The 72,089-nt window shown below is 47.4% G+C and overlaps 1 protein-coding gene across 1 annotated transcript; it reads left to right on the forward strand.

Moving 5' to 3' along the window:
* The first annotated feature begins 1,032 nt into the window (after positions 1-1,032).
* Positions 1,033-29,619, forward strand: LOC149336140 (uncharacterized). The gene is made up of 5 exons (XM_089554084.1): positions 1,033-1,101; positions 9,702-9,951; positions 10,779-11,006; positions 13,879-14,088; positions 29,609-29,619. Exons 1-5 carry the CDS (start codon positions 1,033-1,035, stop codon positions 29,617-29,619), a joined length of 768 nt encoding a protein of 255 aa, XP_089410210.1.
* The last annotated feature ends 42,470 nt before the right edge of the window (positions 29,620-72,089 follow it).

Consider the following 72,089-nt stretch of genomic DNA (forward strand, 5'->3'; position numbering starts at 1 on the left):
TCCTTTTGCAGTGTTTGCAGGCGAAAAAAAAAAAGAAAGAAAGACGGACGTACCCCGAAACACCGCGCCTAGCGACTAAGTTTTTTTTAAAGCCCTTACAGCGAGTGCTCATGAACTGAGCGCAGGTGCGAGACGCCGGAAAAGAAGCCCTTGAGCTAAGCACGGTTCTCCCGTTTCTTCAAGAAACCCTTATACTTCTCCGCGCTATAGTATTTTTTTGTCTATTATGTCTGCCTTGCCTACATCTACTCAAGTTTTGTAACATTTTTTATTCGAGAAGACATTTCATTTTCTCTGTTACTACTGTGTTCCTATATGTCGATATTTTTGTTCATGTGAGAAGGGGAAACGAAATTAAGTTTAGGGAGCTTCTCACTCCCTGAAAAAGTCTAACATCCTACAAAGTTCTGATACCGTTAGATTCATTAGATTCATCGGACGACGAAACGTCAATCAGATCCTTTAGAAGTGGGAACCACGAAGTTGAGTAGAAAGGTAACAAGATGGCATGCGCAAAAAAGAAAAGAAACGTGATTCATCCGCAAGCGCTTCAGTACAAGAATGCCGTCTACCGGATCAATTCCCGATACAGAAAACTTTAGCGTGGCTAGAACTTTCTTTGCTTGTTTCTTTTTATCCATGAGAGAAAGAAGCAGCAAAACGTGAGCAGCAAGTAGCAGATGCCTTAACATTTTGTATCGCTGCAAGCTAGAAGGGAAGTTCGGTGCAATAGAGTCCTCCGTGCTTGTTCCCCATTTTTTTTCTTGTCAATACCTGAACTGGAATGGTACTTCAGAGTTCACCACGACAACAGTCTGTTTTGACCTGTAAGTTTCACGTTGAGCTGCATGCCGTTGGTAAATTTTATATATAAGACAGTACCTTTCTTCGGAGTGGTTCAAACCTCTCCAGTTTTGGTGATTCGTCAGTGATGAGACGGAAAGCTACGATGCAGGTGATGACCTTGTAGAAATGTATTTTGAAAAATACATTTCTGCAAATACATGCAAACTGGAGGGTGGTGACCTCGATATGAAGGGCCTGCTCCCCGGCATTAAGATTTGGTCCAAGGCGCACATCTCTATTCCAGACCAGACGCAAGTGAGATGAATCCGTGTGTTTGACAATGGGAGCCATAAAAGTACTCAACACGGACTAGAACATTTTGGGCGTTGTAGGGGGACCTTCAACTGCATTCACATTTTGCTAGCAGACAAATGCGGAGTATGAAGGGCGGGAAACATAACCACCTGCAAGTATTCGATCTGAAACAGAGCAGCCACGCAAGGAGGGGTGCTTTCACCGTTGTTGTTCTACCTCGCTTTCATTTAAGTACCAGAAAAAATTAAAAAAATAATGTATATAACATGCCTTGTACGCAGATGATATTACTTTTCGGTTTAATGATGGAGATCCGGAGACTGACCAAGGCCGTCAGTCAGGCACCATGTAGAGAGTCATGCTGAGGGCAGCAACGTATCCTATGCTAAAAAGGAACTGATCCTCATTGAACCCAGTGTTTTAATGTGAGGAATTTATTTTATTCACAATACTGTAATCCCTTCGCGGGCTGTTAAATGGTGGGAAAAAAGAAAATACTATGTAAAAACGCATTGCTACATGAAGCACAATAACTCTCAGGAATATTCGGGTCAAGCAACACATGCGGAATGAGGTTATTAAATTCCGCAGTCTTTTTCGGGAGGAAAGAGTACGTACTTGAAGAGGTCGATTCTAGGGGAATATGACATAATGGCGAATGGATGATTAGTACAGGGAAGCACTCTGCCTGGGGTTCGAATGTACTTTCTTTTCAATGGTGTCTCTTGTTTCATGTGCGTCTTCTTTAACACCAAGAACAATAATATTGTTGCGTCTCGATCTGTCCTCTAGATCTACCAGTTTTTCTTCCTGGCGACTGACAGTAGGTTCTAATTCGCGAACAGTGCCTTCAAGCGCCAGTAATTTAGAACAGTATTCCATAAACGACACCAGCTTTACTTAAATGGCGGCTAGCCAGCCTTCAATGTTAGTTTGTTTCTCCAATATATTCTGTAACATTTCATCAGTTGTAGGAACTGGATTAGGTTAAACATCGCCACAGAATAAAATCATAAGGTGCGACCACAGAAGACTTATAAATGCGACATACTTCACTGGGAGTACCAGCACAACATTGCAAAGGTCATTCGAACGAAGTCTTCAAACATGAGAGTAATAACGAACCTTTAAGATAAGCTATGCGTGGTCAAATGGCATGTTCGATTGTTGCAGTGCAGCTGCTCACACTGAAGACAGGATCAATTCGCTCTCGTCTCAAATCCTCGGTTGCGGCCGATAAGGTCGACCCGCTCGGAAAATTCCAGCAGCCAGCTGCGATGACACCACCGGCCGGCAGCGATGATTCCAGCAGAGCCGGGGCCATGCTTCTATGTGCTGCAGTGTTGAGGACCAGTGGCAGAGTCTGTACGATGAGCCATGCGTGGTTAAACGAGATGTTCGCTGCAGTGGGCAATACATGTTAAGAACTTTAAAATAATTGCAATTTTTGGACTGGTAATTCGGGCAAACAGAAGTTACAGCTTCATGATAACAAAAAACTGTAGAAAACGGCGGAACCAGTCATCAGATTGATATTCTATGTTATACTGAGAATACGCGGGATGAAAGTGAGTGTAACTGTAACACTAGTCCAAGCCTCCGTTCTATTGACAATCATGCATATGACGCCGTATCTTTGTATCGAAACGCGAAATTTGAGAGGCTGGATGCAATCAAGAGCAAAGCCGAAAAACAGTCATGGCTCTCATCGCACACCTCAAGTGATCTACTCATAATGTTCGGTATTCGCAACATGGTAACAGTGTAATTCTATACCGCAGAAGCAGTCAAAGCTTCAGACTTTCATCCACTACGACTAGAAGGAAGCTTCTCGGCAGGCTTGGAATATTCTCCCAGGGTACGATGGCGAAACCGGAGATACGAATAAGATCAAGGACCGAAATTACGTATACGCCGTCCTTAAGTATGCGCATACTACATGCAGCAAGGTAGACAAGGAACGTAAAAAAAAAACGTTGCGAAGAAACAGAACACATCTCCAAAGACAATATACGCACACAGTGGGAGATGGCGGTGCTGTCGCTGTAGGAGCTACCGATCCAGGAGATGGACTAGTAGGCAGTGACTCGACCTAATCCGGACACGTTACGATTCTCGACGAAGGATTCACAGCCTTCGTTAATCAGGTGCTCCCTCGGGCAGTACCCATCTCACACTCTCAAACCCAGTGCATAAACTATATCAAGGGTCGGGTCTTGGAGCCGGCCGTTCAGATATCCAAGGATGCAAGTGCTCAAAAGAGTGATCATAATATGGTAATTGGACATCAAAGAGCACGGTGCAGCGTTACTCGCCCACGCGCTCGCACGTGAATTAATCGGACACTATGTCAAAAAGATTATAACCATGATGAGACCCTCTAGACTTTTGCTGACGTCATACTGAAACAGAGGCTAGAGCTATCACAGTTCCCAAGGCATTCGAAAGAATTCAGCTGAGGCGAAGGAATGTCTGTCAGAAGTATACGAATCACCAATTAATATCCCTCCCATAAATGAATACACATCAGGAACCCAGAACATTAGAGTGAATATGTAGGAACTGTGCAGAAACTGCCGATCTCTTCCCCACGCTATGGACCTTCCAGAAAAATACGGTGATATCTCTCAGCCCTTCCCCATCCGGTAATCAGTGGGAGGCCGCCCTGCTATGCGCACGCCCGAGGGGCCAGAGCCGGCTCGTAAATGTGGCTGCGATATTAGCTTCCTCTAATGAAATACTGACATAGCGATTCTAACCACGTCTTTAACAATGAATTCCATCAAAATACATTTTAAACAAGAAACCAAATCCACAATACAAATTCAAATTTCAAATTCAAATTCAAATTTATTTAGCATCAACAATGATGTTACAAAACTCGTGATGCTACGGGGTGCTAGCAAACAGCCTGTAATGGCTTCACAAAGGCCAGCACCCCGTTCACAGGGCAATACAGCAGTGAACAAAGAGAGATAGCGATATAAAGAAAAGCAATATATATATGGCGAGGGCTTTACATAATCTTAAAAACATGTTAAGTGATCGGGCTAGCATTCGATCGGACATCCTAAATCGATCGGACGTACCAAATCTCTACTGTGAAAGACAAAGGCAAAAGGCCCACTTTTTGTCTCCAGCGAGAGCTAGTCCAGGGCCGTATATGCTGAGCAAAAAGAAAATATTAAAGCGACAGCCTTTAATGCCGCATCGTTCTTGACTGAAGGCTATCAACAGAAGCTTGTTAGCAGAGGTGTCACGCTTTTGACGGTTGTCCACCGAGATATGCGAGACAATTACTGCGTAATTTCCTTTCCTCAAATACAATTTTCATTTTCTTCATTACGGCCCCCCGTTTCATTTTTTCTTTCACTTCCACTTCCTTCCTCTTCAAAAGGATGACGGGTGTCCACCAAGATATGTGAGACAGTTATTGCGTAATTTCCTTTCCTCAAATACAATTTTCATTTTCTTCATTAGGGCCCCTCTTTCGCTTTCTTCTATCAATCCCACTTCCTCCCTTCCTGCACAGTGCGGTTCAGATGTCCATCGAGATGACAGAGAAATACTGCGCCATTTCCTTTCCTCATAAAGCGTTGCGTTCAAAGGGCAAGTCATCGCGCTGAACGAGTGGTGGGGTTCCATGGACTCCCTGGCAGCGCTACAACACGCTGTCCCGTTTCACTGCTAAAGGCGAAGCTTAAAGGGAAACTGCATAGGTTTTAGAAATCAGCGAGCTTAAGAGGGTCGAATGTGTGAAACTTGGAGGAAAAGCATGCGAAGTCTTTTTGGGCTAGCACTTGAAATAGTGAAGTAATCGCCTATTAAAATCCGGACGCCCTTCAAGCTTCTCCGCAGCGCACAACGCCAAGTGGGGGGCGCATGATGACGTCATCGAAGGTATCGGTACATTTCCAACGCACAAATGCCTGCTTTGAAAGAAAAAAACCAACGTCACCGAAGGCGAACCCTGCCGACAGTTGTTTGGCAGCGTCTAAAGCGTGAGGGCAGGATGTGGCTGACGACAGCGGTAATTTGAAATCATACCTTCCGTGACGTCACGCTGAGTTTTCCTGCACTCCTACAGTGCATTCAGGAGAAGCGCAAATTTCAATCGTCGATTACGTCACTATTTTAAGCGCTAGTGCAAAAACACTTGGCATGCTTTACCTACAGCTTACATAGATTTGAATCCTTGAATATCGCGAAATTTTCAAAAAAGTGCTGCAGCTGCCCTTTAAGCATCATTAATTAGCAGTTAATCAGTATTTAGTCATTGATCAGTAATTAGTCATTGATTAGCAATTTATCATTAATAGTAATTAGTCACGAATCATGTGTGACGTCATCCAGAAGTGACGCCACCAGTGCCACAGAGGCAGTCAAAGTGGTGCGGAAAATGCTTTCCCCTCTAAGCACTTTAAACAGTCAAAGTGCACCCTGAATTTTTTACTCTCCTAGTATTCAGCAGCCACGTCAGGAGCAAACCTGCATTGTTTTTTTAGGCTCAATCGCGTTTTTTCAGTAATCATTCAAACCGCACCTACAGCTGGCAGCAGCTGCGAGTACATTTTTTTTTACTCCCGCACATATACCTCATTGGCATTCACCACCGTACCTTGTCCAATCCCCTCGCGTTGGGTATGCGCCATGTTTACTGTGGGAAGAAGAAGAAGAGAAGTAGAAAAAACAGAAGCCTCCTGGGCTCCTGGCGAAAAGAAAAATTCCTATATGGTAAGTAACGTGACAACTGCTCTGCCTTTCGATTGCTGCATCTCGTGGCTGCGGTAGTCGGCAAAGACCAGTTTGCCGAAATTGCAGAAGAGTTGAAATCTGGGTTAGTTGGTACATTATACTTAAGAAAAACCAGCCAAAAAGACGGGGACAAAGGAGAGACGAGGCACACAGTTGATAGTCCAGTCGTTGTGTGTGCCTCGTCTCTCCTTTGTCCCCGTCTTTTTGGCTGGTTTTTCTTAAGTGCCGAAATTGGTTCGACTCCATAAAGCTACTGAGGGCCATCCGCATATCGTACGCCTTGCGCATCGAACACTCATGTCTGTTGAGCAGCACAGCTGCCGGGTTTCCGCGTAATCTCCAGCAGAGGTGATAACTGAAACGCCACATTTTCATAAAAGAAGCAGCTAGCACTTTACAGCAAAATTCAACGCCTCTTCTCGCTTCGCAGAAGGTGGTAAGAGCACCCTTTGAGCCTTCACTGGACTCCACAACTTTGTATCCTTGAGAACAGTGGCTTAACCTTTAGCAGGCTTTTGCGGGAAATACTTCTTGGGCTTGGGCAGGGTGATGTAATGCGAAGGCAAGATAACCACTGGTCCTTAAGGGTAACGGAGTGGATTCCAAGAGAAGGCAAGAGTAGCAGGGGGCGGCAGAAAATGAGGTGGGCGGATCAGATTAAGAATTTTGCGGGGATACAGTGCCCGAAACTGTCAAAGGACAGGGTTAATTGGAGAGACATGGGAGAGGCCTTTGCCCTGCAGTGGGCGTAGTCAGGCTGATGATGATGATGATGACTTCTGCTAAGAACTATAATGGTAAGAGTTTGCAGAGAGAGAGCCTACTTGAGGGTGTTATCGGGGTTTCACCCTTAAGCAGTAAAATATTGGAGTAGACTTTATCGATCTTATCGCGAAATGCTAGCCGCCCATAAAACGGCAAAATCGGGTTGGCTGATAATACAATTTTCTTTGCCCAGCTCCTGCAAATCCGCCCCAAAGAGAGCTAAGTCCAACGATGACACAAACAACTAAAATTTTACTTTATTATCCTGGACTGTAAACAGGCCCAGCAGTTTCAGGCGGCTACCAGTTTTGTGTTCTTATCGAATATCCGCCTCAATTGATTGAGGCAAAAGTGTTCAGGTGGGTACTTCCGCCCCAGTTTATTGGGGCAAAAGTGCTCTGTTGATACCGGAGCCGCAACACTCCAGCAATTGTGGGGTTCTACTTACAACTAAGATCTGCTCGCTAGTTCCTTGCAATCGGTCCCAGGACCAACAAATACTAGCCGAATTATTTTTATTTACGTTGTAGGAAAGAAATTTCGTCAAATAACCCTGTGCTTCAATTTCAAACGTTCTTTTTTAGGAGGTAAGAAGACCGAGCAGAACAAGTGACGCCAGCTCCGCGCACAAAATGCAAGAAAAAGAGCCAAGTGAACCAGTAAGTGTGAAGCACTCGATACATACACTGTGCATGACAAGATGGCGACGCTATCGGCGCATTCGAAAGCTGCGAATAACTAATTTCAGCCCTATTTTTTAGCAATTTCACTTGTAATGCACCCTGCAAGGTTGGAATTTTGAGTCGTGTGATATTGCTAACCTAGTTTACATGTTTTCATAGACTGTGCTCAATGCATTTCCTTTTACCCATGGTCCTTGTCTAATGGGAAGATCATCGCTGGAAGGGTTTCTCGAATACGTTTCAATTTCAAACGTTCTTTTTAAGGAAGTGAGAAGACCGAGCAGAACAAGTGACGGCAGCTCCGCGCACAAAATGCAAGAAAAAGAACCAAGTGAACCAGTAAGTGTGAAGCACTCGATACATACACTGTGCATAACAGGATGGCGACGCTATCGGTGCATTCGAAAGCTGCGAATAAATAATTTCAGCCCTATTTTTCAGCAATTTCAATTCTAATACACCCTGCAACGTTCGAATTTTGAGTCGTGTGGCATTGCTAGCCTAGTTTACAAGTTTTCAAAGACTGTGCTCATTATATTTCATTTTATCTTTGGTTCTTGTCTAATTAGAAGATCATTGCTAGAAGGGTTTCTCGAAATATTCTGATTAATAATTATTGTTTCGATAACCATTCTTTCAAAGTGAAATATATCCGAGTTATGAATTTCGCCCCGTCAAACACATGAGGTATTCGAAACGCTTACGGTTTATTTTGCTCTACTCATTTTTCACATTTCTCCGCTCGATAGTCGATCTTAAAAACATTTTATGGAGGTTAAATGCATAAGAACATCAAAACAAGGACGGTAAACAGGGCAAGTTGGTTGGAATTCATACTTCTGCTGCACAAATTGTTTCTGTTGTTTTTACGCCGCGAGTTGTAGAGAATTTATAGGCACCTTTTCCGCAATAAAAATCAAGTTAATATTGTGCGCCCGTTTCGTTTCTTCTCGATCGCTTTGTCCTTGTTTTTTTCACGCAGCATTAGTATGAACATCACAACGGCGCCTATTTTTGATCATGCTTTGTACCAGTTAATAATTTGGTTCAGCCTGTCCACGATTAGCGTACTAAATTCACTTCTTTCAAGTTTGTCACCTTTTCATTCCTTTTTTTGTTGTTCAGGCTCACCCTTGACCGTCTTCACCAAATTTGATCTCGCTCACTCAGAAGGCTCTCGAGGACTAGTCCCATTCTTTATCACCCTTTTGTGGGCTAAAGCATGGTGGGAGAGGAATTTCTTCCTGCATATTTATGTCAACATGCTTCATCTTCATTCCGTTGGACCTCGTCAGGGTAGGATTCGTGAAGCGAAGAAGTTGAAGTAAAGGTGGAGCGGATGCGATCGCGTTTTTCAGCTGACCGACTAACCGCCCGATGTCCGCTGTCAACGCCCCGTCGTTGTCCTGCCTAAGACGCCTAAACCACGCGTAAGGTCGCGAACCAGGTGTGGCAGTATTCTAGGAAAAAAGGCGAGACCAATAATCTTATCATGTGCGAACTATATTTGACGCTCGTTTAAAAAATATCCATGCACCTTTAACTCAGGGCAGGCGCTTTCGGCAACTAATATAAGAAAGGTCAATGCCAGGGGATCATGAAATCATCTGTGATGAAGAGATGATAGGGTTTCTGAGAAAGGCATTGTGTGGCCAGTGAGGAAAATCTGACGTACAGGATGCTGACTCATTCTGTAACGGTTTATGTCCTCAAAAAAAAGTAAATGCAATAATGAATGGAAAAGACCTCAGGAATATCTAAACGTCTTCCATGGCGGCTGCCTTACGAGTCACAGGAAAAAACTTTTTGCCTTTGGTTGAGACCCGATATCACTGCCAGGGCTGAGATAAGACGACCAAGTATCTCGTTGAGGCACTCAACAAAAGAAGCGACTTGAATGTTTAAGAATTGACGCGTCGCTGCCACTCACAAAAAAATGGAAATCCTAACAAGTGAGAGTTAGGAACGCTATGTACAAATATCAAGCAGTCATACATGAGGAGAAATAGACAGATATACTTTAAATAACCAACCACACCTCATCTGTTACTATTCGCTGGGCCGCCTAACAAGCTGAGAAGCGCGTGGCTCCACAATTTTTGTGTTCGTCTTAGAGAATATAAGTCCCGTCGACCAACATGGTCGCTATTTCCTTAACCCTGAGAACTACATATGTCATTTGCACACATTGTACCTCTCATGCTTTCTTTGCTTATATCTGAATGCGACTCTTCTTCATCTTTGTTTCTTCGTTGTGTTTTCTAGACTTCCAAACTTTGGTATTATGCAAAGTTATCCGCAGAAATATCTACGAAGGCTGCCTGGATGGAATGCGACATTATGACGGCCTTCCTAAAAGGTGAAATACTGAAAGGCTCAATTCCTTCTTTCTTGCAGAGAAGGAACCGCACTAGAAGATCCGTGTCGATAGCATCCGATTCGACTGCAGCATTATTCGAAAAACAGCCTAGTCAAGAAGGAGGTTTCAAGTCTTCATCCCGCGCGGAAGCAGCCAGTGCCCACGAAAGCACGCATGGAACAGTGGCGCTTTTCGTCATAAACTTGCTCCCACAGTGCACTTCCAGGGGTGCTCTGTACGCCGTGGCTCTCACCTTCTCCCTTGCGTGCACATTCTACTTCCTTGCAGGTACGAATGAGCTGTGATATATCTCTAACTTTACACTGTGGTGGCTGCTCCGCAGTCGCGGCTAGTGTCTTGCCCCCGCGGAAAGTCACGCACGCTTTAAAGTACGCAGACTTGGAACCCAGAGTAGTTTAGTCACCAGAAGAGCGCTAATCTGTAGGTCACAAAGCCAAAGCTGTGACCTCGGTCAGCACTTGCACGCAGTAGTAGCAGTTTTCGTAGATACGTCCCGAAAGCCTCTTCCATAAGTGTAATGCGCAATCGTTGAAACTTCCTCTGGGTAAACTGCATAGCGCAAAATTTCATTTTCCTGGGGCACCTGCTTTAAGTACCTTCTCTAATGTAAAAGGCATCGGCGTCGAATTCCCTAAAGAATACCACATTCACGCGATTCCTAAAATTGAGTTTGACGACTGAGAGTTAACTGAGGTTTCTGAGATTGACGACCGAGCGGCCACCAGTTCATGTGGCTCCGGTTCTTCTGGCTCGAGAGGCGTCACGTACTCCGAGCTGCTGCCCATCCGATGCCTTTTTACAAATGGAGAACTTTCCTTTGAACGCATATCCCTTTTTCATTGCCAGAATTTCGTGTGCTGCATTTCTTAAGCGTTTTTATACCAATTCCATACCATGACAGTTATTTTTTAACTTTGTCCTTCGACATCCTCTTCACTCGTGCTGAGAAACCCACCTTCCATGTGGCAAAAGTTCTAAAAGCGTCAACTTGTGTGCAAGTGCTCAATGTCATCTTCAGCACATTTCATGACGATGTTTTCGCGTAAAGAACGATGTTTCCGCTTAGAGAACCTCTCCATGCACTGTGCCTGCAGCCGGAAAGAAGCCACCCTCGTCTCCTTTCCGCTGCGATGACCCCACCCTCCAAGCGCCCTTCTTGCCGGACCGGATGCCGACGTCACAGTTCCTGCCACTGATGATCGTGTCTGGCACAGCCGTCGTCCTGCTCGTCGAGTTTCGCAGCCCCGACGCGAGCTCGTCGGAAGCGAGCTACCTGGCGGCCCGGTGTCTGCGACGTTTTTTCCTCGGAGGCTTGACCTTGGGTAACGGTGGACAGCGAAGCCTGGCTCCACTTTCGCGTTTTCTCATTGCGTCTATGGCCGCTTACTGCTCACAACGCAATAGCAGCCTTAAACAGTAGCTACAGTCTATGCGCTTTTTCAGAGGGCTAAATGTTGGCTCAGGGTGTGATTCATATAAATGCACATCATGTGACGCACTGTAATTGTGTGCACGCACGGCTGGCTTCATAAAAACTTCCAGTGCATGCTGCTTCGACAGGCAGCCGCTTTTATGAAACACTAGCGTGTCGAAGGTCACCGCTCCGGATATGACGAAGGTAAGGAAGTTCTGACGGAGTACTCCTCGGCTTTAAATGACTTAGCATTCCAAAAAACAAAAAAAAAACTGTGGTCCCAGCTGATAAAACCCAGCATTACATCTACTCCCAGACTGAGCAGAATTATCTATTATCTCATCGAAGCATCCAAATAAAAAATGACCTAAAAGCCAACATTAGATAATCTGTAAATCTCAGCCTCATTGCACTGCAGCGATATTCCAAATATATCCTAAAAAGGGAGCATTCCAGCGCAGCCCCTCAGCACTCGATATCACAAGGGTAGCAATTACTGGGGATAAAATGGCCAAGATAATTTTGAAGCAGGCTTTGTAGAAGGTGAAATTTTAATTCGAACATCTCTTCCGGGTTTGGTAGCCTCAACGCGATATCGAGGAAGGCAAAAAGGCGAATACAGAGCGTCCTTCAAATAACTTGCGTCAGGCTCAGCGCGCTGCGCGAAGATTTTAATAGTGCAGGTTTGTAGTCAGTCGACGTAGACAGGTCTCCGAATTACTCCAAATGCGGTCGCATTGACTCATACTTTAACAAATAAAATGGTGAGATTTTCTATTGCTATTATTACGAAACATTTTGAGGACAAAAGCTGGAGTGAATATCGAGCAACGCCAATTTTAGTTGTTTTAGATTACATCGCTTCTACGTAGTTTCTTTTTTAAAACCTCGCCAGCCATATTTAAAAACTGGCTCTTAACTAGGCTCCTGCGTATCATCATTAGCACATTTATGCAAGCTCCGATTGTACGAATTCCGCTAGGAAAAGACTGAAAAAGTAAAGTGGTCAGCGGCCGCTGCAATCTTTCCGAGTTTAGCGCTGCCGCTTCGCTTGGTTAGAATTATGATGCTGAAAGCCGGAGCACGACCAAGGCATCGCCATTTTACGGCATAGCGCAGGCTTCTTGCTTGTCAACATTGTTGAGACTATCATCGTGAACCGTTATCAAGCTCATGCGTAGTACTCGCCTCAGTTTGTGTGCATGCTGTAACCGCGCGAACGACAAGGGTCGAAGAAAGAAGCAGGACGGAGCGCGGAACTTCAACTGAGCATTACTCCAGGGGGACGTCACATTTATACATTCGTCGTAATCACACCTGGAAATTAGCAAACAACCATAACAAAACACGGTCATGCTGGAATATGTGGCACAGATTTCCACCTAGATAAGTCACTTCTTGTTTAGTCAGCGAGACTGATGTTTTGTTGACACATACGCGGACTTCTATCTTTGTACAGTGTGCCTCAGAAATTTCCCGGCTAATTTGCGACACGAACTTTTTCAAGATTCTCTTTTCAGGGAACCGAGACGTGCAGTCATGGCAGTGGCGACAATGGCAGCTGGGAAACTGGCCGACCATTGTCGCCACCGCTGTGAATGCACGCCTAGGTTGAGCGAAACAAAACTTTTGAAACACAAATGGCCGAGAAATTTTCGAAGCATACATATAAGAAAAGAATTTGGCTTGTTTGTCTGCAAGACATCCGTCTCGATAACTAAAAAAGAGTTCTCATATCTAGATGGAAATCGGTGCCACAGACGACAAACTGGCAGTGTTTTCTGATGGTTATTTTTCAACTTCCAGGTGTGATTGCGACGAATGCATAGATTTGACATGTCTTCTGACTCATTTGAAATGCCGCGCTCTGTGCAGTCGATTTATTTCTTCTTCTCTTGGCGTTCGTGCGGTTACGATGTTCATACAACTACGAATCACCAACCAGCCAGCCTTTCCCTGTTATCTCTTCCCAAGTAGCACCGCTATTTGCATCGCTGTAGCTTCAGCGTTGCCGGGTACTTCTTATGCCTTCGCTGCTTACTGTCAAGTGTTCGCGACGAAGAGACTCATGTCTGGCATCCTAGCTCCACAACTATACTTAACACGCATGTGGTGGATGACGTCAGCAACAGTATAATCTTGAGAGCATGCGTGCGCCGAGTCCCAACGGATGGAGAATGAAACCCCGTCATAGAAAGTGGCTCCCAATTTACCCGAAGCGGAGACGTGACTCTACCATATACAATCATGGTAAATCTATCAGCACCCAACTTTTGCACCACTTATAAAAGCAATTTTTCTTTGCATGTTCATTTCCTCGGTTGGTTTGGGAAAGTGTTGGCATCGCCGCCGAAGTAGGTGTGCAAAACACACGCACAGCCTGTACTAATAGAAGCTGGTTTAAAGGACTGTAGAGCAGAATGGGACGGATTTGCATTGCGTCGGTCACCTTTATTTTCTCTTCGCACTTGGAGAGAAGGAGTCAGAATCATGCTGCATACCTGTATTAGGTGGTAGCTTGAACCTCATCGCATTCGCCGTGTCTCTTGGATGCTGGAACAGTGTTTTGGCGCACCGTTGGCAGGATTGCGTAAACACTACCATTGTCTAGCAGCAAATACCAGTTTTAATACAAAGAACCACGTTGGCGCAATTGGAGCAGAAATCCCACCGCTGAAGTGAGAGCCATCCACCTGGCCTTTCATCACAAGTGAAGTGAGGTTCCACTGCGAGACCATCAAACCAGGACTCAAATAACTCATTCGGCTCATACCGCGCAGGGAATCTAGCCTTCGCCATTCAGATGCTGACCAAAGCCAAGAGGCCACACTTCATCGACTCATGCCGACCCGCCGTGTTCACACCAAACGGCACAGAGGTATTGGTTTGTCCCGAGGAGCTGCCCACTAAAGCATCCACAGGCAATACGGGAACGGCAGTCAACGCAGCAGACCCGCTCTCTCCTCGCAGCTTCTCTAAGAGCAACCAAGGTAAGTTGGTCTCTATAAAAACGATGTTTCCGACGAGAATTCCTGCGCTTAAAGCAGTAAAGGAAAAAAGCGTTGTGCAACAAAAAAACATCTCCGAACAAGACCGTCCAAACCATATTAGTCAGCAGACTGAAACTGATTTAGCAGTTTTATTCGATCTTTCATGTTTCGTCAAGAATTTCTCTCCTAGCACGTGAAGCATGTTGGAAATATATTGCGCCTGGCAAAAAAGCTGCATTCAGTGTGCTGTTCAGCTCAACCTTTTTATTCGAGCAAGTCAGCCTGCATTGCATTCGTGATCGCGTGATTTCTTTATGGTTTGGTTTGGTTTATGGGGTTTAACGTCCCAAAGCGACTAAGGCTATGAGAGACGCCGTAGTGGAAGGCTCCGGAAATTTCGACCACCTGGGGTTCTTTAACGTGCACTGACATCGCACAGTACACTGGCCTCGAATTTCTCCTCCAAAGAAATTCAGCCGCCGCGGCCGGGATCGAACCCGCGTCTTTCGGGACAGCAGCCGAGCACCATAGCCACTGAGCCACCGCGGCGGCTGATTTCTTTATGACTTTCACGATGCAAGCATTTTTTGTCTTTTTCATCGGTTTAGGTTGCTGTGGTGTGTAAGTTAGCAATGTTCTTTCAGTTCTGCTTATATCCAGTGTGTGTGGCCGCGAACTATTGTGTTCCTCATGTAAAAACACTGGATGTTTTTTTTTGCCTCAAGTCCCTCAAGCTTGAAGAGTAGCTCTTATGCAGCATTACGTAAAGAACTATCAACCCTTTAGTTTTATTTGTTGACATTACCGGAGCCATAATCAGGAATTCATTAACTAACACGCAATTATTCGTGACTAGTTAGGCTTCTGGCTGTTATACTTCCGGTCTGCTGCAGCCGGGAACTGCACGCCGCTGATTACGAGGGTTGAAGGTTTACATTGCAGAGATATTTGCATAAGTACAATTAATAAATACAAAAGGAGGTCCCAAAGTCACAGATTGAGAGGAACCTGCTATATATACAAACACAATGTAATAAAAACAAAAAAATCAGAATCGGAACTACTGGAAGTTAGACTAATGAAGAAGCAAATTATCTACTTCTAAGGAGGAATCTTTCAGCTTAAGTTTAAATGAATGAACTGCTGACACCTCCTGCTTGCAATGGCAACGAGTTTCAAACTAACGAAGCAAGAAACTGAGCTGTGAATTTTCTGTAATCTTTCTGAATTTAAAAAAAAATTGTTGCTTCATACGAAGTTGTTCTATTGAAGCTTCATTGAAGCTACATGCCTTGCTTCATGCGCGTAAGGTATCTCATTGTCGTAACTGATGGATGTCTGAGGTTGCCACTGATGAGCTTAGAAACCAAAATACCATAAGATTATTTACGTTAAAGCGACATTGATAAAATGTTAAGAGCTTGAAGAAGAGGTGAAGCTTGCGACATAAAATGACTGAACATTATCTATACTACTCGATTTTTGAAATCTTTCAAGCAGTACAAGTGAGTTGTGTAAATACCACCTCGGGAACTAATCCATGGTAAAGCGATATTAAGATACTGATATTAAAATACGAATTCATCTTGATCAGTATTTTTATGCCGTACGCTGCTCTTCTTGCTACAAAGCCAATGTGCTTACTATGTTTTAAATGCTTTTGCATTCAGCTACATGAAATGTGGTGTACGCAACAGAAGTATATCGGAACTCATAGTAATAGATACTGTTACTTGCATAGCTTTCTGCTGAACATTGAAAATAAAAATTCCACTGAGGGGAATTATTAGCTATTTTTACACCAGGTTGCTACATTAGCAACGTCTGCGTTTTGTGAAAAGAATTTAAAATTGCATGAAATGTATACGATTTTCTCATCCAGATATACTACGCATTTAGACAAGTGAAGCCAGTTAGGCAGATCTATACATATCAGAAAAGAAACAGGTCCAAAGATGTATCTTTGAGGTACGTCCATGTTAGTCGATTTAAATTTAGAATAATTCTCTCAGATGACTACTGGTTGTTCTTTATTAAATAGGTACCTACGCATGTGATCAAGCGCAGAGCCAGTTGCGCCAATAGAATTCAACTTTGAGAAGATTATGTTAAGGTTTACTGAGTAGAAAGCTTTAGAGAGGTTCATAAACAGCGCGCCAAACAGCTTATCAGAATCACTAGCTGCCTGAATTTTATAAGTTAATAGAAACAAAAATAAATCAGTAGGAAAACTTGCTCAAACTCTCAAGATGAAACTCTCAAACTCGCTCAACTCGCTCAAGATGAATTTTAGAGAAGTATCACTTGGTTTTCGCAAACTTTTAGGCGATCGGCGCGCCGCATGATTGAACAAGATTGTACACTGCGCTGAAGCTTACGGCCTATTCTTTAAGGACTCGCAGATATCATGGCATCAGCGACATTCTCCCCCGAATACATGATTACCTTGCGGAATCCATCAGGCGAAGCTAACCCTCCGAAATCTGTGGTCCGGAAGAGGAGGTCCAGCGCTACTAGGACCATCAAGACTCCGTATTATTTACTCAACAGGTCCGTCACTATTTCCAGTATTATTTTAGAATGTCAGGTGCCAGCCTAATTGACACCTCCAAAGTGTTGAACAACTGGGCTACTTAGCCCCCTTTCGATTCAAGAAATTGAAACTTTTTATTTCTTCGAAAATATCCAGACCCACCAAGTCGCCCAGCGTTAACGTGGTGAAGATGACATTTACCGGTGGCCGCGGAAGTTCTAACGATACCAGGATTCTGAAGCACACAATCGGCGTAGGCGTTCCCCAAAGTATCACAGGCAACCGTGTACTCCAAGACAGTGGTGAAGCAGACACGTCGGACCAAGGGGAGGTCGTCGACTACCACTGCTCGGGACCTAACAGCCGCAAGTCTGGAGGCTCCTTTCCTTCCGGTCACGCCACCGTAACGGGCTTTGTGACGGCGTTCCTGTTCACCCATGGTGTCCGCAGGTTGTGGAGCTACCAGAGCCCGTTCCAAGCCGTTGCGCTTGGTATCACCCTCATCCCCTGCGCACTGTTGTTCTGCGTTCAGCGAGTTGTCTACTATCACCACCACATAATCGACGTAATAACCGGCTTTGCCCTCGGCGCTCCAGGAGGGGTAGTCTCCGCCCTCTGGCCTCACACGGAGGCTTCGTGCAATATATAAAAACAGTACTAGCCCTAAAGAGACTTGAATGCGCTTGCGTTCGTAGTAGAGATACTGCAGGTGTGCTTATGTTGTTTATGTTCACAGCCTGCCGATTTGCGATTGACCATGGGAAGAATTCTTCTATGATATATATGTCTTTGTTAGAATAAAAGAGATTTCAGTCTTTTGTTACACCGAAAAAGGCTGACAGCATTATAAATTTTGTCTTTTGTTTGATTATTATACCCTTTTTACTGCTGGCAGTAGCATTATAAACATCTTCAACACATTTTGCACTCCAAGGAGCGTTGTGGAAAGCTGTAGACTTCTTTCTGGGTCACTCTTAGCTGACAAGTGTTCTTGGTCAGATTCTGGTGTGAGCGGCATTCGCGATTATGCATGAGATAACCGTGAGAGAAGAGCAGAGAGAAGGAGGTCATAGCAGAAACCTCTTCTGGACCTTCTCGATCTCTCTTGGGTCTCAATTGTTTACATTGACAGGAGGTGACTACTAACACAAGCACGTCTTTCTCAAGAACCAGAGGTTTACTTTGGGAAAGGTGGCGCAAGGAGCACGCAGGCTACGCACACAAGCTGTGCACACAGGGTGCTAACGTGATCGCTCCACCTAGAGGCAGCACCGACTCCGGGATGCTTCCTTGTCCCTGTGCCTCCTCCCGGTCCCACTTGGCGGGCCAGATGCTTTTACGACGATGGCAAACACGGCGTCCGGGATCCTTCGTCCTCGTAGCTAGTGCGGTACCACTTGCTCGTCGTTCTGGGCAAGTAGACAGCGACGCAGCCGGCACCAGCATATGCGCTGTCTCTACAGCGGCTGCTAAACACACTAGCCTTGAAGGTGTTGCCGCCCGAAGAATTGAAGGAGGGCAGTCAGATCAGAGACGTGTAAACTAAGAGTACGGTCTGCACTGCATATGTGTGTTTTTGTTTTAGTGCTCGCGTACCGGAAAGCATCTTTCCACAGCTACCTCTAACTTTGCATCGCCTAGTATCGTAACTGAAAAAGTTGATAATTAGTTTTCGAGAAAAAGGAAATGGCGCGGTAATTGTCCCACATCTCGATGGACACCCGAAGCACGCCGTAAGTCAAGGGAAGAAGAAGGGAACTCTGGCACAGCAGCCGAGCACTCTAACCTCTCAGCCACCACGGCAGGTAATCGCCCTGTCAGTTTTTGTCATCGTGAACGAAATGCAGGTAAAATTAAAATCAAGACAAGGTCCTCAGGTTTTAGATAGAAATGTTGATTCCTCACCCCATATATTTGATATGAAGACATGATTGCTTAAAGCAGTGAGTAGATCGGTATCTGACACGACTTGTGGTAGTATAGTTCGGCTCAATGAAATCTGTCGGGGCTACTTGCGTGTTTTGGTTCACGTCGCCCTCCTAATTACTCACTACACTGCTCGTAATCGACGGCACAAGCCTACATCAAATGGTTGACAGGAGCCAGTCGTAAAAAAAGATGCTGTTTGTAGTAACGAATTTTTAAAGCACTTACCCACTCAAGTCATCACACACCGAGAATATTCCAGGTCAACACAGGTCATCAAAAATGTTCTTAAAAAAAATAATTTTCTCGAATGGTGCAGTAAAATATATTTTGTGAACATGGTTTACATAAATTTCGTGACTGCGTTTGGTAGTGACTCCTCAAGGTCGATATATAGGTGTCAAAAACATAAATCACGTGAACGGGCCAAGTTGTTAAAAAATAAATCACTTAAAACGTAAACATTATATCAGATCGTTTGCCCAATGGCCTCATCCTACGCACCTTCCTTCGAAAAGGGACGGAAGAGTTGGTACATTTCAGGGGTTAGCGTAGCCCTCTTCCCTGGAGGCAGACCAATGTTTTGTAATGCCGTGTTACATGCGACTGAAAATTTTTATGGTCGATAGAAGACAAAAAATTCCTGTCAGGCATTTTACCTTGGTAGTCCTTTTTTCACATTGAGGACTTTTTGCTGCCTTCCTAATTGTGGCGGTTCAATATCAAGATTATGATACCATGTGTCCGAGATAATAAGAACCAAAATTTTCAGACTATTTCAGACTAACGAAAGCTCTACCCGAGTGAAACCAGATGAGGACGGTGCAGAATTGCAGGGCCTGGTCTCCAGTGATTTGTGTTCTCCGCTCATTACAATATAGTACAAAATAAATTACATATATGTATTTTAAGCACCAACGCCGTCTCATGATAGTTTTTTTTTACTTCGCTGACAACATTTTATAGCAGGAAAAAAAACGGCGCAATCGTACCTTGGTGAGATCTCCCCGCCGGCTGTCGTTCAAGGCAATCTACAGCTTTTATTTTGAGGCTACATTCCTCACTAATGTTTTCTTACGTTATTCAGAACAGAATCACCCTAGCCAAAGTGATCTTCAGCCAAGATCCTTTTGTACCGCTTAATTTGAACCATCACAATCATCTGATCCGCTAGCAGTTGCATCGCTATGAAAGAAGAAGTGCTCCATTGAGCATCATTGCTCTAGGCCTCCCTACTCAGTCTTTCTTGCTAAGAAAGGAAACCACTTGGCTTCGGAAAGCTTCCGGCACCCTTCCAAACCGCGAGAAGGTGCGTATTTGGCATCGCTATGTAATGCCGGCCTCCCATTCATTTTATTGTAGCGGCATAGTCAGAGCCTTGAACTAGCAAAGCTCTGGACGCCATATAGGTTGACCAAAAGCAGAGTGAAAGCTTTTTGCTTTCTGTAATTCGCTGATATGCACGTCTATTGTGAAGGCTTGGTGGAAGCTGTGTGCGGTGTTCCGTCCTGGTTTGCCTGACCAGAGGGTAAGCTATCTCTGGGCAGGTGCTCTAATTGTCGGCTTTTGCGTCTAGGTGAACTGAAGCTAAGAAATCCATACTGATTCTGCAAGAGTACGCTCAACTTAATACATTAATTAAGTGAAATCATCGACCAGCGTGAGGCAAACAGAGCACGCAAAAGGTCGCTATCGTTTACAGACTCTTCCACCATGGTCATAATCTCAACAAACAGACAATCGCTCCTCTGCAGCGGCGCCGGTATCAGCCGCGCAACTCCCTTCAGGGTGTGTAATATACACCGATGCATCTCGCACAGCACTGCAGCGAGTTAACTTAGTTTACAGTCCCTCCCATTCTCATTTTAACTCCCGCGCTACATATAGCGCGGATGCTTGCTCCCCCTTGCTTTGGAGCTTCAAGCGATACACAATGCAATTGCTTCTCTTTTATTCGTACCCAATTCGATATTGTTCATTTACACTGATTTCCTTGCCACCTTTAGCAGCCTAAGCCTGCCCGGCGCACATTCCACATTACGCAGTCCATTCACCAAACTTTTCACAAAATACCCCTCTCCTGTGCGCGTACATTGCATTCGCGGCCACGCTCACGATCCGCATAACATTAAGGCGAAGCCTTCAATGCCTCATCGTTGTCGACAGAAGGCTGTCAGCAGAAGCATGCCAGCAGGGTTGTCACTCTTTTGACTGGTGTCCACCGATATATGTGAGATAGTTACTGCGTAGTTTCCTTTCCTCAAATACAATTTACATTTTCTTCATTACGGCCCCTCTTTCTCTTTCTTCTTTCACTCCCACTTCCTCCCTTCCTGTACCGTGCGGTTCAGGTTGTGGGTTTCTACGTGGACACAGGCCACCACCCACCGCGGGTTCGAGCTTCGCGCGAGCCAAGGGCCCCGATCAGCCGTCACCACACACACACTGGGACACCGATGCGGCGCACTCAACCTCCGCTGGGAGGAGAGCGATTCGCCGCAAAGAAATAGGCCTCCAAGTTCACAAAGGAGACGTTTATTCACATCGTCCTCCAGCTGATACACACACACTCAATAGTCACCCCGTCCCGGGGGCGCGCGAGGAGCAAGGCTCCGCTGCGCGCACGAAGAGACTCGAGTAATGCGCACCGCTACCACGCCGCTGCAGGAGAATGTCCCCGCGGCAGTGCTGTGATCTCTCTCTCGTGTCGACCGTTGGGCCGGTTGCGAGAGAGAGTGGGCATTCAACGCAAGGTACGCCTGTCGGAGGTCGCTGGACCCCGCTGGACAGGCTCGAGCCGCTGCAGGTCAGAGGACACGTGCGGGCGAGCTCGAGTAAGCCCTGGTCCGAACGGCAAAGGCCGGCACGGACAAACAGTAACGTACGCACCTTACGCTGTCTTGGAGGGATCTCTCTCTCGGCCCCGCTCGGACGGTCGCGGGATGCGCGGCCGCCAAAACGGGTCCCGGATTCCCGCCAAAAGGCGCCAATGGCAAAGGCCCTTGGGGAGCCGGGGCGGAGCTGTGGCTAAATGACAGTGATTAGTCACCCAGCCGCCTCTCCACCGCCTGAGGCGGGAGCAAGGGAAAGAGGAGAAACGACGCGGTAGGCCGGCACAGCCGCGCAAAGGCGACGGCGGAAAGCCAGATTCCCACATCCCCCTCTCCTTAAATGCCCTCCTACCCATCGGCAAAGCACGCGGCCAAAATAAAGAAATCAATACACAAAAAAAAACTAGCTACACTTCAGTTCCAGCCAGAACAATGTAAAAAAAAACAACGGAAAAACAAGGCAAACAACACTTGCATACGCTTCAGTAAATCAAAACAGCTTGCAGATTATATACACGGTACACAAGGCGATGTGAATTCAACTGTACAACTATGTGACAGGTGGATGTCAGCCTCAAAGTTCGATGGCGCGGCCCAATGGGCCGGTCGGCGACTCACCGCTCGCAGACTTCAAGTTGAACGCGTTGGGAGGGCCGACGACTGATGGCGGTCTTCTTTCCGTTGATGTAGGGTGCGTTGATGACGACGGGGCCGCGGCAGAGCACTGACCTCGCGCCCTTGGACACGACACGTTCGGCACAAGAGAGTTAGTGCACCCCCTTCACGCCGGCTGAAATGGGCGAGGACGTTCGGCGGCGTCCTGATGTGTAACCTTGGCCACAGCGAGGGGTCCTTCTCATCCTCGCGCTCACGCAGAAGAACACAACGGCACAACTCCCAGGCGTCACCTTGGTTCATGGTTACGCGCGCACACAGTCACAGCCGCAACCACGCATACACCGGCGAGTGCGCGGACGCTGGTCGGCGACAACGATCCCCTCCTCAGAAGCGTCCAGAGGCGCCGCGGCGAGGGTCAAAGGGTGCACTTTCCGCCCCCCATCGTCCCAAACGCCCCGCCAACTTCCCCTCCATACGGGCCGCACAAAACTCGCACCGCGACACACGGCTCCTTAACGAGCCAACCACCCACAGTCGGGCCGGAAATGAGAAAAGGCGCGCTGTACAAACGACACCTAATCCAATCTATTCCTTCTAGAAGATAAGAGCAAGCGCGAGCGGGCTGAAGTTTGCCTATGTACAAGTCTGGTACGTTAGAACGAAAACAGATGAAGAAGCGGGAAACGAAAGTGGCTAGAAACTGACCCAAGCAAACAAATAAATAAATAGATAAAGACACAAGGTTGGAACTGAGCATGCTGCAAAAAAAAAAATAACACACCGTGCTTCACCTGGGTAGGGCCTGACGAGAAAGCTCGCCAGCTAGCTGAGGCTGCGTGCCTTCGGTTGCGGAAGAGTCCGCCGTCCGGCATCAATCACGCCGGTGACCGTCGCCTCAGATTGTACCGGTGCTCCGTACGCTTGCGTTCCGCAGCACCAGTTGTGCCTTTGCGCTTGCCTTTGATACCAATGGGTACCGGCGCAAGCTCGTCAGACCGTGACGCGTAGGCCTTCAGGTCTATGAACCCCTGCTTGCTCCTGGGGAAAGGCCCCATCAAATCGCAGGTGGCCATCTGCCACGGACGCACACTGTCAATCGGTTTCATCATTCCAGGCGGCTTGCCGCCCCGTGACTTCACCGCTTGAGAGACATGGCAGGAACGGCAATGGCGGGAAATGTCGCGCTTCATGCCGGGCCACGTCACCGAATGGCTCAGTTTTGCAAAAACTTTGGAGCCACTCAGATGACCGGCCAGTGGTTCGTCATGAGAGAATCTCAACAGTGCACCTCTCAGACTTTTGGGGATAACCACCTTGAACGGGTCGATGGACTCGTCATCGGTGGCTATGTACTTCAGCACGAGCCCGTCATTGTCCAGCAAATATGAACCCCCGGGGTTCGCCGCGACACACGCTGGCTTCTGCCCCCCTGCGCCCGCTACAATACAAGTAGCGTCACGGCGCTCCGTCTCCCTGAGACCGTCGCTCACCTCGCGACAAAAGGGGTCATTTTGCTGGGCTTTCAGTAGCTCTTACGGCTGAAAACGATTCCAGTCATCCCAGAGGGGAGCATGGTCTCGTCCCCACTCAGGTTTGCAGCCAAAATTTCCGTTCGCGTCGGCACCTCCGAGGCGCTCACGCAGAGCTTTGCCTCTCGTCCGCTTTGCGAAGCGCTGCTCGCCTGGTTAGCGGAATGGGTTAACCCGTTTGCGGGTTCCCCCTCCTTGCCGCCCGGCGGCTCGACCGCTGTTTCGCCCCCTCCGCCTACAGGCGTCAAGGCGCCGCTGGCGAGTGGGGCACGGGATAGCGCGTCAGCTACCACGTTTGTGCTCCCCTTTCGACACTGCACGGAAAAGTCGTAATGCTGTATCAGGAGAGCCCAGCGCGCCAGCCGACCCGCAGGCTCGCGGAGCCGCATCAGCCAACTAAGCGCACTGCACCCCTGCCTCAGTGGAGGCTTGGGTGGGCTGCACGAACGAGGGAGGCAAGGCTCCTAGTTCGATGAGCGGCGTGGTTTCCACAGGGAACCGGGCCAGCGCCTCGCCGTTCCCAGAGCAGAACTGACTGCTCGCGGTGCACGGCTGCTGCTGTTCGAAACTGCCGGTGTCGGCAGCGTGACACGAACTGCTTTCGCACTGGGCGGAAAGCATGCACAGCTGAGGCATGTGACCAGCGGATGCACCGCAGGGTGCTCCCGGTACAGCTCCAATGGGAGCCGCGTGGTCGACATTTTGGGTTGTGCCGCAGTAACCCCAATGGGGGCCGCGGCCAACCACGGTGTCTAGCTATTCGAAGGAACAGCAGCCAGCGGATCAAACGACGCTACAACTCCGTAGGGAGCCGACATGTAGCTGCCGAGTGCCCCGCTGGGGGTGTTAGACATGGTGCGCAAGCGTGATCGTCAAGGCGACCTGCTCGGCTAATGTGCCATCAAGGGCGTAAGCGCCAATGACTTAGCACGTTGGGCGCCAGTTGTGGGTTTCTACGTGGACACAGGCCACCACCCACCGCGGGTTCGAGCTTCGCGCGAGCCAAGGGCCCCGATCAGCCGTCACCACACACACACTGGGACACCGATGCGGCGCACTCAACCTCCGCTGGGAGGAGAGCGATTCGCCGCAAAGAAATAGGCCTCCAAGTTCACAAAGGAGACGTTTATTCACATCGTCCTCCAGCTGATACACACACACTCAATAGTCACCCCGTCCCGGGGGCGCGCGAGGAGCAAGGCTCCGCTGCGCGCACGAAGCGACTCGAGTAATGCGCACCGCTAGCACGCCGCTGCAGGAGAATGTCCCCGCGGCAGTGCTGTGATCTCTCTCTCGTGTCGACCGTTGGGCCGGTTGCGAGAGAGAGTGGGCATTCAACGCAAGGTACGCCTGTCGGAGGTCGCTGGACCCCGCTGGACAGGCTCGAGCGGCTGCAGGTCAGAGGACACGTGCGGGCGAGCTCGAGTAAGCCCTGGTCCGAACGGCAAAGGCCGGCACGGACAAACAGTAACGTACGCACCTTACGCTGTCTTGGAGGGATCTCTCTCTCGGCCCCGCTCGGACGGTCGCGGGATGCGCGGCCGCCAAAACGGGTCCCGGATTCCCGCCAAAAGGCGCCAATGGCAAAGGCCCTTGGGGAGCCGGGGCGGAGCTGTGGCTAAATGACAGTGATTAGTCACCCAGCCGCCTCTCCACCGCCTGAGGCGGGAGCAAGGGAAAGAGGAGAAACGACGCGGTAGGCCAGCACAGCCGCGCAAAGGCGACGGCGGAAAGCCAGATTCCCACAAGGTGTCCACCGAGATGACAGAAAATTCAGGGGGCACTTTGACTGTCTAAAGTGGGTAGAGGCGGAAGCGTTTTCCGCACCACCTTCGCTGTTTCTGTGGCACTGGTGGCGTCACATATATTTGAGTACTAATTACTAAGTGATGGCAAATCACTAATTAATGCCTGAATACTAATTAACCGCTAATTAATGACGCTTCGCCTTTAGGAGTGGAACGCGACAGCGCGTTGCAGCGCTGTCAGGGAGTCCACGGAACCCCACCACCCGTTCGGCGCGATGCCTTGCCCTTTGAACGCAACGCTTTTTGAGGAAAGGAAACGGCGCAGTAATTCTCTGTCATCTCGGTGGACACCTGAACCGCACCGTAGAGGAAGGGAGGTGGGAGTGAAAGAAGATAGATAAAGAGGAGCCGTAATGAAGAAAATGAAAATTGTATTTGAGGAAAGGAAATTACGCAGTAACTGTCTCACATATCTCGGTGGACACCCGTCAAAATTCAGGGGGGCACTTTTTTACCTAAAGTGTGGTCACTGATGTGTGGTTAAGATGTTAAGCTTCGCCCCTAAGAGTGGAACGCGACAGCGTCTTGCAACGCTGCCAAGGAGTCGATAGAACGCCATCGCCCATTCGGTTCTACGCCTCGCTCGTCGGTAAATTGGTTTTTGAGGAAAGGAAATGTATCTGTCTCTCATTTGTCGGTGGACACCTAAACCTTGCCGGAAGGGAATGGAGGAGGATGAGAGTGAGTGAAGACACCGTATTCACTAGACGCGCCTTTGTTCATTCAAACCAACGAGCTGGCATGGCGGAGTGGATAGCGTGCTCGTCTCTCACGCCGAAGACCGGGGTTCGATTCCTGAGCTCGACCAATTTCTTAATCGCTTTTATTTATTTATATGGCCTGACTAGTAAAGCTAATTAGGCTAATTGGATAATTAAGCAATTAACTAAGCTCAGTCCCACTTACTTGGAGCATCACTATACGATCCCTTCAATTGGTTGTATGGTTACTAGCCAAAGTGCAATTGGCCCCGTTTGAAATTCGCGCACTGTGACGTCACGACCGTTTCCACCAATTGAAAAGCGTGACATTTTCTGTCGACAACTGCTGCTTACAACGATGAGACATTAAAGGCTTCCGCCTTAAAATTACTGCGCCATTTCCTTTCCTCAAAAAGCGTTGCGTTCAAAGAGCAAGCCATCGCGCCGAACGGGTGGTGACGTTCCAAGGACTCCCTGGCAGCGCTATAACACGCTGTCGCGTTCCACTCTTAAAGATGAAGCTTAAGTGCCATTAATTAGCAGTTAATTAGTATTGAGTCATTGATGAGTGGTTAGCCATTAATTATTAATCTGTCATTACTTGGTAATTATTTTTTAATGGTGTGCGACGCCAGTAGTTACGTCCCCAGTGCCACAGAGGCAGTCAAAATGGTGCAGAAAATGATTTCGCCTCTACGCACTTTAGACAGTGAAACTGTCCCTTGAATTTTTTTCATGTGGATACAATGACACACCTTGGCACACCAAACATCCCGCCACCTTCAGCGCCTGTGTTGTACAGTCCTGGGTCCTGTGTTTGCGCTGTGCCCTTTTAACACCTTCCCCTCTACTCCCACATCCGTTCCTGTCCCATGAGACACAGGGGTGGCGTCAGCGAACACGCGCTCTAATTAATTCCTCCGTGTTCGTACCCTCCCCCTACTAGTCTCATTCGAGAGGAGGAGGTATATGTGCGCCGGATTCGGGCAGGAGCGGCACTGACTCCTTCTGTGCGTCATCGGTAGCGTGACAAACATTTAGAAGTGACTGACAAGTGTTCCCAGTGTTTTGCTGCGTCATACCATTGTGACGCGAGGCACTTACTATGGACTTGCCCGGCTACAGCTTTTGTGAGACGACGCTTCCTAAACAAGGTAGGCCTGCGATGAGACGTTGCAGGCGACTATCGCAAGTGGACTCATGATAATCGCTTTATCGAGAACTTTTGTAATTTTTTAAGCGAGGCTTGTTTACACTCCCTCTTATAACTTTCCCTCTGTTCTCATTATGCCTAATGGCAAACATCCGGAATAATAAAAAAACACCCTCATTCGAGCATGCGTCCATAGTAGGGTGCAACTGAAAACCAATGTGATGACGGCTCCTCAAGGAGGCCCTTAAGTCAATGGCGTCGACGGACTCTCATGACACCAGGCTTAATCCTGTTGCACCAGCTAGCGTCACACCGCGGGGGCGTTCAGGCGCAAGGCCATTACCGGTCGTTTAAGTGGATTAACAGTGATGTCACGACAACCATTTGCCGCTATTCGTGAAGAGCCTCATTTGAGCGGCATTCACCGCTTCGTTCTTGAGTTCCATCCTATAGAAGGGTTACTAGTTGTAACTCTCCTCTGAGTTGGAAACCCACCTATGCGGTTGTTGATGTCGTTTCCAGAAATACCAGCGTATTTCTAACGTATTTTTTTACCTATATTGTGGCTGGCCTCTTTGTGACCTTAAGGGCCCTTCTTTACGCTTTCGTCTATCACGCCTTGTGGGCCTTTTGGGACTTCCTAATTCTTATATTCACTGTGTAGGTAGTGTATTTAATGGCAGTTGCATACGTGAGGTGTCTTTGTATTATTATATTTCAGTTGTTTGAAGGTCCGATGAGAGCAGGGAGCATTCTGGTATACCTATGACCGCGTAAATAATCTTCCGTAAGATGCGTCCAGACTGCCTTGATCCTGCCGTTCCTGTGAGGTAGCGATAGACTCAGTCAAGGCCCAGTCGAACCTTTTAGCCCGGAGAACCTTTGAGTGTGTAACTGGAGAATAGACTGAATTGAATTGAATTGAATTGAGTAGACGTGAGGAAGGAGAGCCAACGAAGCTGAATTTCCAATACCTCTACCTTTGGCGGCGTCTCTTTGTGATAGCTTGGCGCCTTCGTCCTGCTCAGCAGCACCAGGAACAGAAACAATGCCTGATCATCAAGAACCATAGTGAGTGAGCAAACTGCACACTGCTGTTCCGAGAGCGCCACGGTAAATATTTCTCCTTCAAACCTCTGTTACACTGCACAGACATAGGACTGCTTTGCAGTAATTGCATGATATGTTTTAAACGCAGGCAAGCACAGATCGACAGCATCTTGACAAGCTTAGCACGCTTTGCACTTAAAAAAGAGGTAGTGCCTGACAGTTTTTCTTCTATATGCATTATTCGTCGGGCGCATCTTCGGCGTGCAAAGGGCCGGGACTTTATTCAAAATTTTTCTGAACGCATCCAAAATTTAAGTGTAGAGTGCATAAAAGGTACAATGCAATGGCGGCATTTATTACGGGTTTTGACAGCTCTTTTTACATAGATAGCTTGGTTTGGTGATATGAAAGAGAAAAAGATTTGGATGTTTACATACCAATGAAGAATATCTCCTTCCTAGAACATGACCACGCACTATCTCGCTTTTATCCCAGCTAAATCAATGACTATACCCCACGTACAATTGGTTTATGTTCAGTGCAGAGCTACGGACATAAATACACGGAATAAGGCATTTCGTTCTATGTGCAATCCCACCTTCCTTATAAGAAGTAAAGAAGCTTTGTGCATTATAATGCGTAGTAGCGACCACAACCGGCATGCACATGCCACTGCTCGCAAAGCGTGAAAAAACTTGAAAGGCAAGACCGTGTTGCATTTATATTTGTTCACACCTGTACATGGTTTTGTTTATCGGGCTTAATGCTGTGGTAACTATTTTTCTCAGCCCCTGCTAAAATAGACGCCCTACTAGTGCAGTGAGCAGGGCAGTAGGCGTTTTTGTTTCGTCTTTTTCTTTTGTCCGCATTAAGTAGATGCCTGCTAAAGGTTCAGTTCGTTAGAGGAAAGAAATATTTAAACCTCCGATGATATAATAATGAATATAATATTCCTAATTTATTTATTGCCTGCCCAGGCCTCGGCTGAATCCTGTGTTTGGTGCTGCGTACCGCATTCCCTACTTTCCATATCGATTACTCACGGGACGGGCTATGCGCGAAAGATATCGAACTTTTTTGCTCTTTATTCTTCATTCCCTCTATTCTTTATTCTCAGAACTCCACATCGTATCTGTAGGTCGACTTTTTTCTAGCCCTGTCTATAAAAGCGAATTAAGAGCGTGCGCATGTTCATTCACATGAACCGAACTTTGAGCTCTAGCTGGAATGAACCCTGCGTTGGACAGTAGACTACCGAAGCTAACCGTTCGGCTACAGATGTTTGTCATCCTCAAGAACATGAATGTGGAAATTTTCTGCCGCCCACTTTTGCTTGCTTTTTCTCGACCGTGTTCTCCTCTTCCCGTGCAGGTCATGCTTGATGCACAAAGCGCCAGAGGGACGAGTCCTGGTCCGGAGGATATAAATGTGGCTGACGCGGTTAATGAACGTCCTGGAGAACTGTTTAAAATCTTTATGATAACTTTCTTTCCCGACTACTCCGCCAGGGGTGCTGTGTACGCCGTGGCTCTTGTATTCGCCGCAGGGTACGCCATCTTTATCGTCCAAGGTAACTGCCAATTTAATACCGCTATGCATTACGGAATAAGCTTGAGTCAGTTTTTCAAGTAGCGTCCCGCAAACTCGTGTGCGGATCGTATACCAAAACATAAGGGAAAATTTTTTTGCAAACCTCCGAAATGTATTGGTGCCGAGGATGTCGTTGCTTCTCCTCTTCCCTAGCGCATGCTTTCGTGAAGAGCGGACGATTTGTTGAATGATTCTAATCTTGGTATAGTAGATTGGTGCCTTTAAAAGTAAACTGAGGGGCAAGTGAAACGCACCAGCGCAGAAAGAAAACAAACAGGATAAGTGCTGTTGAAGTTTCCACAGTAACACAGGAAGGCAAACATCTTGACGGGATATGATGTGACACGATGATCCACTACCATATCAAACCTGCGTAATCGCATCATCCAAGAAGATCTCGTCTGCAGAGCTTGCATTAAAGATGTCATAGAGGGGTTGCATGGCATTGTTTATCAAGCATAACAGACAATAATACGTATCAAATGGATGACTAAAAATGCCTTTTCCTTCCACAATACTAGTTTTCAGCGTCTGTACACTTCTTCGATGCGCTACGCACAATTCAGCGAGCCACTTTCTTTCAAAGCCCCCTGCGTGGCATCAGGTGCTAAATCCCAATAGTGAGGGCTCCAGATAATTTCAACCATTTAAGTTTCTTTAACGTGCTCTGACATCGCTCAGTACTCGGGTGTCAAGCATTTTGCCTTTATGGAATGCGACCGCCGTGGTCAACGTTCTTTAAATATGTTTTGGTTATATCCGTTAATCAAACTTAAATATTTGACTTTTATTAATCCGAAAACATTACAAGGCTATGTCGACAGGTTTGTGTCGGCAAAACGTGTCGGCAGCCCTTGCGGGGAAATATAAAGATATATCGTTTAAATAGTGGTTGTAATCGAAGGAGGATCATGTGACGATTGGGGGCAAGAAATTTTGGTGCCGATCGGATCATAGTTGTTTGGCACATCGGAAACCATACACTCATGCCAGATACCCAGTACTGAAAGGAATAAAGCGATCACAGGTTCATATGTGAGAGCTCAAACTTTCGGGGACTAAACCTGAAGTTGATATACACGGTGTGTTCCATCCCTTGTGAATGCAGGAGGACGACGCAGTCCACCCTCGTCTCCTTTCCGCTGCGACGATCCACGCCTTCTCGCGCCTTTCGAGCGGGACATTCTGCCGACGCTGCCTTTCGTGGCGTTTGCGTGTGCGTCAGCAAACGCCTTTGTTCTGCTTCTCCAGTTTCGCAGACCAGGCATGAAGCCGGCGGAGGCCTCGTACTGGGCGGCTCGGCGCTTGAGGAGATTCTACGTGGGCGGCATCCTACTCGGTGATGCCAAACTCTTAACCCAATATCTATTACGAAATACAAGAGAACGGTTGCCGTAAACGTAACTCGAAATACAAAGCGATGTGCTTCGTTGTAAAGTGTGGCTTTAAAGCCCGAATGCTAACGATAGCAACATTTATCACTTCTCGTATGTCGCTCTTTATAAGCACGCCTGCGCCTGTTGTAGTTAATGCCTGAAGCTTAATTATCTGGCCTTGTTTTCCTGTGATGCCCCATAGTAAGAGTTTCGCCGAATTCCTCAAAATTGTGAACATATTGTGGTAGTCTAGAAGACTACGAACTGTGCAGTGGCGCGGGAGGGAGCGGGAGCGTCAGGCTGTAAGTGCCATTAAAATCATGCCATTACCATCCTTCATGTTCCGTCTTTCCGTCACGTAACAATATGTACGAATGTCTCTTGAACGGAAAATGAAGGATATCTCGAAACTACATGAAAGTATGACTGGAAAGAGATACGTGAGCTTTGCTGCAAAAGTACTGAGGAAAAACCAGTAGTTTGCTATAAATGAGGAAGAAGACTGCGAGCTCTGAAGCCGCCAGCAATGCTGCTCCTCTATCTTATGAAGCAGTGAGTCCTTTCAAGCTAGCTCAGCGCAAGATGCAGTGTAGTAGTTGTGGCATTAGCGATCACCTTCAGCCTCGTTCTAAAAAAGAATAAAGTAAAGTTACAGTTTGGTTTGAACTTCACGTTCGAATTTAACATCCGTGCATCAATTTAAGGAGTCATATGACTGTAATCAAAGCGACGTGATCCCACCCTTGCAAGTAGCCCATCTGAGGACTAGGAGTGTCGCATTCAGTGGTGCACTATAAAAAACAGAACAGTACAGGAGAGACGCTCGGATAAGAAAACATGACTTCCTTGAGAAGGCGATTCCTTCAACGTGCTGTGTACTTCTCGTTGGCCGTCCTGACTGCCCTACCATCCGGTCTCCTGCCGGGATATTGCTCCGTTCGGGAGGGATGTAGTCACGAGGTTGGCTGAATCTCACGATTCTTGTGAGTACGGCTCCAAGTCACCGACAAGTGAGCTTTCGGACCTAAGGCTGGGTCCATTTTAGAAACACCTATTTTACTGATATTTTAGCTCCGGACGAGCGTCGCTCTATGCGCTTCTTTGTCCTTCGCACGGGATGCCATCCCGTCTCCTCATCCACAGACGGAGCTGCAAAGTTCTTCATCGCTGCAGCTCGAAGTTGCGCTTCGTATGTTTCAACGCGGGTAAGCGGTAGCCTATGCGTGACCATGAGAACGCCTTGTTCCGGTTTGGGCTCTGCGATGGTACGCAAACACTTGAGGTATTTCGTAGTCTATTTATGTGTCGTGTATAATTATACAGGAGACTTCTGCATTTCAGCGTGCAGTAGATCGAAAGCATCGTGGGCGTCAGCAAAAATGGTTGCTTTGGGGACCTCTAGATCGCATCGACCACTAAACGTAGCTCATGCTTCAACGCCGACTTCGAGGGAGCCCCAACACGAGTGTTGTGCGTGTCGTCCCAGAAATTCACGAGTCACAAAGTGGTTTTAACGACTAAACAAGCAAACTCATATCGCCCGCGTTTCCTTGGCTCGGTTTCTTACCCAGCTAGGATAATGAGAGAGAAAATTTTCGTTCATTATTCGGTGCAGGTGATGTGGTCTTTACCTTCCAAAGTGTGATCAACGTCAAGAGGCCACACTTCATTGACTCGTGCCGGCCCGTAGTCTCTGCACCAAATGGGACAGAACTCCCTGCGTGCGTGGATAAACTACTGTCCCATGCAACCGTACGAGGGGCAAGCCCGTTGCATCGAGGAGTAGACTCGCTAGGATATCGCATAATTACAGAGGATGCCGAAGGTGAGCGGCACGAACCCTAGCGAATGAAATGCTCCGCATAAGAGGCACTGCAATGTAGAACGGTGAAGGTAGCTTCAAGCGATAAAGATCATCAGAAATGATTAGAGAAGCGTCGCTTTGAAATACTGTAGTAAAAAGAAAAGATGAACCCTATCTATTCTTCACTGCGTATTGCTAGCTGTCTAATGCAGCGAAGGCAATTCCAATGAAAGGTAAAAGCCAACCCAGAGTACCGTACAACTGGGTTGAATGGCAAGGCTACAGCAATAAGCTATTCATCTTAGGTGTATCGCAACACAAAAGAAGCGTTGTGCTTGCAACGACCGAAATTCGGCTCACCATCACCAGAATGATGATGTCGACGGTGAAGGTTACACGCTGGCTGTCATTGCCACTCTTCTTGTCCGAGTAAACAAAGCCCCATGGGGGCATATGCATCTTTGTATCTTTCCGCAGCATCTGCGGATCTTGTCCCCTATTCAGGCATAACTTTTTTTTCGTATGTGCGGCTTACGTCCTAAAGCTGCCCGTTGACTATAAGAAACCACTGTAGCGGAGGACTCCGGACACACTTCCCCCACGCTCGCTTCCGTAATGTGCACTGACTCACCCAATCAACATATATTTTTGCATCTCATCCTCCAAACCATCACTTCCCCGCTCCTTGTGGAAGGCGACTTCAATGCACCACACACACAGCGGGGTTATAGAACCACACACAAAGGAGGACCTTTACTCTATGGTCATATATACTCTCGACACTACTCCTTGCTGAATGACGTTTTACGCCCCACTAGACATGGTTCCTCCTATCACAAAGACACCTCACCCGACCTGACCTTCGCTGTATGCATTCCACATGTTACTTGCCACAATAATGACACGTACCTACTTAGCGACTATTCCATCCTTGTTATCAACATACCCACACAACACCCCCGACGCAGGGCGAAGGTGCGACACACTTCGTGGAGAGACATTCGCCGGTTCTCAGCCTCGCCCCCATCTAACCCCTCCGACTACGCGTCATGGGTCGCTGATCTCAGAAACACCCTGTCACAGGCCACACGTAAAATCTCCAATCCTACTCCCCGTGACAACCATGACCTTCACCTTCTACGACTTTGGAAACGGAGAAAATGTCAACAATGCACATTAGCTACACAACCACACAGCACACAGCTCCGCGACAGAATACAAGCACTCCGGAACAACATTTTCTCCAACTGCAAGACACTCGACACCGAACACTGGACACGAAAATACGACCGCTTAAATGAAACTTTACATCAAAAATCACCTTGGTACCTTCTCCGCTCCCTTCTCGGACCTCAACTTCATCCCACACCCACTCTAGAACGCCTCTTCGCCTCCCATACTCTAAAAGAGGTTTTCACTAACCTCCAACAGCTTTATTTCCCACCATACCAGTTCGCTTTAAACTGACCACATCATGGCCCAGCCCTTCCCGCACTAGACGTCCCCTTCACGCACAAAGAACTCGACACAGCACTCGCATGTTGTAACAAAAACTCTGCCCCCGGTGCAGACAAAATCACATACACAACTCTCAAGAACCTTCCTCCCGAAGCCCACACATTCCTTCTTACTGTGATCAACGACGCCTGGACTTCTGGCACCCTGCCAGTGGCTTGAAATCGTCCGTGGTCTCACTCATACTGAAACCCAATAAGCCCTCCAGCATCAATAACCTCCGTCCTATTTCCCTCACCTCCTGCGCGGGTAAGCTCATGGTGCACATGGTGCTTGCCCGCAACACCTTCAAGCCACCGACTATCCCCCCCCCCCCTCATTGGTTTTCGCCGAGCACTATCCACCCAACACCTTTTCGTTCTCCTTCAGAACACCTTCTTTAACTCGAATGCTCCAGACGCTGCGCAGGTCAAAGACTTAGTAACACTTGACATACGCAAAGCTTTCGACTAGATATCACACGACCACATCCTCACCACACTAGCTGACACGCAATGCGGACACAGCATGCACAGTTACAAAGAGCTTTCCTCTCCCACCGCTCTGCCTGCATCCGCTATCTCGACAAACTCTCACCCCATCCCACTCGCTCGTGGCACTCCACCAGGTGCCGTCCTCTCTCCCATTCTTTTTAACCTAGGCATGGTCCCGCTCGCCCGGCCCTAGCCGATACTCCCGACCTTCATTTCGTCTTCTATGCAGACGATCTCACCTTGTGGGTCACCACTGGCTCACCGGAAGAGGTCCAAAGGACACTCCAACATGCACTTAACACCATTTCCTCACACCTCTCCCAAGCAGGCCTGCAACTCGCTCCGGAGAAATCAGAACTTCTACTCATAATACGCAGTAAATATGAACACACGTTGAACCCCTCCATCTCCCTCACCCTCGCCGGACAGCGCATCCCCCGCGTCGACTCTTATCGCATCCTGGATATGCCCCTCAACTCCAATTCTTTCACCTCTGCCATCAATCAGTCCATACACACATGCCACTCAATCACACACTTACTCCGCCGCGTAGTTTGAAAACATGCCGGCCTCTCCGAGACACACGCCAGCCGCCTTGCTCAAGCATTGGCCCTGAACAAATTCCTGTACAACATACCTTACTGCTCCCTTACAAGTACACAACAAGACAAACTAACCCGGGCCCTCAATACATTATACAAAGCAACACTAGGACTCCCCCCTCAGGCTTCTACACACACCCTGTACAAAACAGGCCTTTTCCACCCTCTTCAAGGCCTCGTTAACCTGCGCCGGGAGCGAGAAATCATCCGCCTGTCCAGCTCACCAGCTCGGTGGTGGATGCTATCCCAGACTGCCTACGCACCTATCTCTTTCCCAGACCGACCGCCGTCTCTGATCTAACCCCCTAACCTCCGTCTCGCACCCATTCCACGAAACACGTCCGCACACTCACACGCAGGCCGCCGCCAAGCATACGCATACAACCACAAGCCACCTTTTTGCGCTGCGGCTGTAGCCTACACAGAGGCCTGTCTCACGGAAACCGCTGGCTCCACAGCGGCCTTCTTCCTCCACCCCTGCCTCTCTACAACCCGCACTCACACAGCCGGTCCCTACACCTCCCCACTCTCCACTCTCGCCCTAGAAATACACGGGATCGCCGATGCCACCACACATTTTGTCACTCTACCCCCCTCCCCCGCATACTTTGTCTATACAGACTCGCAGACAGCTCTGCGTGCCTTCCAAGAAAGAGCCCTCCCCTTTCCTACCCGATCGGCCTTAGGTGCCACCCCTATAGCATTAAGCCCACGCCCGGTGACCATTCGGTGGATCCCTGGTCACATGGGCATTCCCGGCAATGAGTTGGCTCACCAGCTTGCCTGCGAAACTATACACCGGGCGCCGGGGACCCTTGGACGAGCCCACCGACGGAGCAGGCGGTCAGGGCTTACAAACGCACTGTCGACGAATACTTCACGCTGAAAATATTGGACTTAGCTGATTTACCACCACCGCACTCACCATTATCGATCCGTGAAGCTCGCATTCTTCGCCGAATACAGTTTAATCTCCTACATACACCAGCCAAACTTTATCTGTACGGTCACACTTCCACACCTCATTGCCCAAACTGTCCTCACACGTATCCAGACATAGAACACTGAATTACACAGTGCCACGCAGCCTTCCAGTCCCCCGCCTACCCTTTCCCCCCACCCCCACCATGGTCCATCTGGCTCGCCTCCCTGGATCTAAAACTGCAACGTGCCCTCTTCGCCTTGGCCCAGGACCTATTGAACGCCTAACAGAAAGGCTGTTCTAATAATAGTGTCCCATCATCACCACCACCATCATGATCAGGATCTGCCTCTTTAATCTTGCCGTTATCCTGCAACTTTGAACACCGCCGCCAAAGGGCACATCTCCTAAGCCGCCATGATAGGTGGCCCTTGAAATAGGGGAAGCAACAGGCTAAGAGCTTTGTCAAGGACGTGATTTCTCTACACGCGACTGTCATGTGGGCAACTGCGTCCAATCCAAACAAACGAATTCTTCCAGAATCATCGACGGACGATGGTGGCTCAGAGCCGGATAAAGCCGGAGACGTCATAGAGTGGGCAGACAACCGTGCTCCTGGCCAAGAGGACGTCACCATTGCTACGCACCTCTCGGTCGACCGGTATGTTCCCGTACACCGTAACCAAGGCGTTTTCCGCAGAACTGACAAATTTGAAGCTAACTATGGTCTTACCATGCGCCGGAGAGCAACCCTAAATGAGTGTTATTCGCAAGACAGGTACGTAGGATGATGTTTGGCCTAATTTTTTTTATGGAGCTTCCCAAAAAAGATTCTCGATGATCCCTGGCTTACCGGCCTCTCTCATAAATAACCGTATACGCTGAACACACCAATCAAACTTGGCCAGACTGAGTCATACTTGCTATATACAGCGGTAAGGGGAACGTTTCCGGTTGGTTCGAAGAGCGACGCTAAATGAGTGTTATTTGCTCAAAACAGGTAAGTAGAATAGTTTTAGGCCTAATATTTTTATGGAACTGCCCAAAAAAGATTCTCGATAATCCCTGGCTAACCGGACTCTCTCATAAATAGCCGTATAAGCTGAACACACCAATCAAACTTGTCGAGACTGAGTTATACCTGCCGTATACAGCGGTAAGGGGAATGTTTGCGGTTGGTTCGAATAGCAACACTAAATGAGTGTCATTCGCTCAAAACAGGCGAGTATAATAGTGGTGGGCCTAATTGTTTTATGGAATTCCCCAAAAAAGATTCTCGATAATCCCTGGCTTACCGGCCTCTCTCATAAGTAGCCCTATAAGCTGAACACACCAATCAAACTTGGCCAGACTGAGTCATACTTGCCATATACAGCGGTAAGGGGAACGTTTGCGGTTGGTTCCGCGTCGACACTTCCCGCACAGCAACAAGCTTCACTGATTCATGAACATGCAGTGGCGTCAGAAATGACTGCAAGGCACTATCCCAGCGCATTCCAGCTAATTAGTATGAACAGTGGCTTGGCAATTGACAGCACTGGTGCTTTTCCAGTAGGACCAATAATATTATTGCCGTGGAGTGCATGCGTATGTCACTCGCTGCAAATACATCAAAAATCGCATCAAGCTAGCAGTATTTCGCTCTTTGGAGCTTATTTGCCAAAGTATAAGAAGAAGCACAGAAACACGGAAGAAACACATGGACATCGTTGACTTGACCTGCAGTGATATGTGCGCGAAGCTTTCCTGTCCAGCGCACTGTGCAGACTTACACACGGCTTTGTTATTAAGCAATCCTAACACGCTGATGCACTGCCTGCCCGGTTTTTTACCATCGCTAAACTCATTTTTAAAAGCATTCCAAAATATGTTCCCACAATGTTCACCCGCTTATCCACTTCGACACATTATGCATTTCAAGAATAGGCGACATGTTAGCTTTCGCATTCTGTCAATTGTGAGGGGACCAAGATTACTTAAGAAGGGCGCCAGTGACCAGTAAATATAATCCCTTATGCCAACACAACCTAACTTTGCAGCCTCGCAGAAAGCCAGAGTGCCTTGGCCGTACCGATGCCGGAGCAGAGAGATCGCATGAAGCGCACCTCGAGTGATGCCCTTTACTGGAGCCATGCACCTGGCAATGACGACGCAGAGAAGCTCAGAGAGAGTAGTGACCTCTACTATGACATCATTGCCGCGGCAACGCCTCATGGTGGCGACGTCGTGAACTACCGCTGCTCTGGAGCGTCGAGCAAGAAGTCTGGCGGGTCCTTTCCTTCGGGGCATGCTTCCGTGGCAGGCTTCGAATCTTTTTTCTTATTCGTCCAATGGCTGCAGACGTGGAGTGGCCTGGTTAGCCCTCTTCCAACGGTGCTGCTGGGCCTGGTTGTCAGCGCTTACACTTTGGTGGTATGCGCGCAGCGAGTGGTGCAGCACCAACACCACGTGATCGATGTTGTATGCGGCGTCCCAACTGGAGTCACGGTGGCAGCCGTCTTTGCGCTCTGGCCATATGGCAACCGACAGCACTGAGAGCACCCCAGTTGCATCCTTATTGTTGTTAACTTTGCGCATGACTTGTTGCATCGATCACATATTGCATCGATCTTTCTGTGTATAGTCACAAAACCAGACGCCAAGCTTATTTATCAGTTTCTAAACAGTTGTTTTATTTTTTTTCTCTAAGTTCAGCACGACCTTACCTTGTGACTTTATTTCGATAAAGCTTTCACGTGTCTTTGTGAACCGTCTGCATTCCCCTGTGCAACGTCAATGTAGTTAGTGTGTAAACATAAGGAGTTTGCTAGGTGTATAAACTCGTAGACTTGATATATATATATATGATTTAAGTCCGAGCACAGCTGCTTAACCTGCGCTCCTAAAATATTAGGCGCTAATGGGAAACACTCCAGGCACAGTGTTAGCCTTACATTGTTAGCAATTGCAATATCTCTAAACAACATTTATAGTGTAGATTAATTTCAGTTCTTTTTTGGTATGAAATGGACTCTAATCCTAGTGTTTGCGTTTCTTTCTTTTCTGGTGTGGTCGTATTATTTATCTGAGATGCTATAAGAACCCTGGTGGTTATCCAGTTACTAGAGATATCACTCTACTAGAAACGTCATGTTTCGGCGTGGCTTATTATGATGCTTATGCGTACAAAAAGGTGCCAGATTACTAGCAAACTAAACTGCGTTTTATTCGATCACTGGAACGCCCATGGAACCCCAGAGTGCTTTTTTTTCTGCGCTTTATTATGAAGTGAAACTACTTCGCAAACAATAGCCCCGGTCTGAACTCGTCATGTTCAGCCGATGCTAATCAGGGCGATCCTGGTGAAATTGCTACCAAATGAAAAACTCGCGATAGAAGCGATGTGTGCACCCGTCAGGTGGAGAAGTTCAGGCATAGAGTGGTCAGTTTCTTTCACTCCTTCAATCACATGTGTTCAGCCTATAAACGGTATATGTAGTGTAGGATAATATACACGTTCTATTTTAAAACAAGATGGACTCGAATACTAGCATATGCATTCTCTTTTCTTTTTTGTGTGATCCCAACATTTATTCGTGACTTGTCCGTGACTTTTACTTAGATTTGCAAGCAGATTTACAAAATTAATAAATGCTAACAAAATTGTCGTCTTCTTCAAGCTATCAGTGCTGAGGCATCAAGAATTCCTTTGTCCAGTCTTCAAAATGGCATCGCCCTAGGCTGTTCTTCAACTGAGTAGAGTTGAGGTTGTTGCAAGCTGCTCTCCACGGCTGCAGCAGCAGGGTCCTAAGCAGCACAGCTAATCGGCACAATATTGGAAACATATTGGCAAATGCCTGCCCTACAAAGCACCAGAGTGCAACCATCCATTTGTAATACTGGGCCGATATCCGATTACCTGTGCTACTTGACATCTCGTCCGAATGATACAGAGGCATTGCTGAATGACTCCCTTGTGTTTAACATCGTCCAATCACGATAAAAAAATTATTTTTCAAATGAATAAATGGCTGCCCCTCCACTTTGATAGCGATGAAAGAGAGAGGGGCGGGCGCGGGGATCGCATCTGCACGATCATGCTTTCAGGTGAGCATTACGTAAGTGTCAGTGCTTAAAGGTTGCCGCTGCGGCCCCCGCCAGACCGCGCGCACAATGTCTTCTCGCGCGTGGCTTCCCTCATTTCCCTGCAAATACACTCTGATATATATGTGCTATAGCACTCTTGCCCTTTCACATAGCTTCCCCTCAAAGATTCTCACCTTTCGGGCTCCTTTATGTCAGACTGCTCGCCTCGACAGCACGCGCTATCTCCCCAGGCACCACAAGACCATCGCAAACAGAGAAGCATATATATAGGAAGAATGCCAAGGGTTGAAACTTTACTGCACGCACCACAAAACCTTCATGGACTGATAAATGTGTATAATCACCCTATCACAATCTTGTCTCGGCTGCTTGCAAGATGTTGTACAAAGGTGCGCATAATGGTCCTGGATTACCAAATTTACCTGTCTTGATGAAAACAGATTATTAAAGTAAAAGGCCTCTCATAAAAAATAAAATGGTTTAAATACTGTCTTTTTGCAAAGTAGGTAGGCAATGAAGTTTGTTTCTTAGCCGGGTACTGGAGCACTTAGAGCAAGGTGAAGCGAACCCTTGTCCGCACCTTTCCTTTCTGGGCAGCTTGATCATAATGAGTCACTAAGGGCTCGACTATAAGGCCGAGAAGCAAACGCCCTTGTGTGGTTACCTTTGCCGAAGACAGTACATGCCTACAGGACGCAATCGTAGCCGCTACCCTTGGGCGTCTGCAGTCCGACTACTCAAGTCGGCGGTGTAACCCTGAGCTCAGAAAACAACTTTTGCCCTTACTGCAGAGGAGGGCTTCACGGCGATGCTGTACCTCACATTTAACCGCTATCAGTACACATGCCCTTGATGTCACTCGGGCAAGGTGCACCTTGGGCACTCCGCTTCAAGGCGAATCTAAAAGACTGAGGAACCATTTTCTGGAACCACCTGGCGGCACACCCTATGACATCTTATAAAGCTCCCAACTATTTCCGCCGGCATAACGGGCACAAAGCTGAGCGAATAAAGACTCAGATCCATACTAGATTTGCGTCGGCGGCCAATACAAAGGACTACTTCTTTCTCTAAACGACTGACCCATATTTGGTGGCTTCAGGTGGTAAATGTGGCGTTCCGGGGTGCAGATTACCTCTGCATTGCAGTCCTTTTTTCCTAACTATTGCCTCATGTGGCACACTTCTCGAATAAAAATGTGGAGAGAATTAACTTACGCCCCAAAACGCAAGACGATTTCGCTCACGCAAAAATCTGAACCCATTTCCTACAGCGCGTTAGTGCCGTGCTACAGCCACTCTATCCCTTCTAATTTCCAAATACCACTGCATAGTTTTCACTTTAGAGATGGTGATAAGCTCCCGTGCATGATTTAGGGCATCACATCTAATGCACTCTGTCACATTGAATATACTACAATGCAAAAATTAGGCTTAACTTAAGACGCCTAGGCCACCTTAAGAGTGGAAAGCGATGACAATAGATCTCACATTTCTCGAAGCTTCTCTTGCAAGTTCTGCATACGTTTGCGTCAGTTGCTTTGCAATTATTGGTTCATCTTGCAAATAAAGTACAAAAATTATTGCCACTTTTGTTTATTAATGAGTAAAAATTCTTTTACCTATTTTTTGCTTTTGTCTTTTCGCGATGTGGCCTCTTTCGTAATATTTCCGGTCATCAGAAGCACCTTCAACACTATGGTATGATTACATTCTGACGAAGAGGAAACAGGCGCCATTTTACTTAGCTGTTTTCCCGCACTCATACCTCCTTGGCATTCACCACCGTACCTTGGCCAATCCCCCCGCTTGGGTATGTGCCATTTTCATATGGTGAAGAAGAAGAAGAAGAAGGAGTCTGCGAGGGCATTTGAAAGGTGAGCAGCCTCTCCCTACCTTCGCGGCTACTTAGACGTTTCCTATTAAGGCTCAGTAATTAAGCGATTCACAGTGAATCATTCGAAAGCTTTCATTACTAAGCTGGAGCGTGCTGCTTTCTGACATGCTGCATGGCAGCACGATGAAAAACTGGAAACCCTCACCGCGCTGCCGTCAGGCCAAACTTAGTCTCGCTTTATGGGGCTTCGCGTCCCAAAGCGGCTCAGGCTATGAGGGACGCCGTAGGGAAGGGCTCCAAAAAATTTCGATTAACGTACACCGACATCGCATAGCATATCAACCTTTACCATTTCGACTCCACTGAAATGCGAGCACCGCGGCCGGGGTTGAACCAGTGTCTTTCTCTTCAGCAGCCTGGCACCATAACAGCTCAGTCCCCGCGCCGGCACCACACCAAAATAAATCGTAGACATTGGTTTTCATTCGAGTTCATGCTAGCTTCCAACGGCGGATTTTACATTTTATAGTTGTGACCAATCATACGTAGCACCTCAGGGGCCGCGTTTCATAAGCGGTGAGCTTTCCCTTCTCCATTTCGCGTCTATTCGGGTCTCTGTCAGTGGTCACTCCGATATACCGGCGACTTTGAAGCGTCTGTAGCAAGCGACGCGGCCATTGCCTTGCTGGCGACCGGGCCTTACCAGTGGCCGCGTATAGCAGCCAATCACAGCCAGTAGTGTGGTCGGGTCGCCTGATCTTGAAAGAAACCTACGGTACACCTCATCATTGGCTGCATATCCCATTCAATTTCAGTCTTTTTTTTTTCGCCAACTGTTTAGGGTAACACGGCCGTAATTACATCATTGGCTTGGCTATGACCGATTACTGCACTCTATTCTCTCTCGGACCCACAAACACGCTGCCTGCAAGTAGCGCATATCTGAATAAGGAGCGCACGGCTACACACCGATCATTTTAATTCCCATACCTTGCACGCCCAGGAAGACTCTGCAATTGGACCCGATTACGGCACAGGCCTTATCATTGGTGAACTCAACTTGCAATACTCTGCCCACTGGGAACAAGAAAATAGAAGAAGGTTTAAGCATAGCTAAGAGTGGGATACCATGCGCTAGCACTAGTTACGGTGCGCGCTTTGGGACCCTACGTGCTAATGGCATTTTACATAGTCTTTACCCTGAACGCATTTATCATCAAGGAATTCACACAGGTGCACCCTTCACCTAGGCGTTTACCAGTGCTTTCTAGGAGGCACTACCATTACCCAGCCGAACGCCTGCCATGTGTACGCACCTGGCGGGTTGCCCACAACACGGTGGCCATGTGGGCTGCCTACCATAAGCAGGCTTCAGGGATGCCCGTATGCCACAAATCGAAAAATGTGTCTACTAGTGCTACCGGTCTAAAGGTACCTAGGAGCTCGTGACGGCCACTTGATGAGTGTGAGTGGCCTGGCAGCCTACAGTAGCGCCTTTTGCTCGCTAGGTCGGGAGGAGGAGGAAGAGGTGGAGGAACAACAATGAATAGAAGGTCCTACTTCTCCAAGCGTCCACAGGCCTTGGCTTCACGGAAAGCTCTGTCCACTAGCCATATTTGGCTAGCTGGTTGAGGAACTCGCAGAGCGGCCTCCTATGAGGAGGAGGAGGGTTGAGGACATTCCCACAGGTGGTGTATGAGGGTAGCCTTGGCCGCCCCACGTGCTGAGACGCAAAGACGGAAAGGAAAAAAAAAAGAAAATTGGTGACAACTTGAAAAGGGGGGATCCCCTAACACGGATGCAGGTGTTCGGAAGGACAGAAGGACCGGAAAATAAAAGGGTTGAGGGGGGGGGGGGGGGAAGAAAAATTATTTTCCCCGCCGCCGCATGTTTACTTAAAAGAAGCGTTTCTGAATTTCGCATCTTATTTCTAGCAACCAAGTACGTTTATCTTATTGTGCTATATATATATATATATATATATATATATATATATATATATGGCCGCCGCGGTGGCTTAGCGGTTATGGTGCTCGGCTGCTGACCCGAAAGACGCGGGTTCGATCCCGGCCGCGGCGGCTGGAATTTCTTTGGAGGAGAAATTCTAGAGGCCCGTGTACTGTGCGATGTCAGCGCACGTTAAAGAACCCCAGGTGGTCGAAATTTCCGGAGCCCTCCACTACGGCGTCTCTCATAGCCTCAGTCGCTTTGGGACGTTAAACCCCATAAACCAAACCAAACCAAACCATATATATATATATATATATATATATATATATATATATATATATATATATATATATATATATATATATAAACCTAGCAGCCTGCCTACTATGTCAGGCGGCAGCTCATTTAATCATGACAGGCTACTAGATAAGGCAAATCTGGATCGCCAAGCAGCCCAAGCAACCAAATCCCACCAATGGTAGCACCTGCCTTAGGAGGGGATTGGCGCATCGCTTGACCTTTGCCCCACTGCACGAGGAGTGGTAGGAAGACTGCCAGGCATGTATGGGTGCAGAGAATAACCAATTCCGCAAATACGAACATTAACCCATTATCGGTATACGAAAAACTGCCATCCGTGAACACTGCCTCTGAACTCCGGAACCGAAGGAAAAGCCTAACTGCTAGCGCACCTAAATTTGGATTTGTCCTGCCTGCGCAAATCTACCGTAATAATAACACAAATTAAACTTCCGTTTTTTTTTGTTTTGTTTTTTTGCCCAGCCGCGGTGGCTCAGTGGTTACGGCGCTCGACTGCTGAATCGAAAGACGCTCGTTCGACCCTGACCGCGGCGGCCGAATTTCGATGGAGGCGAAATTCTAGAGGCCCGTTTACTATGCGATGTCAGTGCACGTTAAAGAACTTCAGGTGGTCGAAATTTCCGGAGCCGTAGTGCCCGGACTCCTGCACTACGGCGACTCTCATAGCTTTATTCGGTTTGGGACGTTAGCCTCTAATAAACCAAACTAAACCTAAAGTTCTGTTTTGGAGCCTTCACAATCTCGCGCTTGTAGACATTTAGCACATTTCGATCAAATATGCTCATAGCGGTAGCATGTATAAGAATTCTTTACAACAGAGGGCTGCCAATTTTTAGAGTTCTTTACCATTTCCACAAACTTCGATATAAAATGGATTGAATCCTCATCTAAAGTGCATCTACTGCCCTATCCTTTAAGTTAGCGTAAGCAGCAAGCAATGTTTCATAGGTAAGTAGGGTTCCATTTCAGAGAAGCGTAAAGTTTTCAATGACCATCGTACAGACAGGATCAAATAGCATTCAGTATATATAGGTGCCCCGTTTTTAAACTGCACAAAGTCTTGCGGGCTAAATCCTGAAAAACTTTAATTCTTTTCTTTGCACTCTGCGCTTTCCTTCCGTGTGTTCCACAGAAGGAGCCAGCGTCTCTACAAATCATGCGGAAGAATTCGACCAAACCGGGTGCTCAAGACCGTTCTTCGGCGCCGCCCACAAAGGTGCGAATTACCATTTGACGTATGAAGTAAACGTATCGATATTCGCTAAATAATTAGTCACGAAAATACGATTCTCACTTTCGTGAACATTTTACTATTGTTGAGAATATGAAATAAATACGGACTTCTGCTGTAGCCACATGTCCATGGAATTCAGCTGCCTCGTGCGATGTCGCGTTTTCGAGCCTAGCCGTGGCTCCTACATTTTGATACAAGCCAGATCCAAATTTCTTGTGTATACTGAGACTTCTAAGCAGATTAAAGAACCATAGCCAATTTCATTCCTGACCAGTAGGTACTATTTCTACAGTTAGTAACGTTGCGTAAGCTCTTCATTGATGCAGAAAAAGTGCATGCCACTCGGCAGGTCGCAACTAGTGAAAGAACTTTGCGACGCCAAGCCTGGACATTTTTTGTTTTCTGCATATTTGCATCAAGAATGCAAATCACTGGTATCTTCATACATTACACGCTTAGCAATCACGTTATAATGGTTTCCGATAAACTGAAGATCATTGTCATCCACCCAGATCATGCGCTTTGGTGGATGACAATGAGCAATTTGTTCTCTTATTACAAGTTTACTCCACCTTGGGGGATATCCTTATTTTACTAACACAGTTCCCATTGCGAATTATTGATCAATTCGCTCTTGCCCTACCATAAACAGGCCATCCCGCCTAGCTCATTTAGTAGAATGACTGCGCCGGTGATGCGGTGTTTCCGGTTCGAACCCTGGACCAAGAATTTTGCTTTAAAGGTGCAGTGAAGAGGAATCTGAACTCGTCTTTTTGCCGCGGGAACTCGATCTGCACGTTCCCAGCATTCTTAGAAACTTCGACTTATTGCCCTGTGAGGCCGATTTCCCTAATTAAATCGGGTTAAAGTCCGGCTCCTGCTTTTTTTTTAATTCTCCCCGTACGGTTGGCGAAGTCCACCAATGAGTGGAGTGCCTTTTAGCCAGCTCCGTGGAGGCTTTGCTTTCGCTTTATTTTGTTTTTTAGGTTTCCGTGAATAAATAGTTTCATTCGCGGATAATATAGCCGCAGAATAAGGCTGCAGAAATAAAAATACGTGCGGACTATTTGCTATTACGGATTACTACGTATTACTCCGCCGATGGCAGAGCAGCAAGCCTCCACGGAGCTCGCTGAAAGGCACTCCACGCGTTGGTCGACTCCGCCCACCGTACGGGGAGAATTTAAAAAAAAAAGGTGGGAGCAGGATGGATGTTAATTCGATTTAATTAGGGAAATCGGCCACACAGGGCAATGAGTGGAAGTTTCTAAGAATGCTGAGAACGTGTAGATCAAGTTCCCGCGGCAAAAAAGACGAGTTCAGATTCCTCTTTCCTGCACCTTTAACTATGAAGTTTGTGCGGATGCGCTTTGGTGGAAGCCAATGAGTAATTTGCTCACTTATCACCAGTTTATTCCAACATGGTTGACTTTCCTAAACATTTGACTTTCATTGAATTTGTTTTGTTTTTTCGCAGCCTCAAGGCGAGGCTACGCAGAAAGATGCCGCCGAGAAAAGCAAGATCTCTGCTGTTTCCCGCCGGCCTGATGGCAAGGAGGAGGCCAGCAAAGGGCTCAAAGGACCCAGCAAAAAGAGGGAGAGCGTTGGCGGTGACCCCAAGCAGTCCCGACCTAGAAGTAAGCTCTCCTTGAAAGTTGTGTCCATCTGTGACCACGGAGACAGAACGAAACGAGCCGCATTTCTCTAGCTAACGGGGAGATAAAATCAAACACTGAAACCCACAGTACACAACGAGAAGACCGCAGTCGTTGAGCGTGCATCCGATCACGCATTTTGGAAAAATTTTATTAGCGGCGGAATTTTAGAGAGCTAAGAGTTGTGGACGCGGAATAGCTGGGTCCTGGGGCTGTGGTTTCTAGTAGTTGTAATTCGACTTGAATCCATTGTCGCACAACCCTGCTTTGTAAGAGAGCTGCTGTTACTCCTACCAGCAACAAAACAACGAATAAAGATCCTGGCTCTACAGGACGCTACTATCAGGACTGGGAGAGTGTGTGGGCCACCTGTGAGCGTGGCAGGCAGCTATCAGTAGAGCGATGGTACTTTTCTTTGAGGATGAGCAAACAGTTTATTTCGCATCCAGCAGATGACGCCCTTGAGAGCTAACCCTCCGCATTTATACCAATCTTAGTGCTGAAGTTTTTAGATCGACTTCAACGGGAACCTCAAAATACTTTGTAATGCTTGGCCGCGGGAGAGCTGGTATATTGTTGTGTAAAAAGCGCGCTCACGAATTACAACAACGCGGGAGGTATTACTCGCCCCGCAAGACTCAGTTTCATTCGCAAGTGTTGTCTCTGTCAACGAAGGAATTTGTGAACGTGATATTTTCACGCAGCTTTACAACTTTCAACACTAGAGAAGTTTAGGAGCAGCCAATTGTCACGCCATGGTTGATACCTTGCTAAGGAAGTTAGTCCCCCGATTTTGCATTACCCCGGAATCTAAAAAAGAGCGGCTAAAAAAATAATGTGGTTATTCTTTAATACGGTCACTTCACACCGAATCTTTAGCCTGGTGTCAGGATTAACCACAAAAAATATAAAAAGAAAAATATTAAGCCGCTCTGTGATCGGTTACCGTAGAACGTGCAGAAATTCATAACTTGAGCGTCGTGACGTTACAAGTGATCTGCTTACTAGATGGCCCAAATGTATCAAACACCCACTTCTCTTCATGCCGCTTTAAAATCTGAATATTTCAGTGCGACTAAGCTCTGATGTAGAACAATGAGTTGTAAATCACACAAACATCCTACTATGGCAGCAAAACTTAGAAGATATGACTTTCATGCAAAAGGTAACCCTCGGAATTGTTCGCAGCACACGTCGGCTGCGCGTACTTGGTACCTCCACTTATCATATTTTCCTTGCGTTCCTTCTTGTCTTCTGTCGACCTTTTCTCGAAATGCAGCTTCCATCGGCCACGACGACCAGAAGGCCAGCACCGCACTGGTTCCATTGGACGAGCCACGAAGGACAACCACTGCTCCACAAAGCGCTCAGAAAGATGTGGGCAGCAGCCCAGAAGATCTGGCTCTGAGCCCTCAAGAAGAATCTCCGACCAAGGTGAGTTTGTCAAAGAATGAAACAGTCAGACATGTACTTCTCTCTTTCTAGAGTGCACGTCCTGTGAAATTGACGCCCGAAGACACTGAAATATCAGATTGCATTCCTAAATTTCTCTCGGAGGCTAGTTTCCTTTACCGATTGTAGGTGCACATCCTGGAGCGTATTAATGAGCTTTGGCTTTTCTGAAAGACTCCCGTAGTATATGGCCATGAGCTCCCCGTAAATATCGGTATCCGTTGCAGTCACAGCGGAGGCTTTATTAAGAAAGTGTTCCCTTAAACAGCGATGATTTAACTGTCTTAATTGCACGCTAATTGAAACAGAATGCCCAAAACAACCCGTTTGTTATATACAGACGGTCGCAGCGTTAGTTGGCGCCGATGCGCCAAGCAGCAGCTGGCTAGAGACGCTTGCCTGAGGAAAAACATGATGGAGGAGGGTGTCAATAAAGGCGAAACTCAAGACTGCTGTGTGCTGTGCTATTTTAGTGCACGTTAAAAAACGCCAGCTGGAAACGTGCATTTGAATATTGTACAACCGAAATGTGCTAAAGAGTGTGCGTACTAAACGAGCTTTTTCAGCTGACTGACAAGTTTTGTGTTCATAATCCCCGAACTTCTTCGTAAAAATTGTCACGCTATCTACGCTGATGTGCCTCGTGACGCTGTATTTCCAGCCTGAAAGCGCCAAGGGAGTACGCAAGGGCAGCAAAAGCAGCGCAGGCGGGGTGTCGGCTGCATCTGGGCGGAATCAGGCATCGTCGCTCAAAGCAGCTGCCCGTAGGAAGAGCCGTGCTTCACGAATGAGTTTCAAAGCGACGAATTCAGGCCCAGCGGAGCCACCGCAAGATTTACCTGGGCCGGTAGCATCTGCCAGACTTGCTGCTGTGAGTCAGTCTGCACCAGTACACGCACAGCCAGATCCTGCGAAGGTTATCGCTCTTTTTGCCTCTAGCATGCCACTCTATTTATGTTTTAAATGGACACTGAGGAGAAATTGAACTTAGAGTGTATGAATATAATGTCAGCTCCTAACCACTTTGCCTCTAGCATGCCACTCTATTTGTGTTTTAAATGGACACTAAGGAGAAATTGAACTTGGAGTGTATGAATATAACGCCAGCTCCTAACCACAAGAAGACAGTTCTTTCTGAAAACAAAGGTCTTGTAAGAAAAGAGAAAGAACTGAAATACAAGTACCGCCGCCGCAAGCTAATCTTAGCCCCGCCGCGGTGGCTCAGTGGTTACGGCGCTCGGCTGCTGACCGTAAAGACGCGGGTTCGATCCCAGCCGTGGCGGTCGAATTTCGATGAAGGCGAAATCCTACAGGCCCGTGTACTGTGCGATGTCAGTGCGATGACACAAGTCTGACGCGGATTGTGTAGGTGCTTCGCGGCTCTGCGTTTTGCCCGCCCGCGTGGTTTCACTTTTGACGCGCCTCGACTTAAAAGTGCGGAGCAGCAGAGGAACATCGGGGTCTGGTGTAGGGTCCAGTCAAGCCACCACATGCATAATCCACTTGGGACTACAGAAAATAGCTGAGCCCGAAAGGAGGAGGGCTCCCCTCTCCACAAAAGTACCGCGGCAGTCGAATTTGCGGTTTTAGTCCAATCGTTGATGGTTTCCGCACCTACCCCTGGTAATTTCATATTTAAAGAACACAGTCATTCACGCCCTCTGAGCCACGGCTTTATGGCGGCACAAAAAGGGTTTGCGAGAATTCTCCACCTACAGCACTGTGCAACGCAGACCCTTCAAGCTGATCCCGGAACGTTCACTACTTGTGGTTGTACTATCGGCAGAGAGCTTAGCATTCAGAACAGAGTTAAAATATTGTAACAGATTCATACAGTATAAAGGTTAAAAGAGCAGGACGTCATGTGATTAGGTACGGCAAATCTTTTTCTAGTAGTATTGGTTGTAAAATTAACATTTCATCCGTGGCCTTCCCATTGCGTTGTTCAATTTTCTTCCGCTTTAAGCTCCTGCAGAGGAATTGTTTTAATTAGGGTGAGGTGGGTGAAAAATAGAGGTCGATGGGGATCTGATGAATCGAAGCTTCCAAGATGCGGACGTCTAATTACTGCTGGGTTTCCGAATGTGGTCGAGGCAAAGCACGGTCGGAAAAGGCACCTCCAGACCTGAAGGCTGCTCGGAAAGTGGAGGCTTCGCACAGATAAGCAGCAGATTTCAGCGAAAGAGGACTATACTGCTAATGGAATGAATCTCTTCTTGTTTCGACCCTTATGTCCGCTCTACTTTGCACGTAGGCTAAAAAATAAAAACATCTCATGTTTACTTAGTCTTCGAGCTTTGCTCAGCGTTCAGTAGTGAATTAGATTTTGACCGCCGCTGACAACTTGCCGCTTTATTACTCCACTGATTCTTCATAAATGAGTGGCTTTGTTAACGGAAGAGTTAGCGGAAGCAGTTCAGTGGGAAATCAGATTGGCAAAAAAATGTCGTTTTCAGGGGGAACATGAGTTGCGCCAACCAATGCGAATGGCGAAAGTAGTATAACAGGCGTGGCGTATATTCCTTCACCTACTCCTGGCAGTCATTCACAAACAGCCGTTTATTTCTTTTTAAGGCGGAAGCCTTTAATGCCTCATCTTTGTAAGCAGGAGTTGTCGACAAAATGTCACGCTTTTCAATTGGTCGAAATGGTCGTGACGTCACAGTGCGCGAATTGCACTTTGGCTATTGTACTTTGCCATTTGCCAGTTGTGCTTTGGCTAGTAACCACGCAACCAATTAAAGGGATCGTATAGCGATGCTCCAAGTAAGTGGGACTGAGTTTAGTTAATTGCTTAACCAATCAGCTAATTAACTTTTACAATCAGACCAGATAAATAACGCTTTGTAAATTAAATTGCAGCCTTCCATGTCAGACGAGGCTCCTTCCTGCGGCAGACCACGCACTCAATCTCACGGAGATCCCAAAGGCGAAATCACGCGGAAGCCTTCCACGACGCAGTTAGCGCAGCCAACAGCGACCAAGGTTGACGAGGTGGACGAAAGCCAACGGTCCTCCCCTGGTGCAGCAGTTGAAGCAGCGCCTGACGCCAGCCAAATCAGCCAAGCCACTGCAGCTCCGCCAAAGGAGTCGGTTTCTGAAAAGGTGGTTGACTTACTCATTAACGTTTACTGAATTAGGAGCGTAGACGAAGATTAACACCATCTTCCCGTGGGCTATGTGCGCAGCACTTGTTACTATGATAGCGTGACAATGTACCAGAAACTTCTCACTGAAGTGTGCTGTGTGCCTAATTTTTTTCGACTACGGGTTGGGACGTGAACATGCTTTGGCTTACTTTGGGTCCAAGCCGCGATGCCCACTATGCATTCATTTCAGCGAACTTTTCGATGGCAGCTCCAACGGCTCATGCAGTATCTCCATGGTAGCTCTACACAAGCATCTTAGCAGACTGACTTTCCAGCCCCAAGCTGCATGAGTTAGCGCCCGTAAGTTTATTTACCTTAAAACGTTACGTGCGCTTCCTTGAAGAGGAGATCCGATCATTGGATTTACCTTGCCAGAAAAAAGGTTTAGTGATGGTGTGATGGGTTCAGTATCTCAATGAAGCAGATGATATTTGAGTAACGCTGCAGTGGCTGATTCGTGGATGATTCCTTGGTGTTCTTTACCGCGCGTTGGCAGCGAATAGAATACTGGTGCTCATGCATTTAAAATGGAAGGAACTACGGTAGCCAAGATTCGATTCCCCGTCCTTGAGCTCAGTGCCAAAACTGCATTGTCACTACACGAAACATCATGATAGAAGGAAAGAAGTCAAATCAAGTTATAAATATTGTGAGAGAAGGTGTAGAGTTAGAGTGATATATTCTATTTTGTATTGTTGTTCCTTCCTCTCACGAGCAACCGCTTATGTAACATCATCCATTAACCGCTTGTGCCCTAAGGCGAAGTGAAGCAACCTTAAAACACTAAGCATTTTACTTCATGTGCATTACACTCCCCGCATCGCATAAAACGCCATCTGTTATCCGTGATCCCTGCCATCTGTACAAATCCCGTTGTCTCTCGTAAGCTGGCATGGTTTCCCTTGTGACGAAGTCGAGGACTATTCTTCTCGTTAGCTACACGCCTGCTCTCTATTACTTTAAACCTCTCGCCTGCATCTCGCAGTCCTGAGCTGGGCCCTAATGATTCATGTGGCTCTGTTTTAGCACTACATGCCGCTTTTCCGCGATGCAGATTCAACAGCGAACTAAGGCGACACATGATGGGCACAAGTGCTGCTCTGAACCAAATCTCAGGATAGTAGTGTTTAGTTCATGATTATTAGCGACGTAGACCGGAAAGGAAGAGACCAGGCGGGAGGTAAAAACAAACCAGTGAGAGCTCTGCCTGTCCTCTCCTCGTGACGTCTTAGTACCGTCCACAAGCCTAACAACATTGCCTTTGCATTTCGCCCTTTCTTTAGCCCGCCGACGTGGGAGGTGAACGCGACAAGAGCTTCGCAGCAGTAACGTTGCCTAGGGACAGTCGCATCAGCGAAGCGCCTTCCAAGCGTTCTTTAGAGCCGACTGGTACTGAAAAGACCAAGGGACAGGTCCTAAAGATGCCAGACGGGACGTACGTGGGGCTGAATGAGAAGAACCGCTGGATCAGGTGCGAGCGCCCTTGCCCACACTTTGCGTTCAACAACTCGCCGCATATGGGGATGTGCTCTTATTCGGTCAGTGAGTGTGGTGACGTCGGTGAGAACGTGTTGGATAAAACTGAGGGACGCATTGGTATGGTTGCGGGAAATATTTGTCGCCTTTTGCCCAGGCAGATTACCCGACTTTTAGTCTTGCTAACTACTGAATGATGATTGCGTGACAGCGCATCTTTTGAGCCTTCGAACTTGACCTACAACGTATTGCTTCGATGAATAATCCTGTTATTATATCTGGAGACATAAAAATTGACACTTAAAATGAGCCCGTGTACTGTGCGATGTCAGCGCACGTTACGAACCCCAGACGGACGAAATTTCCGGTGGTGGTGGTGGTGAAAAGCATTTATTTAGTAATTTACAGAGAGGTGCTCGGGGAGAGGCCCCTAATGGGTCTCACCCCTTACAATACTAGGCGGAGTCCCTCATTCCGGGATCCCGTTGGTCGAGACCGCTACGCAAGTCCGCCGAACCAGGGCCTGTTGGGCCGATAGTTCCTGGCAGCTGAGCAGGGCCGCCTCCCAGTCCTCTCGGGTAGGGGAAGGGGTGATTGGGGGGAGAGAAGGATTTTTTCTGCATGACCAAACCATGTGGAAGGTGTCGGCCACCTCCCCACAGAATGAGCAGCGGCCGTCAAAAGAAGGATTAAAGTGCCTGAGAACCGCCGGGCACAGCAGGGTGCTTGTAGAGCCCTTCACTACGGCGTCCCTCATAGCGTGAGTCGCTTTCGCACGTTAAACCCCAATAAACCAATATACCAAACTTAAAATGACAGCATAACAACGTACGTGAACTTGATGAAGTCTTACAGGCTCTTTAAAGAATTAACACAAACAACTCGAGTTACCTTCACTACTGCGATGCTCATAAACCATTCTTTATACAAGTTAGATACCTGACTGGCTATCTTTGTTGTTATTGATGGAGATATTTCTGATATTTTTCCAGTGCTCTTTCTAGCGCCACATACTCCCTTCAAAAAATAAGTAAATAAACGCGCGTGAAAAGTACCATAGATAATAAACTGTTAAATTCACGTTACGCAGCCTACATACAAATGTGGAGAAGAAAACGAACATCTCATCTTGTTCTGAAGAAACAATCATTGTTGCAAAATGTTATTCTTCTTTGAGTAATAAAGCGCGATTTCAAAACAAGGACGAAGGAAGACGTACGAGGACAAGCGCTGTTCTCACCTGTCTTTCCTTCATACCTGTTTCAAATCACGCTTTATTACTCAATGGGTTTTCAACTTGGCCAAGTGTCATCTATAGCCTATTATTCTGTCCCAGTAAGTATTTGGGAAACAACTGTGCAGTTGGCAGGTATACAAGTAAAATATAAGTAGCACAGAAAGCACACGGAGCTCAAATAAATTCAATACCATCGAATCCGGTATAAAAACATAAAAGTAAGACTCTTTCCTCCGTAAAAGCAAAAAGCACTATCATAACACTCTTATTGGAAGCAAGCAACATGCTGCGCGTAAAATGTGGCAAATAGTTAACTGGGTAATTACAATTTGCAAGAAGCATCATATATTGCCAGTGATTATCCCCCCAACTAGAGCCAGAGAGAGCCTCGCGGAGGACTTTTTTAAGTACTGTTGGAATATAAAATCATATCTTGAAAAATAACTTACTACGGAAGAAGCCCTTAAGCTCCCAGCTCTTACACTTCGTTCATTTGTTTATGATGCCAATACTTAACCATATTTGCTGCTTTAATAGTGAAAGGAGGAAGAACACCTCGTAGAGATAAGATCCCCTTGTTTGTCATTCAACAGCACATTGATGAACTTAGTAAAATTTAGCAAGATTATTAGTGCACCCTTCTACGTCGCGACATATCCAGACTTTCAAAATAGTGCGTCACTCTCGTATACAAGTCGAGCAGTAAGGATGATATCCAAAACTACATTCCAGTATCATTACTTAGGGACTTTAACACTGTATTCTAGAAGTTATTGCTTAAACGTTTTACCCGTTTTTTATACAAATACATCCTTCACGTAGACAACGAGCATGGGTTTAGGAAAAAGAAGTTTACTTCAATGGCTGTACATTGTTTGAGCGAATTTATTAATAATGTATTACACAACAAACAGTATGTTGTTGGCATATTGATGTTAAAAAAGCAGTTGACACTGAGAACCATAATATGCTGCTGTCAAAAGTACATCCATGTGGATTCAGAGGACCACCAAAGCAATGTTTCAATAGGTATCTTTTGAAACGAAATCTGTTTGTTAGAATGGATGTCTTTATCGAGTGTTTATTCTATTATTTGTGGCCTGCCTCTGGGCTCGATATTAGGACCGTTACTCTTCTGTCCAAATAGGAAGTATCTGCAAGATGCTCTGAAATACGCTCAAACTCTTATATAGGGAGATAATACGACCGTTCTCTTCTGTAGTCACAAAATTAATAGAGTCGAAAGGCTCGCTAATGGAAATCTTTCACACTCCAATAATTCTTGCAGAAGAAATTAGCAATAAACGCGTCAAAAACTAAGTACACTGTTTTTTGCTCTCCGTATGAAATTTCAACTAGTTACGACCAAGTAAAAACTCACTAGAACAATTTTATCAAACGCTGTATCAACTGTAATCTCGATTCAGCTTTCAAATAGAATTCTTTTATAATCCATGCAAGCAGTAAATTGAGACGAGCTTGTTTTTGCCTAACAAAAGCTGGAAAATTCTTCTCACTTCATACATTCAACTTTTTTATTATTCCTGTTTTTCAAAGCTATATTACTTTTTGTATGGAGGCCTTAGCACTTCTAACATGTAGATAAATGAAGTATTCACAATATAAACAAGAGAAGTGTGGGTAATAAAACATACTAAACACACAGATAACCTTTATGGAACCTGCGAAGACCCAAATCATTTGAAATATGAGGACAGCGGTCCACATTTATTTATATAGATTATAACTCTCATGTATAAAGTGCCGTAGGTGTTTCACTACATGGCTAACAAAAGCAACCAAATGGGAAAATTAAAGATTTTCTCTATCTAAACGAATAATAATGTCGCTCTAAAATTCTTAATCACAATAAACATGGAACTGAAAGTACTTAAACGCTTGTTGCTAAATCTGGCGTTAATCAGTGATAGCCGCATGTGACTTTATCTCTTCATTAGTATCTGGTTTCGGCCTCCCAGGACACGCACTGAATGAAGCTCCTAGTGTAGCCCTTCATCTCAGTTTCAGTTCAGGCAGTGGCTGGTATGTGTTGGTTTCTTGTGAACGCGTAACATGTTCTTGTCGTTTTGCCCCGACGTTATAGAATGGCATGGTGTTTTCCTTTCCTCGTTCTATTTTCAAGCGGAATGCAAGCTCGACTGAGTTCAGACGAGCAACGAAGTCACCCATGTTTGATGTATGAGAATTCATAAAATTAATTCAGATATCTCAAAAACTTTTTTTTTTGCTGAGCAGAAAGCAGTTTTGAAGCGAAAAGCTTTACTAGAGTAGTCAACACCGCGGTTCGCGTGAGCCGGAGGCCAGATTTGCCCCTTCTGCGCATGCGCGAAACCGAGCGACGTCACGTGCAACGCCGGTGACCGCCGACTGACCCCGTAATAAAAAAAGAATAAAAGTAAGCATAGAATCAAGAATAAAAAAGAAATGAGAGAAATAAAATATCAAAAATAAAAAATAAATGAAAGACAAACAGTGCGCCAGGAAACACACATATCTCGGTGGACACCCGAACCGCGCCGTAAGGAAAGGAAAATGAAAAGAAAATTGGTTTTAAGGAAAGTAAAACCTGTCTTGCATATCTTGTCGTACTCCCGAAAGGAATGAACACCCTTCGTGACCAGCCGGATCCTCTACGCTGTGCCGTACCTACGCACCACCAAACAACAAGACAAGCGCATTGACGCCATCATCAGGAAGGCAACAAAGCGAGCACTGGACCTCCCGGTGGCTACCTCCAACGCCAAACTGAAGGCGTTGGGAGTGGTAAACTCCTATCCGGAGTTGCGGGAGGCCCACCTCGTGAACGAATATACGCGGCTATCGCAGACGGTTCCTGGGCGCCGCCTGCTAAACCGCTTACACATCCAACACACATGCATACCAGAGGGAACGGAGAACATCCCGGTGCTGTGGCGCCACATGCTCTGGGTCGCTCCGCTTCCGCGTAACATGGGCATGGCTTCACATGAAGGCAGACGACAAGCGCGGGTTCGCACGCTTGAGAGGCAATATGGATCTAAAGAGGGCGTCTACTGCGTGGACATCACAGGGCCGTCGCCCACGGGATTCTACACGGCTGCCGTAGTCCACCGGGGAATGAATGTCGATGGGCTATCTCTTCATGCCCCAAATTCAACACGAGCGGAGGAAGTCGCAATAGCTCTCGCTGCCGCCGATCCAAAATCGAGAACGGTTATCACAGACTCTCGCCGGGTCTGTGAACATTATCTTGCAGGCGAAATATCACCTCTTGCCTCCCAAATTCTAAGACGCGCTCCCGCCGATCCAACTCGCACAAAAGTGATCTGGGCTCCTGGCCACCAGGGTCTACGAGGCAGTGAGGCCGCTGATGCGGCCGCCCGAGCGCTCCCACACCGGGCTCCTCATCCTAGCTCTCCTGGCTCAGAAGCTCAAAAACCACTTCTGCGGTTCCGCGAAATCCTAATTCATTATTGCGACAGCCACCGCCTCTACCCGGCACCTGCCAAGGGGCTGAGTAAGGCGGAGGAGCGAACTCTACGGCGCCTGCAGACAGAAACTCCTCTCTGTCCTGCCATAGCAAAACACTTCCACCCGAACACAGATGGGCGCTGCCCGCACTGTGGAGAAATCTGCGATATCTTTCACATGGTGTGGGCATGTACTCAGAATCCTCACCTTCCCCCTTCCCCCACCGCCACCCGAGAGGCATAGGAGACTGCCCTCCTCAACTGCTCCACACTGGAGTCCCAAAGGGCTCTAGTAAAGCGGGCGCGAGACGGGTCCTCGTCGTGCGGTGTCCCGGACTAAGGATACCAACCATGTAGAGGGGTCTTCTGATCCCCAAACTCTCTCTGAGTATTAAAAATGTTTTTCACCACCACCACAGTACATGTATCTAAAGCAAACTTCTAAGACAGCGCCGTATTCTTTACACGTCCGTCTCTTCCTATGCCTCCGTACAGGCAGTGTGTGGACGGCCGAACGCCTCCACCGTTATCGTGGTTCTCCCAGTGCATTGTGCGCGAACTGCGACAGCCATGACGTCAAAGCAAGCGTAACTGAACCTTTTCACTTGTATATCCAGGCTTAACCACAGCTAAGCCACTGCCAATTTTTTTGCTGAATGGCATGTTGGTTAGATACATGAAAACGGCAGCGCAAATGGAAGCTCCACACGCCTTCCTTTAGGAGTGTGTCCGAAAAGGTTGGAATTACGTTTAAAGACCCTTGAATAGCGCTCGAGTATTATCTACTCTTATTACCTACACAACACCTGCTCCTGTGTTTTCAATTGCCCGTTCACAGGGCCATGCACAAGGAGCACGCGGGCTGGCACATCCGGAGGTTCGCGATTAAATCAGGGTTGGCCTTGATGCTCCTGTTCGCCTTCTTTCTCCTTGTGTTCCGCCAAGGTGAGGCCGCCACTTTTGCAGTGTAACATACCGGTCATTCAGGGACAACCGACCTCTGAAATTTCCCCTCAGAATCAGTCTATCCAGTCGCCTTCTCGCAAATCTTGGTAACTCAAGGAAGCGCTGTCTCTACAAATGAAACAATGGAGTCATCAATACTTACTTAGCATGAAGTATTCAAGCACTGTGGCAGCTTTTGAGGGTGATTAAAAAAGATTCTTTGTAACCTTGCTGTCGTGTCGCTGGTAATCAGTGCAGTTTCACACAGTGGTGTGTACACAAAGGTTACGGAGAAGCGCATTTTTCAGCGGTAAGTTGTTGTGAGCGCATCTTTTTTTTATATACCATAAGATTCAACTATGCCAATCGATATACATCCAGACCTCCCCATAGGGGGCTTCTTATGGCAGCCTTAACTTCGCTGTGCGAAAAACTTTCACGCAGTACGCTTTAGTAGTTTCTTACAGGAGTTCCCAGCTGCCTCAAAATTAAAATTGATATTCAAGAAACATGAACTAGTAAACTGCGGTCTCTAGTTTGGGCTAGTGATTTCTGACGCCGTGATGCTATTGCTCAGAATTTGTGGAACAACAAGCTCAAAAATACCGAGTTAATTCTTTAAAAGAGCTGATATTGGTTTACATGGCATATTTTTTCTTCTTTTGAGAGAGGCTGATGATAAATTGCCGTAGGGCTGTATGGATAGGTTTCAGCATTTTAACAAAAAAGGACTACTGTCGCCTAAAATGGAGTTTTCATAACCGACAAGAAACCAGAGATTAGATACAGCTGCCCCCATAGCTGTTCCACTTCGGAGGTACAGTGCGCGCTTATGCACCGCACTCTGGGAGCGGTTTCTAGTATGCTCTGCCGTAATTCACTTGAAAACCCCTTCAATCAGTCTATTTTAGTGCTGAAGTTGAGAGTTTGAGTTTAAGGGGGAAACCATATTAATTTTTTAGCCTTACAATATATTCGCTGCCGATCAAAGGTAATAAACCCAGCAACAGCAAAAGATCCAAATATTACTGGAAACAATATCTAGATGGAGTTCTTCTCAATACCTCTAAGCACTTAGCCTAACGAACTGCTACAAAAATGCCTGCAAGCTTTAGGCTTATGTGAACAGTGACCCGCATGATGTCACTGTAAATGACGATCTTAAAAGTTTGATGTCTAAAAGATCGCACTTTTCGTGTTTGTTCCTGTTAAGAGCGGGATGCTATCACGAAGCGATATCATTATGTTTACCGTCATTATAATAGGGAAGGTATGAATGATGTCCGTGGATGTGGGGCCCCTGCTAGAGTCAAGAAAAACCCAAAATTCTTGTACAGAATATAGTTTTCGACGCCTACCTCTGGTGTTTTTGCGTCCCCAGAAGTATCATTTCTGCTAAGGAAGTTATCAGTTTAAAAAGGCTGCTTCCTTTTGTGTCAAAAACAAAACACCTATAATATTACATTTTGTCCATGCTGTACTTGTTCACGTCTCAAGAGAGAGAACCGCAGTCAGCGTCTAGAGTCATTTAGTGGAACTTGCGCTACCACGAAATTCTCATCCTCCTGGACATCGTTCTTCGGAGACCTGTGTCTGCATCATTCCGTTGGTTCCGGGTTCCTGGTCCGCGTCATCCGACCGTGCCGCAGCCTGCCATTCTCAAACGACATCGCCGTTGCACCCCCCCCCCCCCCCCCCCGTCCCCATTCCCTGCCCCGACCACACGACATGACGAACTGGAACCGATGCGATAACCGACCCGACCTACCTACCCCACCTAGCAAAGCGCCGCCCACGTGTGAATACACTACCCCCTGCCCGTGCAGTTCGGCGCATCCAAAGGTCTCTATGCCTTCGGCATCTACCGACGAGCGGCCCTGAAGCTAGGTAGACCAGGACTCATTCGTTCATCTCTTTCATCGTGGCGGCCAGTACTACACCACCTTCCACCGCCGTTTCGCACGTCCCTTCATCGGTGTCTTGCATTTACGATCGGGACGATTGTTGATGGCCTCGGGTTATGCGACGCAGAATGCGAAGCTGGCAGTGGCGCGAGACGAAGCTCTGGCGCTAGGCTGGCGATCATTAAATCATCTCTTGCCCATCATTCATCACGCTTCATTCTTCGGCTGGCCGCCACGTAACATTATTGAGACTGGGGTGCCACGCTTACACCACCCACATAGTTCTCAGCGTGTCCAGACCTACGCAAGTCGCCTTTTCGTGCTGACGGGGAGCTTTCACAAACAAAAACTAAAGAAGTAGTACTTAGCGCAGCTCTGCAATTTTAACAAAATGTCCTCGGTCAACAAATTAACCGTAAGCTAATCTATCACTATTGCGCGTGATGTTTGTCACTTTAGGTCATTTACAGAGCGCATATTGATGATAGTGAATTTTTGTGGCGCAAGGGCATCCTCGGCCAAAGGGCGCCATAGCACTACGTATTTGCGCTTGCGCAGGGTGTGTCCAAGACCCAATCCCCAAGTATTTCACCCTGAATAAGATGATCACCAAGTCAGGGGAAGCTTGTACCCTATTATATCACCGGTGGGTATCACCGCAGGTGTGGTGGATGCTCAACCACAAGGCCACCGCTGCGGTCTGAGCGCAAATTGAAAATTGCTCTCTACTGGAACTAAAAACTGCTCCCTATCAATTGAGATTAACAATTCATTTCATTCCTCCAGAGGAAGTTTTCAACATTTGATTTCAGCGCAGCGGAAACAGCTTTCTTTTTGGTGTAGTAGTTTTTTTTTCAGAAAACTTAACGCAAGCAGGTACTTCGAACAAATGTATATATTTATCCTCTCTGTTTTTGTTCACTGGACTAATTTCAGCATTCTTTTCCATTACCAACAAGCACTGTTAAAGATTAAATAGCTGCCACTTTATATTGAGTTAAAATTATTTTGAAATCCTAAGCATTATTGTTACAGTGCTCGCTGTAACATTGAAAAACAAGGGCCAGTGGCCACGCAGTGTGGGAAGCCAGACGTAATTGTATGCTCACGCATGTAACCGCGTGCAAAATACATACAGGCTGTATAATATGTGCTTCGTTGTATATGATGTGCAGGGTGAGTGAAAATGACAAGTTTCCGTTGCAAAGGGCAAAAAGCGACATAAGCGCAATTTAAACGCAGTGATTTCTTAAAAATGGCATGCCTTTTCGAGCAGTACCGTTCCTCGGACGGTCCAAAGCGTCTAAGGGGCAGCCAGCACAGAAAACATTCCGATGACCGCTCGCTCTCTGCTTACTCTGACCGTCGGTTAACTGGTTCTCGAGCCTCTTAAAGAAACTTATGCTACACAGCAAGACTAATCGCTCTTCTCACTACAACAGTTGTAAATTTTCTGCCGCATACGGCGTTACTTTCTTTGCAGATTTGTTAGTGCAAGCGGCCAAGTTTTGTAAGTTGTCACTCTCTTTTCTCTATGCATCGCTTCATGCTATGTAACTGCTATTCCTCGAAACCTGCTACGCAAGGGTTTCTTTTGTCATTATAACGCTTGCATGAACGCAGGTGACTGAACCTGAGCTTGCATTGGACGGTTGTTGCTCCATGTGCACGATGGTTTAGTAACAACAGCCCATAGAGGGTTTGTTACATTGCGACCTTTTCTTTCATTTACGCAGTCAAACGTCATGTTTATGACCCTAGGCCTACTACACATTCAAAACATAAGCTGAAGTACGAAGACACCACAATGACAGGCAAGTGTTTCCTGTATACCCCCACATGTTTGGTACAGTGCGAAAGCAGTTAAGACCAAAAATTAACAACTAGTGGGAAGTGATGTCCAAGGAAAGTTCCTAGCGCAATGCGCTTCGGTGCCTCTTCCTTATGTCAGCGGTGACTGTTGCTCATAAGAGGCTTACTAACGTGCTAAAGAGGGTTCAGAATTTAGCTTTCTTGATTTTTAAGAACAATACACGACAGCTGCTTTTTCATATCGTTTGTGCGACCACGCAGAACCACAGTGCAAGCATTATGCGACTCTTCGTTTTTATAATTATTCTAAAGTTTTCATTCACAGCGGAATTCAGCGTGTTTTTATGGGAAACTTGTACTATTTTGCGCAGTTCTCCTAGCCCGCCGTGTTGAAAGATAAGCACAGAAAGTTGGGCTAGTTGTTGTGGATTCATACTTAGCAGCGCAAAAAGAACGAGGATCAAAGCGAACGAGGAGACACAACAAAAGCGCAGAAAAATCGCTTGTGTTGTGTCTCCTGGTTCGCTTTGGTCCTCGTTTATTTTTGAGCTGCTAAGTATGTTCAATGATGTTCTCTCAAGGTTTCTAAAGCTGGGAGCTTGATTACATGTGCAAAGGGGTTACGATGTGCTAAGCGGCGACAACCGTTTGAAGTCAAAATATCGGAAATAGCCAAGGGCACCGGCCTCAGGACAGATCGCGGTTTCCATATGAACGTTTTCCTAGTTTCCCAGGAAGGGTGCTGTCAAGTTTGACTATTTACATGTGCGTATAGTTTACTCTTACCGAAAGGGCTGCAGATTTTTTATAGCTGTTGCGTATAACTATGCACATGTATACATCATCTACTTGTTCTTAACGGTGACCTATTTTTCTTATTCACTTTATTCGCAGGCAGTTACTCTACTGTTGCGGGCGACAGAACAGCGACAGCGGCGACAACCGTTTCAAGTCAAAATGTCGGAAATAGCCAAGGGCACCGGCCTGGGGACAGATAGTGTCCCAACAGTGTTCGCGCGAGTCCCTATTTACGATCGCGTTTTTTTCCATATGAACGTTGTCCTGGTTTCACAGCAGGGATGCTATTAAGTTTCACTATTTCGATGTGCGTATATTTTGCTCTTACCGAAAGGGCTGCAGATTTTTTATAGCTGCTCCGTATAACTGTACATCTACTTGTGAACATGTCTATATTATCTACTTGTTCGCTCCCACTAGCACAAAAAGATCAACTTCTCAAGATTATGCAAATTATAACATGTTTTTGCCAAATGAGTTTATAAGCAGTAGAGCTTAGGCATTCTAAAATATGTTGTGACCTAATGCCGGTAATGAAAATACTAATCTGGAATTGCAATAAAGCAGATTGTTCGTACAAGCAGCAGCGATGTCACTAGCACGAACAACACCGGATCCGGTGAACTCGCATGTCACCACTCCTGGGATACCTCTGCAGTCTGCCTTTCAAAGCCCAGTCACAACACATCCAGAGAGACACATGGTATCATCAGTTGATGTTTCTCAGGGGGGGGGGGGGTGGGGGGGTTGAACAAGGAAATGGTACGTTTATGAATCTGGCGCTCAGGAATTAATAACGACCAGCTCATCATATCATAGAAATGAGTTTTCATCTTGATAATAATTACTAAGGAGTCTTAATCTTTAAGGTGTCAGTTTCTTTGTCTGGTTTAAGTACTTGCTCTCTGCAAACTAATGCTGAAGTCTCCTCCTATTTCCACATTCTGAAAATTTGCAACACCAAGGCTGCCTTCCTTTTCCCTCTCTGCTGTACTACAGCACCAGATTCCAATCAGTTAAAGCGCTCCGGAGCCAGCCGTGCATACGAAACACACCTGACACATAGGCACCAAGCTACAGTGTTATAGCCGCCATGTAAAGCAGAAGTATGTGATAGCTTCGATTCCTCACCTCGTATTTTCTTTGTGATTTGTGGTAGTATCTCAGCGCTGCTAGTTTTACTGTATAGGTCATTTGTACCTCTTCATAATTTATCACCGATATTGAGGAACGGGGCCAGGAAAGCTCATCCTGAATGTACTAATGAAAGTTGCTATTGCCGCCTGCGAAAAATTATTTCTTCCATAACGTATTTACATCTCACAGAAGCGTATACCAAACGCGGCGGCTCACTGACCCCGCGTTTCTGCTTAACTAATTTGTTTAATATTTTTGCTAGTTCCCGGCACTTCATGAGTTCAGTTTTAAAGAGAAGCACGAGACAAAAAGATTACATGGGCGCTGACCCTTTGCACGATGTTTCTGGGCAGCTCTAACTGATATGTATTATTGAGACAAAAGCACTGGAAAACCTCGTTAAAACATTCGCACTACTTCATACTCCCTCCCCTCCCCCACCCCTCCCCCCGGCTAAGCATTCCGGTGCGCCAAGCATTCCGGTGCCGCCGAAGGTTTAGTTTGCCAAGAAGCTGAGACGAAGGGCGGACCGAACTCTGCATGCGAGTGGTGGAGTGAGTAGGATAGTGATACTGGCTATTCTTGCATCCTAAACGTGAATGTGCCTATATAGGAGTAAAAATGAAGTGAGCTGTTCTCTAGTACACTCCGTTTTATAAATCGTATTGCACTAGAGTACAGCTTACTACCTTTTTTACTCTTTTGTCTTTAGAGTACGGCAAACACTGATTTTAGTGAGCATGTTGTTTTCTTCGACGAGGTGACGGTGAACGCGACCCTTGAGAAGATGTCGAAAAATGGCTGCCGGCGCGAGCACTAGTTGGAAGGCATGATGAACCCTAGGGTTCAGTAGCTTTAGTAGTTGAGTTCAGAGACACAGTTTTAAAGCAAGTGTTTGAGGAGTTTGATCGACCCGTTGCTACTCCCGACAAGTCGTGCGTACTGTTGAAGGGACGAAGTGCCTTTAAAAATGAAGTCATGATGTGGACCTTGTTGCTGACACTCTTTCTTTTCTGAAGTTTCCGTGAATATGGGGTAGGCTGGCTGTGGGTCTGGCTGTGCACGACTTTTAAATTCTCAGCCTCATACTTATACGCCACTTCTAGATCTCTCAGGTGGCTCACACCTTGTCTTTCGTCGATATACTTCACCTGGCGCTGTGCTCTCATCTGATCCTTCCGGCGGAAAGTTAGATTGTCAATGAGTTGATGACCCAAACCACTTTATTCCTAATAAAATCCGCCCAATTATATACCCAGACAAATTTCCTTGATGCCAAAACAACATGGGGCTGTCAAAATTCACAACTGCCTCACACATTCAGAATCCCGCGGTAGAGAAGTCCACGGCAGCGCTCTCTAGCAAAGATGCATCCGATCAAAGTCGCTTGCTCTACCGGGCATGCGCAGAAGCCGTGGTCGCTAGAGCCCTGAACTGAGCGATCCACCCATTCCACTGTGCGTAAAATACTCTCAAGAAGCAATAAATTTTTTGGCTTCCTTTTTCGCCCGCTCACTGAACTGGCACTTTGCCACTGTCAACGTTCTCCTTTTTCTTGCACTGAACAACAGCTGCGCTGGATATTAGCTTGTGACACATGCTGTGTTCCGATAAGCCCACAGTTAAGAAAATCGATTGGAGGATTTGGTGAAGATGTCTTGGATAGTGAGGACCAACTACTCAATTTCGCCATTCGACTGCAGGTATTTGGAACAATGTTTTTTGTTCAAAGATATATTGGTACGAAAATGACACCGTTCAGGTCATAGCTTCTTAATAGCTGCGGGGAGCCAAAACATGTGAAGATAACATTTATCCCAATATTCTCGGCAATATTTAGGTTAATTATGAATGTATGCTTGTACTGATCAATATTTTTTTGCCTGCATAGAAAGAGTTTGAAACCATGTGACTCCTGACGACAGATGTGCGCAACTGTGCATTTCAGTGGCTGAGCACCTTGCCACGGATGCGTTGGGATATGTCAAACCACTAAACGGCTTCTTGCGCACGTCCACGCAGTTTATTTGTACCGTGGTGATCCTCAAATGGAAGTTCTAATTTCGCTTCTTAAGAGCGAAAGAGACGGTAGCTGCACGCACTTACGGAAGTGAAAACATTCCGGAACCTTACTGCGAGCATTAAATAACTCCTACGTAAAGTGTCGCTTGCCACCGGCCTTCGACTCTAGTTCCACCTTGGAGAACCAATAAAGAATGAGCTCTCGTGCAATAGAGAAGCGTACGATGTTCAGCTCCGCAGGCTCTCGAAGACGCTCAAGCGGCAATCTTCAAACTGCACTACCCACGAAGATGAAGTTGGGTCTCGATTTTCATATAGTGAAGAAGAAGAAGTCGAAAGCTGGCGGTGCAGGGCCTACCAAATCTGTGAATTATGGCTTTGTCTCAGTCGAAGGCGGCGAAGCATAAGAACGAGCGTTAATGCGAACGAAAAATGCCTTAATTGATCGAAGCCTGAACAAACGCATAGGTGAGGAGATCCCACTTGAAGCACCTTGCGGAGATGAACGCTTTATGCAATGACGCGCTAGCCGTTTAGCCAACCCAGGCTAGCTGGCAGAGCCGCTGTAATGAAGCCGCTGCTAATTCCAGAAGCCAAATGCCCTTTATTCTAACGATCGTCACTCTTTAAAGGCAGAGCACAGCCCTCTACATGCACCATTGTTGCCCTGGTTGAACTATGGACTTGACGTCATCAAACTGCCGCCTCCTCGGCTGTCAACAAGCTCAACTCTCTTTCTCCAGACCAGAGACTCTTAGGCAAGCATGTATCCTGTGGGAGCCTTGTCTTGCAAACGATGCGCTAACTACCCCTGTGAGGTATTCGGTGGTAGCTGAAGGTAATTGTTCTAGCTCGATAAATTTTGAGTAGCTGTCAGCAATCACAACGAACGTTTCTCCAATTTATTTCGAACAAGTTTCTGTCTTCTCCCCAACTATGAGGATCGAACTATGAAGTTTCAGGGGTGCTGCCGTGGTCACTTGGGAAAACAGTTGGAATTTCAGAAACGTACTCCCGCCCTTGTGCATCGGCGTACCAATCTCTGGTCGTCAGATGGTGTTTGTGGCTCTTTGCTGACATCGCTTAGTGTCCTACGGCTGCAGTGAAACTGCTGCAACCCATGCAAAGTTTGTGTGATAGCCGGTCGGTCACTGCGTGTCAAGAGTCTTTGAATCACAAAGAATTATGCTGCAACAATACTTAGCCACTTCCCACTTGGAAGGAATTGGGTATTGGCCGCCACTTTTCGAAATGGTGCATTATTATATGGTCCGTGGGCACTTGCCCACCTTAGCCTCGGTAACAGCAAAGTGGGCCTCGCGTCTTTTCATGCCTTTGAATCGGTGCCTTGTGTCTTGCCGCTGAGTTTACGAAAAGTAGATGTTGCATCAGACCGCAACTCGACGGAAAACTTTGGCTATGAAAATTTAAAACCTGAAGCCGTGAAGCTCTAAAATCATACTCGGGGATGCGCAGTTTCAGCTGGTGTAGCCTGAGTGCCTGCAACCCTATGATGCATGCACAAATTGCTCCTAACCGCATGGTATTCTGTAACATTTCCGGTTCTTCTGCCTCGTTGCCGTTGAACCCCTCTAATACCTATACCGCTTTCCCCACATGTAGCGTGCCTGGCTGACATCGAACAAGCTGGGGGACTAGGTGGATTTGGTGCCCCTGCGCATGTTATTCTCGACACTTGATCCTGTGTGGTTTTGGTTTGCCACATCCAGATGTTCAGTGTAAAAAAAGGGACGACAGTGGGTGGTGGACTGTACCGATATGGAACACCGCTCGAGAGAGTGCAGGTCGTAGGTGTCAGCTTGGCTGTGCTTTGCACATGTTCCTGTTTAGACCCCATCAGTGAGCTAAGATTTTGATAGTGCAAAGACAGGCTGCTCGATAATGTGTGAACGTAGGGGGCGGGAAGCAGCGCCGATGGATGATTGCCCGCATGGAAGGAAACGAAAAAATCTAATTGACGCGCCACAGGATCGCTGCACGAGCTGCGCCCCTCTTGGCGCAGTGGTGCTGCGGTTAAGCGATGCGCCACTGCCCTGCGATGGCAGGTGCTTCCAGTGCTGGACTTTGTGTGGCCCAAGTTGCTCTTCTCGAGTGACCATTCATTAACGTAACTGCCACCTGCCATGGTCGGCAGTTTGCTCACTAACCGGTGGGCAGATTGTGAGGACGCCGCAAGGTCACATGACCTTGCTGCTCTCTGGTTGCTTTCTGGAGAGCTCCTGCCACAGCATGCCTGTGATTTGTCTCTCGCAACGCCGACACCCGATTTTCGGGTGAACGGGGACTTTAATGCTATCGCGTGAAAAGGACAGAACAGGCATGGATGTAAAACTTGATTCCCGTTGCGGAGGAAGTTTGCAGAAGGCATTTAAGACAGCGAGACACTTCTGAACGAAAGATACTCGCTCCGGTGCAGCTAATATAACATATAGTCCGTGAGGTCCACATAACCAAAAAATGGCTGAGACTTAGCTAAGCAAGATGCGAAGCATATTGATGGCTAGGCTTGGTAATACATGGCTTTCCTTGGTTGACGTTCTTCCCGCTCTTCATCGGTCTCTGTGGCACGCTGAAGCTTTCGCTTCTCGTTCAAATCAGCCCTGCTTCTAGGCGGCATCCCAACACCTGGCCGCCTCGTAAGTGCCCGGAGAGCAAGGCAAGCTGAGCTTTATACCGCTGCTGTAGCGTCACGTGGTCAGCTGCAGCGCCTCTGATGTGGAGCCTCCACCGCCGCGGCCGACCGCGCGAGCCGGCAGCCCATCTCTCCTCGGCTGTGACGTCATGTTGTCACGTGGTCAGCCGCCGCGCCTCTGATGTGGAGCCTCCACCGCCGCGGCCGACCACGCGAGCCGGCAGCGTTCACCCCGGCGAAACGTCGGCCTCCCTCAAGCAGAAGCTGGAGTGGAGACACGGAGAAATACTTTCTGTGCGCAAGCTGGGCGGCACCGCCATCGCAGTGGTCACCTTTCAAGGGAAGAAGGTACCCCGCCAAATCTTCTGCAGCGACCAGGGCATTCCTGTGAGACTGTACAAGAAGACGATCCCCGCCTGTCATCGATGCGGCACGGTGGGGCACCGGGCTGACATCTGCCCGCGGCCGCAGTCGGGACGCTGCGGCCTCTGCGGCTCTCAGGTGGCCACCACACCCGAGGGCAGACCACAACATGAGTGCACCCCCCGATGTCTGCTGTGCGCGGGTGCCCACTTCACCGGTGCTGCCGGCTGCGTCGGCAAGTACCGGAAACCGATCAAGCCGGGACCATCACGGAGTCAAAGCAAGCGGAAGTCGGCTCAGAAGCAAGCTCCGCCCACCAATGCCAAGGACAGCAAGTCCACTTCTGCGCCGGGCAAGTCCGGTCATGTCAAGACGGCTGTGAAGTCCGGGACCCAGGCGAGGTCGCCGAACTTCAGCGCTGGGGATTTCCCGCCTCTAGCGACCGCCCAAAACAAGGTGAGCGATTGGGCTAGGGCTGCCTCCGGGCCTCTTTCTCCCTCCCTCTCCCCTACGGAAGCCGCCCTACAGAGGCAAAATGGTGAACTTAGGCGCCAAACAGAATTCCTAGTGCGGAAAATTCAGGAGCTGGAGGCTAAGTTAGAGGGACGTAAAGAACCTCAAGCTGGTCCTTCCGAGCCTATAGAACTAGCCGAGCCGGAGGACCGAGATGACAATGCCTCGGTCGCATCTGGGCTGACAAGCGTGTCGCAGCAGTCGGCCAGCACAGTGGTTGGTAGGCTGCCAATGGTGGAGAGCCGCCTGTACAACCTGGAGAGCGAAATTGATGCTCTGCCAGGTAAAATCATGGAAGCGGTCCGGGGCTCCATTCAGCAACTTCTTCAGGCCGAATTGGCAAAAATCATGCCTGCTATAGTGGCACAGGTTACTGAGACAGCTCTCTCTGTCGTTCAGGACCAAATTGAAGCTCAACTCAGTCAAAGCCGCTCCCGCTCGCGGTCTCCGCGACCAGACCTCCGCAGGCGGAAGGTGGTCCTTCGCCAGGCCACAGGCTCACTAGAAAACATTCCGGCCGCTCTCTCTCCGGACGTGCTGGTGCCTCTGCCTGAGGCCCCATCACCTTCGGGGGTGGGACCTGGCCCCCAAAATTAAATAATCACGTTCACGATGGCTAGCCGACCCCAGCGGAAAGCCAACAACAATTCGGAGCAATTCGAGATCATACAGTGGAACTGCAGGGGTCTACGGAGCTGGAAAAAACGGTCACACCTCCAGCTCTGCCTGCAGTCTCTCGGTACCGCACCGGCGCTCCTAGCTCTTCAGGAACCCGGCGCAGATGCTAAATTCACAGGGTATAGCTCGTTTCAAGGCGGTCCTACAACGTGCATCCTGGTGAACAAAGCGTACACCGCAGTCCCAGTAGACCTCGAACTGGAGACTGAACAGGAATACAGTATGGTCAAGGTCCTGCCGCTCAAGCGCCGCGACCCATCAATACATGTCCTTAACATTTACTGCCCCCCGCATAAGCCGCGCGTGACCTTCAACGAAATCTTCTACCGCGCGCTCAAATCGGCTGACAAGGAACCTCTAGTGATCGTTGGGGACTTCAATGCTCCAAGCCTACATTGGGGCTACCACTTTGAGAAGGCCAGAGGACGCAAGCTGGCGGAGCTCATCTCCACACTTCGTCTTACACTCCTCACGGATCCGTGTTGTCCCACACGTGTGGGCAACTCGGTTACGCGAGACACATGCCCTGACCTGACTCTCGTTACGAACACCAGAGACGCTACCTGGGAGAACCTGGGAGAGACTCTTGGTAGCGATCACTGCCTTCTCCGGGTCACTCTTCTGGCGAAGGCGGCTCGCAAAAAGTGGGGCCACACTAAATTGACCGACTGGCATAAGTTTCGAACAAAAGAGATACCTCCCGTGCTCTTATCCGGCGGATATGCGGAGTGGGCAAAGCAATTAGACACTATACAAAGACAACACGTCACGACACTTCACACCACTGAAGAGATCCCTGCAGTGGACAATCACCTCCTGCACTTGTGGGAGGCTCGCCGGAGTCTTACCAAACGGTGGAAGAAGCAAAAGCTGAATCGC

This window comes from Amblyomma mixtum, chromosome 7 (genome assembly GCF_055824585.1).
Source record: "Amblyomma mixtum isolate Tamu chromosome 7, ASM5582458v1, whole genome shotgun sequence".
Classification (NCBI taxonomy): Eukaryota; Metazoa; Arthropoda; class Arachnida; order Ixodida; family Ixodidae; genus Amblyomma; species Amblyomma mixtum.

What these genes read in the sequence shown, in the direction of transcription:
- LOC149336140 (XM_089554084.1), top strand. Translation starts at nt 1,033, where the DNA reads ATGAAGGGCCTGCTCCCCGGCATTAAGATTTGGTCCAAGGCGCACATC. An exon ending in CTATTCCAGACCAGACGCAA is followed by an intron (nt 1,102 to 9,701) that starts GTGAGATGAATC and finishes TCTTTCTTGCAG; the next exon opens with AGAAGGAACCGCACTAGAAG. An exon ending in CCTCGGAGGCTTGACCTTGG is followed by an intron (nt 11,007 to 13,878) that starts GTAACGGTGGAC and finishes CATACCGCGCAG; the next exon opens with GGAATCTAGCCTTCGCCATT.